Source organism: Miscanthus floridulus, chromosome 8 (assembly GCF_019320115.1).
Source record: "Miscanthus floridulus cultivar M001 chromosome 8, ASM1932011v1, whole genome shotgun sequence".
Lineage (NCBI taxonomy): Eukaryota > Viridiplantae > Streptophyta > Magnoliopsida > Poales > Poaceae > Miscanthus > Miscanthus floridulus.
Window position 1 is genome coordinate 51,327,296 of NC_089587.1, and position 60,948 is coordinate 51,388,243.

The window sequence follows — 60,948 nt, forward strand, 5'->3', positions numbered from 1 at the left end:
TCATACAGCACGTCAGTGATGCAGAGGGAGACCTTCCCCTTCCGCGTCCCGCCGGCGCCGGAGCCCAGCACGACGGCGAAGCACCCGGAGACCGTCCCATGGATGACATGATATGTCTAGCTTGTTGATTCCAATGAGATTAGGATAGAAGGTGTAGAGACCCTCGGTTAGCTAGACAATCTAAGCCACAAAGAACATTTTACAGAATAAGAAAATGCATAATGTTTAAGTTGTAATTTTTTTTCATGATACTTTCAAGGATTAATGCACTATTCAAATATACACACTAGCTTGGAGGGGGCGCGATAATCATGAACAATTGAGTTGAACTTTCAGATATCACCCTTGCATAAATGATCGTTATCCTGTAGCAACGCATGAACATAGATTACCATGTTGATTTCCATAATCCTTACAGAATAAGAAAATGCATAATGTTGATTACAAGTCGCCGTCGCCGGCGTCGGGCCCGCCTTGCCGACCCAGATGTGCACGGCGGTGTGCGCCATCCGCTCCAGCGAGCCCATGCTGCTCGTGCTTGACCTGAGGTCGGTGCAGTACTTCTCGCCCAGGAACAACTCCGCGCCCTCACTAGTAGAGAAATTGGTTGTAGTCCTGGTTGGGAACTGACTTTAGTCCCAGTTTCCCAACCGGGACTACGAATCCAGGACTAAAGGTCTTGGCCTTTAGTCTCGGGTCACATAACCGGGACTAAAGGTCAATCCTCAGGAGAAAAATAAATGAAATTATAGGGAGACCTCTCTTGCGATGTGTGAGATTCGAACCCATGACCTCTTTCCTCACGCATAAACTCCTTACCAATCCAGCTATACACCACATGTGACAAGGTCCTGGACACTCTCCTTTTGAATTGACATGTGGAGTACCTTTAGTCCCGGGTGGAAGACCTTTAATCTGGGTTGGTGACACCAACCGGGACTAAAAGGTCACCCTTTAGTCCTGGTTGATATTACCAGCCGGGACTAAAGAAAAGGACCTTTAGTCCAGGTTGGTAACACCAACCGGGACTAAAGGTCGACCTTTAGTCCGGATTGGTAACACCAACCAGGACTAAAGGTGACCTGCTATGAAAGCGTGTCAGGACAGGAGCCTTTAGTCCCTGTTGGTAGCTCCAACTGAAACTAATTCTTCCTTTACTCCCGGACGCAAAAAATACCAAGACTAAAGCCCAAAATCGAAGCGGATGAAAGGTCATTTCTCTACTAGTGCCTTACGTACTTGCTGCCAGCAGTTTCGTCAAAATGAAGCCAAAGGTGGTCAATTAGCTCACATGTTGTACACGGCGGAGTATGTATGTATGTATATATGTATACACACACACACACACACCTGGTTGTATACGGTGCTCAGGTTCTTGTTAACAAGTTTCTTGTATTTTTCATCCTTTGGGCCCTTGAAAGGGATGGGCTCTGCATCCTGGTCATTGAGGTAGTCTAGGTCGATCAGCGCATCGAGGTTCGCCGGGTTCCAGTTGGCGTCGTACAGCGGGTTGCTGGCCGTGGAGCCCTCGCTGAAGAGAGGCGGCACCACCATGCTGGCGGGGGCATCCCAGTTCCAGAACAGCAGCGCGAAGGTATCATCGCCGATGAGCTACCTGAAAGCATCTAGGCCCCTAGTTGGGTTTCGGTGATTAATGACAATACAAGATTACTATGACTAACGTGTGTTTTGCAGAGGCAATTAAGTTAGGTCATGGTAATGGAGATCAATTGGGCAATCAAGGTGATCATGCCCCTACGATGGAAATCGTTTCGGTTTTCAAAGGATGGACGACAAGGTTAAGGATGACTAGTTCTAAGTGTCGATTGGAGTTGGAGAGACACTTAGAGTAGTTTAGGACTTTATTTTTCCTTTGGCCGTACTATTAAGGGGGGTATGGATGGGTAGCTTGACCTAGATGAGTCTAGTGAGTTAGGTGTGGTGCACACTTGTCCCAACTAGCACTAGGTAGCTCCACAATAGCCCTATGATCCTATGGAGCAAACATCATTCACATATGATCGAGAGTTAGAAGTGAATGGAGGGTCAAATGCTGACCGGACGCTGGCTCCGGTCGGACTGGACGCTGGCTGTAGGGTCCGGTCAGTTCATTTGATCAAGGTGATTGCGTTTGGTGTGACCGAACGCTGAGTGGTCGAGTGACTGGACACTGAGGACCAACGTCCGGTCGACTCCAATAAGGTTTTAGAAGAGAAAATCTACGACCGGACGCGTCCGGTCAGTACTGACCGGACCCTGGGGGTTCAGCGTCTGGTCGAGTACAGTAAGGTTCTAGTGAGGGTTTAATACGATCGGACGCATCTAGTCAGTGGTGATCGTACCCTGCCAGCATCCGATCAACACTTAAACACTGGTGTGCGGGTTGAACTGACCGGAGCATCCGGTCAACATGACCAGAGCGTCCGATCACCCCATAGAGGCACATAGCAGTTCGTTTTTCAGGCTTCCTTATAAATAGAAGCTCTACTCATGTGTGGAGTCACTTTTGCTCATTCCAACAGCTAAGAAACACGTTTCTAAGTGCCAAGAAGAGCAAGGTCCTAGTGAGATGATTGAGATTTGAGAATCCAAGAGAGTAGCCTCATTAGTGAATCAAGAGTAGCAAAGTGTGCATCCACTGTTCTCATTAGGCTTCGCATGGTCAAGTGAGAGTTCGTGCTTGTTACTCTTGGTGATCACCATCACCTAGATGGCTTAGTGGTGATTGGGAGCTTGGTGATCACCAGGCAGAGCTTTTGGGTGACCCAACTCGAGTTGTGAGCGGTTGTGGGTGATTCACCGCGATGGGGTGTCGAAGAATCAACCTGTAGAGAGCACTTGATCCTTGCGCGGATCAAGAGGGAGCTACACCCTTGCACGGGTACTCCAACGAGGACTAGTGGGGAGTGGCGACTCTCCGATACCTCGGCAAAACATCACCGCATTCCTCTCTCTCTCTCTCTCTCTCTCTATTTACTTTGAGCATTTACTTTGAGTATTTACTTTGAGCAATTCAATACTTGTTGTTACATTCATAGAATTGCCATGCTAGAGTAAGTTTGGAACATAGGTTGCAAGTCCTTTGTGCATTAGATTAATAGAAACACTTTTCTAGGCATAAGGGGTTAATTGGGCTAACCGTTGGCTTTAATTATTGCAAGAAAATTTAGAATTAGCCTAATTCACCCCCTCTTGGGCATCTTGATCCTTTCACTGCCCGAGGGCGCGCTCGTAGAAGTAGATGTACATGCGGTGCCACGGCATGAAGATCCATGAGAAGTGCACATCGAACGTCGGGTCATCCTTCGCCGCCGCCGCCGAGCGGGACGACGAACGGTGGTAGCTGTAGTAGCTATCGCAGTAGGCCTGGTGGATGGCCGCCTGTGCCGCGAAGCTCAGTGGGTTCGACTCCGGCAGCGCCTTCATCTTCTTGACGGCCTCCTCGTACTTCTCCTAGTATTCCTGGCTCAGGAGATGCACCGACTACCGGACGCGCGTCACCTTTACCTCTGGCGTGAAGTCCACCACAGGGGCCGTCGCCGACACCAGAGGGCACGGCAACACCCCTTCCATGTCCGTGCACCGGACGGTGTTCTCGTTCACCTTGTCGGCCCTGGTGCACTCGGCATCCGTGAGGCCCGGGTACCAGGCGAGCCTGGCGATGACACCGGACAGGCCGTTGAGCATCACGTCATGCCGGGGTAGCCAGAGGAGGCCATCAATGTCGCCCCGGCCGCCGCCGCCGCCGGTGGCCTTGCACGACATCGTGTGGCATCGAAACCTGGTGGCGACGGTCTTCTTCTTGGATGGGCATGCAGAGGGCGCTGAGACGAGGGTGCTGGAGGTGGCGTAGGCGCTCGCCATGGAGCTGTTCATGTCTACGCGAGACTACGAGATAGCAGTGGTATGGATTTGGATGTTGCCACACACATCCATCCATGCCCAAGGCTAGTATATATAGTGCAAGTCACTATCGGAGACGGCTTCTTTGCCGAGTGTCCTAGACTTTGTCGAGTGCTTTTTATCGGCCGCTCGGTAAAGAGGCTATTTGTCGAGTGCCAGAGAGAAAGCACTCGGCAAACAACTGGCACTCGGCAAATAGGTAGTTTGCCGAGTGCCGAGCACTCGGTAAACAATAACACTCGGCAAAGACCAGGTTTGCCGAGTGTCGGGCACTCGGTAAACCAGAACACTCAGCAAAGGGCCGCCACCATTAACGGCTGGCAGCCGCCGTTAACCCTTTGCAGAGTGTCTTCTCCTAACACTTGGCAAAGCGTTGATTTACCGAGTGTCATTTTTTGACACTCGGCAAACCATTTTTTCTCACTTTTGACCTCCAAACTTTTTCTACAGTCCTCATACAATACCTAGTACTCCATGTTCCAATGTGGCATATTTCTCGGACTTTTTCTATATTTCTTTAATTTATTTAATTTAATTGAATTTTCTTGAATAATTCAAATTATAACCGCTAGTTATTCGAATAATGAAAAAAAATGAATGGAAAAATGATATTCATGTTATTTAGTATAATGTGAGGCCGTATCCAGGAACAGACCACCAATTTCAAACATCTTATTCACGAAACATGACCACAAACTTGCGGTCAAGATGTTTTTAAATTCTATAAAAAGCAAACGAAGACCGAAAATCTTGAAACTTGTCGAGATGTCATGATATCATATGTAGAGGCCGCAAGTTTGTGGTCACGTTTCGTGAACAAGATGTTCAAAATTGGTGGTTTGTTCCTGGATACGGCCTCACTTTATACTAAATAACATGAATATCATTTTTTCATTATTCGAATGACTAGCAGTTATAATTTGAATTATCTAAGAAAATTCAATTAAATGAAATAAATTAAAGAAATATAGAAAAAGTTTGAGAAATGTGCCACATTGGAATATGGAGTACCAGGTATTGTATGAGGACTGCATAAAAAGTTTGGAAGTCAAAAGTGAAAAAAATATGGTTTGCCGAGTGTCAAAAAATGACACTCGGTGAAGGGAAAATTTTTATAAAAAAACCCTTTGCCGAGTGCCAGTTCGGGTGGCACTCGGCAAAGAATTTAAAAAAAATAAAAAATAAATACTTTGACGAGTGCCAGATCGGGGGCACTCGGCAAAGGGGGGATTTAACCCCGCCGGCCCACACACACCGCACACACGCACACAGGCACGCGCGAGCCTGCGCCGCCCATGCCAGCGCCGCCGGAGGAGGAGGAGAAAGAGAGGAGGAGGAGGAGAGGAGGAGAGGAGGAAGAAGGAGGAAGGAGGAAGAAGGAGGAGGAGGAGGGGGCGCCCCAGCCATTGTTGCCACGTCCTCACCGCTTCCCCAGCCATCGCCTTGACCATCGGTGCCCTAGCCCCTTCACCACTGCTGCCCTACGACGCCCACTAGGTATGCCCTACCATCGTCGTCGTTGTAGTATTACTAGTAGTTGCGGTAGTAGTAGTAGTGGTAGAGTAGCAGTGGTGGTAGTCGTAGGAGTCATAGTAGTGGTTGTGACATTGTTATATATACATGGTTGGACATAATCTTGTGCATGTCAACCATCATGTCGTTCATATATATGTGCATGTTGGCCATCATGCCATTGGTTTTCTTGCAGGTTTTGGAAACCTCATCGTGCAGGGGAGGTGCTGCCAAAATTTTGTATTGACAATTTTATGTTTCTTTTTTGCAGAGAATAGCCCGTTGGAGCAGAGCCGGAGTACCTCGGTGACCCCGATTGCCTTCCTCGCCGCTGTGGGTCTGCCTGCACCGTGTCACCTCACCACTGCACCGACCCACCATGGCCCCACTTGCCTGACTCCATCACCACCCTAGGTATAACCCTCTTTCTGTATCAAGGTCGTAGATCACGTAACCCAGTTAGGCGTCTCTCGTTCGAAAGAGATACGGTTGGAAATATGTAAATATTTCCATATCTAAAACTGTATCTGTTTCGAATTGTCCACGTTTTTTGGATAGCCCGTGGATGCGTAGGTGGGGTTAGTTTCCATGGTCTACTCCGATCCGAGACAGAGTTTTGGCATCATCTCCCTGTTGTTCTCTGGATACACACTCTCCCTAGTAGGACGTGTATTTGGAGAACAGCAGAGATGTGCTACCGAAATTCTATCTCGGATAGGAGTAGATCAAGGAAACTAACCTCATCTACGAATCTGTGGGTGGGATTAGGACCTATCCTTACCTATTGGATAGTAGGAACGTCATGTAGATGCAATTGATGTTTATATTACTCACTGCTCTATATGTTAGAGGATGGAGGACCGTGAGTGGATGTACACGGGCCACACAAGTCAGGGTCAGGTCACCAATGAATGGATCGACAAGACCAATGCTTTCTTGGAACGGGAATTTGGTGTGGCTGCTAAAGGAGCGAGTAAAATTTGTTGTCCCTGCAGCAAATATGCAAACAGGAAAAGACAAATGAAGAAGGTCATGGGGGAACATCTTTGGAAGAATGGATTTACGGCAGACTATACCTGGTGGGTCTACCATGGTGAAGCCGATCGTATGAGAGAGGAGGTGGTGAGACCACATGTCGATGATTATGATGCTGATGTCGGGGTACCAGACATGTTAAATGACTATCATGAGGCATAGTTCGTTGAAGGACGTACGGAGGAGGAGCCAGAGGCAACCATAAAGGCGTTCTATGACATGTTTGCTGCGGCATAGAAACCCCTTCACGGCCAGACAAAGGTTTCTCAACTGGATGACATTGGATGCATAATGGCGTTAAAGTCCCAGTATAGCCTGAGTCGAGATGCCTTCGATGGTATGTTGATAGTTATTGGCAGCCTGTTTCTGGAGGGTCACCTTCTGCCAAAGAGCATGCACGAGTCACAGAAACTCCTTCGTGCACTTAAGATGTTGTATGAGCAGATACATGCTTGCTTGAAGGGGTGCGTCCTATTTAGGAAAGAATACGTGAAAGCAAAGTACTGTCCAAAGTGTAAATCCTCTAGGTTCCTGGAGGTAGATTCTGGTGATGGCCAGAAGAGGTAGCTTGACATTCCCGTGACAATCCTACAGCACCTTCTATTCATACCGAGGATCAAATAACTATACATGACCGAGGAATCCGTGAAACAGATGACATGGCACAAAAATGACAAACGATACAATCCTGATAGGATGGTACATGCATCTGATGGTGAAGCATGGACCCACTTTGATGGCATTCATCATGAGAAAGCTAAAGAGGCTTGTAATGTACATGTTGCGCTGGCAACAGATGGGTTCAATCCTTATGGAATGATGGCTGCCCCATACACATGTTGGACCATGTTCGTTATCCCCCTCAATCTCCCCCCCCCCCCCCCCGTCATATGCTTTCAACGACAGAATGTATTTTTGTCGTTGATAATTCCTGGACACCCAAGGAATAATATGGGTGTGTTCATGGAGCCTATGATTAATGAATTGGTCCATGCTTGGGAGGAAGGGGTATGGACATACGACCGAGCTACAAAGAAAAACTTCAAAATGCATGTTTGGTACCACTACTCCCTGCATGACTTCATGGCGTATGGGATATTATGCGCCTGATGTGTTCACGGGAAGTTCCCATGCCTAGTATGCAAGGAAGGTCTGAGGTTCATTTGGTTGCAGAAGGGTGGCAAGTATTCATCATTCGACAAACATCGGCAATTCCTCCCTCTTGACCATGCATTTAGACAAGACATCAAGAACTTTATGAAAGGTGTCGTAGTGACAAACCCTGCACCACCGATAATGACTGGTGTCGTGGTTCATGAACAGATAGATGGTCTCGTGGTCAATCTAGAAGGTGGTTTTGTGGGATATGGTGAGCAACATATGTGGACTCATAAGTCAGGCTTGACTCAACTCCCCTATTTTGATGATCTTCTCCTTCCACACAACATTGATGTAATGCACACTGAAAAGAATGTCACCAAGGCACTTTGGGCAACAATCATGGACATTCTTGACAAGTCAAAGGACAATGTTAAGGCTAGAGTGGATCTGGCAATGTTACGCGATAGACCAAATCAACATATGAAGCCTCCTAGTCACGGCAAGACATGGAGAAGACCTAAGGCCGATTTTGTCTTGAGCAAGCCCCAAAGGAGAGAAGTACTAGAATGGATCCAGATGTTAATGTTCCCTGATGGGTATGTAGCTAATTTGAGGAGGGCAGTGAACTTATCTACTATGCGAGTCTTAAGGATGAAGAGTCATGACTACCACATATGGATTGAGCGGCTTCTTCCGGCGATGGTTTGAGGCTATGTCCCTGAGCATGCCTGGCTAGTGCTGGCAGAGTTGAGCTATTTCTTTTGCCAGCTTTGTGCTAAGGAGTTATCTCGGACCGTGATTGCTAACTTGGAAAGAATGGCACCTATGTTGCTCTATAAGTTGGAGAAGATCTTTCCACCTGGTTTCTTCAATCCTATGCAGCATTTAATTTTGCACCTCCTGTATGAGGCATGAATGGGGGGCGTGCAGGGCCATTGGTGCTATCCAATCGAGAGATATCTAAAGGTTCTTTGAAAGAAATGTAGAAATAAATACAAAATCAAGGCTTCCATTACAGAGGCATACATTCTGGAGGAGGTGGTGAACTTCACAAAAACATACTATGGTGACAACCTCTCTAGCGGGCATAATCCACCCCCTCATTACAATGCTAGCGAAAATGAATTGAACCTCGGCCTTTTTTGAGGGCAACTCATAAGCGTAGGTGCATCGACCCCCAAGACCTTGAATCATGAAGAGTGGCGCCATATCATGCTATACGTGTTGACCAACCTTGACGAAGTGGCGCCGTACATGCAGTAGGTTCTCAATGAACTTGTTAAATACGTCATCACTATTCTGCATCCAACCCCCTTGTTTCTCGTTGGTACAGGGAATTTCTTCATGAATTCTAGCGTCAATCAAGGGATCCTACCCCGCAGCAGCTAGATACCCTTCTTAGACAGGGTGTGGGAAATGGAATGCCCGATTTCATTTCTAGGTTCAAACGGAAGGTACCATCCAATTTAGCTCGTACTTAGTTTGACATTCCAAGTTACTCGTACGTGCGAATAATATAATGATGTATCTTGCTTGAGCTTGTAGGGCTAGATGGATGCGTCTATGCATGCCAAGTTGAGACAGGTTGCCGATGGCTTTGCCTATAGGGTCAGGTCATTTTCCGGTTATGACGTGAATGGATATCGCTTTCACACAACAAGCTACAAGCAGAGTTGGCCCACTCGAAGAACCACAAGTTCTAGAGTTTTTATGTCTGGCATTGATGAGGTCGAGTATTATGGAAGAATTGAAGAAATATATGAACTCAAGTTTCATGGTTCCAAACCTTTTAATCCCGTCATATTGAAATGCCATTGGTTTGATCCTGAAGTAACGAGACGGACATATTCTAATCTTGGGCTAGTCGAAAATCGACAGGATTCTGTCTTACCAGGAGACGATGTCTATATTGTGGCCCAACAGGCCACGCAAGTTTATTATCTCCCATATGCGTGTCAAACCAAAAGGCATCTTAAGGGTTGGGATATTGTGCATAGGGTATCGCCACACGGTAAAGTGCCTGTCCCAAACGATGAAGATTACAACTTAGACCCAAACACATATGACGGAGAGTTCTTTCAAGAAGAGGGACTAGAAGGGAGGTTTGAGATAGACGTAACTGGAGTGATCAGAATGGAAGTAGACAATAAAATAGTTATTGAAGAGGACGCTGGAGATGAGGTGCAAAATGTGAAGGACTTACAAATGCTTGAGCGATTACATTTAGACAATGACAATGGCAACATTGCTCATTCGGATAGTATTGATTATTTCGACATGATTGATAGTGATGATGAGACTAATGATCTAGCTAATCCTAATCATGAAGATTATTTCTAATGCATGTAATAATATGTTATTTTGTAATTATGTTTTGTTTATTTTGTATTGCTTTCTAAGTACTTCTTGTTTATCTGTGCTTATTGGTTTACTCTTTTTAATTGCAGGTGATTGAACAAAGATGGTGGGCAGTGGGATGAGGAAGCTAGCGTCCTTGTACGGAAGGACAACAACCATTGCACCGGGGGAGAGTAGGAGGAGGAGCAGCCGCAGGAGGAAGCCGTCGCCTACCGCCCCGTGGAGTGAGGAAGAGGATGAGGAGTAGGTGCCCCAGGAGGATGCCGAGGAGGTGTAGGAGGACGCATAAGAGGAGGTGCAGGAGGACACGCAGGAGGAGGCACAGGATGACGCGTAGGAGGATGACGATACAGCAGGGGGTTTCGCTTCCTCTAGTTCGTCGAGCGTCTACTTGTGAGGTCCCGAAAGCCTCCCTCAGCGACCGATACCTCATGAGAGATGTCCACTGATTTGACCCAAGGGGAAAAAGTAAGTAACTTTAGATGTTATCACTACTTTATATGATATGTTGAAAATCAAAATAGAAACTAATATTTTTTCTTAATCACTTGGGCAGGAATAGGACGATTGTGGCGAGTGGAGGTGCTCACACACGCCAAGTCAATGGCATCCATGGTCTTCTGTGCAAGGAGCACTTCCCTGGCCTGGTTGAGTATGCCGGAGTGACAGGGCCAGCCTACTCGTTTGACCACTACGCCGACGCCCCCGACGCTGTAGATCGGGACCGTAGGGTATTCAATAACAAGGCGGAGCGGGTGAAGCAAGAGCTATGGGTAAGTCTTCCTCGCACTACATTGCTCAATACATCGCATTCATTGGACATTCTTGAAATAATGAATGGATACATCATGTTTGTATGCAGGATTTCTTTAGATGCCAGGACGGACATGAGGCCAGGGCAGATGCGGTGGCTACCAAATGCTGCAAAAAAATTGGTCGTGGACATGCATTACGAGGCACACATCCAGGCTATTGTAACTTACCATGGGACCGTCCTTGGAACGAAGGTCACCAAAAGGGACACAAGAACCATGACACTGACCTAGGACCAGTACCTGTAGGTAAATACAGAACATTAATACTGATTCCTTTTGAGATTAAGTAGGCTTAATTTCATCTTCTGATATGTCATGTACTTGATGGCCTATAGATGATTCCTTATTGGTGCGTCGCGCATCCCCAGTGCTGGGTATAGATGGCGGACAAGTGGTGCTCAAGCGAGTGGGAGGAGATGCACAACTTGTGCTGGGAGCGGCGTTTGATGATGCCATGTGTGGCACACCATCAAGGCAGCTGCAGCCTCAGTAGATACATAGAAACATGGGTACGCGAATTCATTTATTTATTCTAACGCTCAATTCTGCATAATTTCTAATCATCTTGCTGTTTTTCTCGCAGTCAGCATCACATGGTGGCCAGCCTTGCTCCACCTTCAAGGCATTTGCTATGGCCCATAAGGGCAAGGCGACGTCCGACTACACCCTGGAGGATGGGCCCGAGGCGTACAACAATGCGATCATCCACAACTGCCGCAGTGAGTACACATCGAAGGCAAGGGAGGTCCATGGGCTAGAGTATGATCCGAGCATTGAGGACCTTAATGGAGAAGTCGTCATGAGGGTGAGAGGAGGCAAGAAGCATGGGCGATACTAGATTGGCGACGGCGCAATCGACTCGGCCGCTACTCCTAGTCACTCCCAGATTCGAGCAAGAAGCACGAGCCCGGCCATACGACATCGGTAGGACACTTCACACCACCGGGCAGAGGATGGCAAACATTCTTTAGTACATGCAAAGTCTTGGTGCCGCTATGGGTGTAGTTCCACCACCTTCGCTATATGCTCCACCTACACCTCCACATCCTCACTGTTCTACTCCTATAAGTATAAATGTTTTAGTTTGTATGTTCATGCTTACGGTCAAACCTAGTGGACTATGAAAGTTTTATTCATGTATGGTATATATTTATCTTGTCTCACACATGCAATCTCTTCTCCTTTGTGCAGAATCAATCGGAGGCATCGAACGATCCTCATGCTTCAGCGAATCCTTCACCAAATCAGTCTCATTGGCCATCTTGGTGATGATACTTGTGGTTGTTAATGATACTTCTATTTGCAATTGTGGTTGTAGATGATGGAGCACTTGGATTACTTGTGAACTTATTTGTGATATATTGTGAGACATGTGATGTTTGTGATATATATGTGATGTTTGTGATATATATGTGGTGTTGGTGATATATATGTGTTGTTGATGATATATATGTGATGTTGGTGATGTTTGTTATATATATCTTCTGTTTGTTTGGATGGGATGTAAAAAACAAATAAAAAAGGTTGTTTTTAGTCACTTTGCCGAGTGCAATGGCCATGACACTCGGCAAAGTCACTACCTAGGAACATGCTTTGCCGAGTGCAAAGGCCATTGCACTCGGCAAATATCATAGATTTGCCGAGTGCCATAGGCAAGGCACTCGGCAAAGGTCGCCTGTTTGTCGAGTGTCTTGCTGGTGGCACTCGGCACAGTGGCCACCTTTGCCGAGTGTCTGAGTCAACGGCGCTCGGCAAAGCGGCGACCTTTGCCGAGTGCTTGACCTTGACAATCGGCAAAGCTGCCATCACGTTGACGCTCGCTGTCACGGTGACGCTCGCCGTCACGGTGACTTTTCTTTGCCGAGTGTCAGATTAGCACTCGGCAAAGGCTTTGCCGAGTGCCCGATAAAGTGCACTCGGCAAAGAGGTCTTTGTCAATAAACTATTTACCGAGCACCCTTTGCCAAGTGTATATCACCCTTTACCGAGTGCCTGAGGCACTTGGCAAAGAAGCTGAATCCAGTAGTGAGTGTGGACTACGTGGGCATGCATACCCCTGCATCTCCACCATCTCGGTTCTTTACACTGGTTATCTAGCAATTTGCATATGCGGGTGCAAACCTAATGATGTCATGGATTGATATAGATACGCACAAAATCATGCTTCACAAGCCAAACTAGTTGTGTGGATGCATTACATCCTCACCCACATATTACCCACTGGTAAAAGGTAAAACGCATAGTATGTCCATGGTGAATGTTATGAAAAAACCCTGTTGGGTCTCCTCTCCTGCAAGCATATCCTCCAAGGTTCAGTGTAACAAAGTTTAGTTCTTGACAACCCCTTGGGCTAAATGGGTCATAGTAGCTTGGAAAATTGACCTAACAAGATTTTGAGACCAGTTGAGGCTCTCTTCTATGTACAATCTATTTTGTGCTCTTACAACATCTCTAGCAGCCCTCAAATCAGGGTCCCTGCTTTTGTCTGAGGGCTCCCCTACTTTTGATGGCCCTAATTTTTTACATATGCACATCAGTAGAAGCCTTCAAATCCATTCCAATAGACACTGACATTTAGGACCCAATCGCCATTACTTGTTCTTCTACTTTCATGTTCTTCCCTTTGCTCTTATCGACTGAGCTAGACATGGACCAGGAGGAGGACGAGGATTCATTGAGGGAAGCTCGGGCGGGAGTTGTCCCGCAATGAGGACGAGGATCCATATCGAGGGTAGCTTGGACGGGAGTTGTCTCGCGATAGAGGATAGCCCGATGTCCCTGCGCCGAGAAGGACGAGGATGAGTCCAGCTCATAAGGGCCCGAACAGGGGAGGAGGATGAGGATTCGCCATGCTTTGTCGGGGAAGGGGAGTGTAGCCCAAATGGTGAAGAGGAGGTCATGGATCCACATCGCGGAGGGGATATAGGAGGCTGCCGGACAGAGAACTCGCGTCGGTGAGCTGTGCAGAGCAGAGCTGCGACCCAACTATAGTAGAGGGAGGGGATGGCGGTGAGGGGCTTGATCCGTGGGGAAAGAAGTCAAAGGCTATGCAAATCGACTGCGGAGGAGGCGGGGGAGGTCTGTTGGGGCGTCTTTGGGGGTGGAGAAGGGCGGCGCCAAACTTGGAGATGGACGAACAACAGCAGCGGCGCGCGGCATAGTTCAGGCACCGGAACGGAGAAAAAGTGCACACGTGGGGTGGAAACATGTCAACTACCACATGGGGGCCGGGGGAGATGCCCATAGGAATGAGGGTTGTGGAGGCAGATTTGAGGGCCTGCTCATTTTGAGGACTCAAATAGGAGCCCTGTTGGACATGTGTTTTTAACATGAACCCTTAAACTTTAGTCTAGGAGCATGTTTGATGGTCCTGCTGGAGTTGCTCTTAGCCATCAAATAGACCTTACGAAAGATAACTATTTTTGTGTCATATTTCTAATAATTTATTAATATACATAGAACATAGAACACAAGACACATATATATTCGACATCCAGATTAATGTAAGATACTGAGCGGCGCATAGGGTGTGTGAATATGATCAATCTTGCCATCAAAACATATACAAATTAACATGCGCCTAACGAGTGGCAATATAGTTGAGGGTTGAAAATTTTGCCATGAGTCCAGATCTCCACGCACCTCCATGCATCAAGCTAGCTAGAGCCCCTTTGTAAGCTAATATTTACATTATTTTTCTCTCACAACAAAAACAGCTTCAGCCGACTTATCAGTCGGCTTTAATATCAGCTGAACAGACATCGTAAGCAGCAGTAGCAGCAGGGGGTTGTACTTGTACGTGTGCGGCCAATCAGTACCCATCAACGTTGTGAATGCATGTGGATACTGCTTCCATTACTCCCTTCGAAAGAGGTTTGTTGCGGTGCAGAGGTACCAGCTAATAACTACTCCTACGTGCTTGACGTTGAGGTGGACGATCGATTGACGATATATATATATTTGGCATGAGAAAGCGCCAACCTTTTCTTTCAAAAAAGAAAAAAGAAAAAGAAAAGAAAGCACCATTCTCAGGAGTGTATCAGAAATTAAATGTCGTCGGTGCAGAGGCATTAGACAGCAGCTGGAGTTAGAGGAAGACAATGTGCGTAACAACCCTGCAGTGCATTCGGGAAAACAGGAGTCGGTACAGTGTCGTGTGCAGATAGTAATGGGTTGTTTGGAAACAGGAGTCGGTAAAGTTGCGACGGCGCCACAAGTATGGTGGAGAAAATCATCACCACAACCTATACCCGAACAGTGGATTTGTGTTTGTTGGACTATGTGCCACATATGTGGTAGAAAATTTAATTATATAATTTAATTCATTATAAATATAATATAATCAAAATGCATTGCATACTTGTTCGGCATACATGTTGTCACTTGGAGAAGCCTTCTTTGGCAGGGCTTGGACTTCTCCAAAAACGGAGAAGCCAGGAAAAAACTATGTTTTGGTAGTTTTGACTCTAGCCCTAAAACGGCTTTGGCTTCATTATTTTTGGCTTAAAAGTCTTTCTATTGTGTACTTGCTTGGTATAGGGCTTTTAAATAAGTAGGTGAAGAACCCCCTACAAAAGCCCTTCCAAAGAGAGCCTTTAATTTTTTTTAAAAAAAATATTGATAGTGGTAGAAGAAGCATAATATAGCTGCACTTTATGGTTATTTATTTGTTTATTTTATCACTTCTTTTATATTTTATGTGCCTGAATTTTAAGATGATTTCAGACGACACTCTTGTACCACCCATTAGTATAAAGTAAATTGTTATTTTATGATTTATTATTTGTCTCTGTGTCATAACATATTAAATTTTTATCCTTGTCTTTCTATAGAAATAATTCTAAATTGTTAACTGTTTTTGTGCTAACACAAATCAGATTTTGTTGGATTTATGATTTTGTCTAGCGGTTTTTTATTCTTGGTACCAAAAATTAAAGATTGCGCATACATAAATTGCAATAAACCAAATCTATAAGAGAACGAGCGCGTAGCTCAGTGGCTAGCTTCTCCGGTGTGAGAGCTGCCCGCCAGAGTTCGATCCCTGGGATCGCAACTCTGGTGTCTCACCGGGGTATGTCCCCTGATAAATTTCGTTGCCTCCGCATGGTGCCACAATAGGATCGTGACGTGCTCGTCGCCTACGGAATCGGTGGATTTCGGTGATCTCGATAAGGATGCGACCTTCTAGTTCTGAATATAGTTGTAGGTTTGTTTGTACACGGGTGGTGTGAGTAGCGTGCGTGTGTGTTGAGTGGGCGTGCGTGTGTATGAACAGATGCTACAGCTGTAACCAGAGGAGAGGCAACCAAAAAAAACCAAATCTGTAATTTTAGTATAAACTATATGCAATAACTGCTGCCTGAAAGTAAACTAAAATTCAGACACCTGAATTTTAGCCGGTCCCTTATTTTATAATAGCATATGTTGGTAATTTAGATGTTGAGGTGTATTTAGTTTATTTGGCATTGGGGTAATTTGGATAGAAATATAAGGAGGTAGTTACTTTAGAATTATCTATCATAATAGCAGAGGTGGTAGTTTAGAGCATCTCTAAGAGTATCTAATATTTTCCTCCTAAAACATGAAGTTTTACAACTCCAAACAAAATATTAGGAGGAATAAAGAATGCTATCTCTGAGGATTTCTAATAAATAACTTCCAGAAAAATGAAATTTTGGTCCCACAAGATTTTTTTTTCGGCATTTTTTTTCACGCGACATCTCTGGTCCGTCGCCGGCAGCGATCTTGTCGACTTCGGTCAGGTCGCCGTCTGCTTCCTCCATGGGCAGCCCTGGTCCGTTAGCTTCGGCACCGCCTGCTTCTGCTGTTTGCCATTGGGAGCTGAGAGAAGAAGACAGGCATGTTGGATGACTTGAGGTTGCCGTGCGGCGGCCGGTGGAAGTACGGCAGCGACTTGCGCTGCTACGCCATGCCCTGCGCTATCCAGAGCCGCGCCAGCCACGGCAGCGGCGTCCTCTCCTCGCCTCTGTTTCGTGCGCACGCACGCATCCGGACGACTGGAAGGAGGCCGCGGCCGGGAAACAAGTCGCGGGAGTCTCAGGCAAAGGAGGAAGATGAGCGCCACGGAAGTGCGCGGATCTTTACGCGCTTTGGGTGAAAGATTGGAAGACGGGATTAGGAGTTTATGGAGATGAGTTTTTTTTTCAATTTTTCTAAAAATCTTATATTGAGAATCTTTATTAGAAACTCTTGGCATGCTCTTAGATCCGAATTTAAGGGGTATTTGGATTACCTTTATAGTGGCAAAGATGTGTAATTTAAATTCAGATTAGGGGATTGTATCTTATTTTTAATAATGGCTCCGATGGATAATTTACAAGCAAAAGCAGATCCACCTCATGGACATTCGTCTTGTTTGTTTGGTTTATAAGCCGTATTTTTTTAGTCAACGAACAGTATTTTTTTCTCACAATAAATCAGCCAATAGTACTTTCAGCCATAACTTATCAGCCAAGCGAACAGGGCAATTACCTTCGACTAGCTCCAAGCCACCTGGAACCACAGGCAATGGGCCACACGGCACTGGCGGAGGGCAGCAAAACATCTTGAAGGGCAAGCACATCGATACACTACGTAAGCAGTTTTAAATTAAAGGTTATCTCATGTCGTGCCATATTGAATTTTTGATAAACATGGAGGAGAGAGAGGGAGATAAGAGAAAGAGACTGTTCTTTCGTGAATCAACCACCTCATAATATAAAATCTAGGACTATGAGACGACATATACACCATTACACAAGTAATTGTTGGCGTGCAACTCATAAACATTCATTTATTTTATGCACAAATTTAAGACCCTAGAATTACTCTAAAAGATAATACCAATACATAAATTGTACATGTTGTTTGTTAAGCCGTCTCATATAATTACGTGGCACGGCATGGAACCATTTATGAGACAATACCAATATGCTTGCCCTAAGGGTGCGGATGCCACAAGGTATATGGATTTACATATGATGATCCACCAGTCTAATAATTGGATTTTTTTTTTAGAGAATCTATTTATCTATCTGTCGATGTTTCACCACCGATAGCCTGCCACGGGGGTACCCGGGGCAGTATGTTCGGGCTTCGGCGTATGCCGAACTCGATGGTTTACGCAAGAGACAGCCGATTTATCCTGGTTCAGGCCCTCGATCGTAGATCGAGTAATAACCTTACATCCAGTCGGCCTTAGCCTTTGCGTTGGATTGATTGTCAAGTGTCTTGTTGTACAATTGTCGTTCTCTCAGGAGCCCTGCCCTCCTTTATATAGTCAGGAGGCTAGAGTCCTAGTTGGTTTACAATGAGATTTCCTAATAGGATTACCTAATAGTTCTACTACTACGATTATATGGGAAGAATCCTAGTTGGACTAGATCTTCTTTCTCCCTTGCAGGGTATCCTGTGGGTCCCGCATCGACAAGCCCCCGAGCACTTCATGGTTGAGCTCTGAAAATCTCGCTCTGCTCCTTCTAGTCTTGTTGAGTAGGAACAAAATGTCATCCGAGTGTTTTCTGGAGTGAAACCTTGTAGCGCTTCTTGGGATCTTTGGGTGGTGAGTGCTTTTTGAAGAAAAAGTGCATCCATCTGGTTGTAGCCCCCGAGCCTCTTGCTATTTGGAACAAGGAGCTGGAGGATCTTGTCTTGAAGTTGCTCTGATTGTTCATTGAAATTTTATCAAAAAGAACTCGAACATGGCTTGTTCCGGGTTTTTTTTGTCGTAATGTCTTGAAGTGGTCTACGTTGAGGAAGCCTATTGGTGACGTGCGCTTTTTCGAAGAAAAAGGGCACTCACTGAGTGTAGCCCCCGAGCCTCTTGCTATTTGGAACAAAAAGTTGGAGGGTCTTGATCCTTTATGTTGTTTGAAAATTTGTGTTCTGAAGTAGTCCCCAAGACTTGGATTATGTCATCATCCGAGTAGTTTTGCGGTAAGCAGCCTCTGAGCTTATGTCAAAAAATTGCACCCACTGAGTGTAGCCCTCGAGCCTCTTGCTTTTGTTTGCAAAAGTTGGAGGGTCTCCTGTGGCCCCGTGCTTTCTCCGAGTTCTTCTCTTTAGAAAAGAAGTCGGATGAAGAGTCTTGATGTGTCGTCGTTGTAGTCTTGAGTTTCTTGTATTCTTGGTCCTTTGTCTTTGGTTCCGAGCCTCCGGGAGTAGTTGAAAATGAAGGTCGAGCTCCCTAGCTCAGTGTTGTTAAAGCTATGATGCTGGCCGAGCCCCCGAGCGTATATCCGTGTTGTTTTGTTCAGGAAGAACTCGGATGCGTGGTTTTGGCGTATTCTTTGATAGTCTTGCTGTTGTCAGATGTAGTTGTATGGTGGTGGTTGAGTGTAAATGCCTTTTGTTCACGGGTTGTACTGTGCTGGTATATTCTTCCGAATATGCCCGTCTTCGAGTACTACTTCCTCTCGCCTGAGTCGTCCATTATTGTGTCCTGTCTTTTTACTGTGTCCTTTGTTAGGCCTATTTTGTTGGTACTCCTAGTCCATGTGCGCTGATCCTTTGGTCTATAAATACTGTCCCTGAGTGCTTGTTTTCATTCATTGAATATTCTGTTGAAACCTTGGTGGTCATGAACATGGTAGTTTGTGAAGTAGAGCAGCCCCCGGGCATGTTTTGTAGTTTCTGTGTGTCTTGTCGTAGCTGGAGGAAGTCTTGTGATAGGGATTAGAGGTAGGCTGATCCCGCGACAGCATTGTGCCAGGATGTACGTGGTGGTAGTTGGAGGAAGTCTTGTGATGTGGGCTTCGTTCCTTCATCCGGCAGTTCTGGGTTGATCCTCGTCGCCTGTCTTGAGACTGTCCGGTGCAGATCAACACCATATCCAGCATCACATCGGTCTTGGGTAGGCAGATGCCTGCCGGCCTTCTATGCTCCATGTTGCCCTGCCGTGCTGTCGATTTCCACCTTGGATGCACTGCGTCCGTCCTTTAAAGAAAACAGTGTAACTGATGGCGGTTTGTCCTTCCGAGTAGCAATTTAGGACACGTAGTCGTTCCAGAGCCTAGTCGTGTCCATGTTCCTCTTTGCTACTTTGCTTTTCGTGGTGCTGAGTTCGTTGGGTCTTGTAAGATTTGTAATCTTCTATTTTTGAAGTCGCTTGTAATGTAACGAATCTTATCTTCTGAGTTGTCTTTGACTTTTCTGTTGTGATCCCTGTCGTTCATTAGACTATCAAGTTCTTTCTTACATAACCGGGTTCTTTTGTTCCTCGTGAGGTAGCCCTTTCTTTCTTCTTTCTTTCTTCTTGGTTTGACGGGTTGTTCTTGTATCAATCTGATAATCCTGCCGTGGCGTTGGACGGATAAGTCTGAAATCTATCCGTTGGTTTTTACCGTTGTGAGGATTCGTGCCCTCCGTCGTTTTAGCTGCGTCGGTAAATGGACCGTTGCGTTCCCACACTGTGCTTTAACGGGCCTTGTGGGCCGTTTGTATCACTAAGAAATCTATTTAAAGACCTTTTATCTTCTTTTCCCTTGTCGCCCAGCTCTTGCCTTTAAACCCTAGTTCTCAGAAATCCGCCGCCGTCATTGTCGCCATCACCCGAGCACCATCATTCTAGCTTCATCTTCCTTAGCGCCTTTTTTGCTTCCGCCAGTTCATGGGAAAGAAGAAAACCGCAAGCAAGTCTCAGGCGACCTTCGTGGACGAGGAGTCATCCCTGTCTTTGATTGAAAACCAGGAGTTCGTGGCCATGAGGGCAGCTCAGAAGGTTTGGTCGGCTCCAACAACAAGCGAAGACCAGCTGCGCGAGCTCGTTAGTGATGGCTTGATCCAAAGCAAAGTCATCGCTGAATGGAGAGTTCCGGGCGAGCATCGGGTTCCGGCTCTGGGTCCTGGTGAGATTATCCTTTTTGTTTCCTTTGTCCGCGCTAGACTTTGTCTTCCTGCTTCCGCCTTCCTTCATCAGTTTCTTGGTTATTTCGGGGTTAGTCTGAACCATCTAACCCCCAATGCCGTTCTCCATCTTTCTATTTTTGTTCACCTTTGTGAAGCCTTCCTTGGGATCCCTCCTTCTCTATCTCTTTTTCGCTTTTTCTTTCGTTTGAAACCTCAACCCCACCGTGAAGAAACCAGTGCCCTCGGCGGTTGCGGGACTCAGTTTCGCCAGGGTCTCAAAATTAAGTTTTTGATTATGACCTGGTTGATTCTGTCAAAGATTGGCGTGCCGAGTGGTTTTACGCTGCCAATTTGATCCCTTCTCTTGTTGTTCACTCCGGATCCGGTCCTGTGGTGAATGACCGATGGGACAAGAAGCTTGAGTCACCTGCTGAGATTCAAGCGATCCAGCCACTCCTTGATAGGATTAGCATGCTGAAACAGCAGGGATTGACCGGCTTTGGTATTGTTTCAAGCTTTCTTCGTCGCCGGGTTCAGCCCTTGAAAGAGCGGGAACATCTCGGCTTTGAGTATTCTGGGGCCGAGGATCCTTCACGCATGGTCCCAGCTCTTGAGCTGACTGGTGAGGAGGTACTCGAGCGCCTCCAGAAGATGCTGAAAGGAGTGAGCATCATTCCTCCTGCCGTCTCTGAGTTCTCGGCCATCAACCCGCCCCTAGCTGTGAGTTGTCTATCTTTTTTATTTGAGTTCTTTATGTACTCTTGCTGCATCCGTTCTTGCTTAGCTTTTCCTTGTCTCGGTGTTTTATCTTTTTTCGCAGGAGCTTGGGCGGAATTTTGTCGATCCGATCCCCCTTGATGTTCTCCCTGCCGTGGCGGAGACTGGGGATCGTCTAGCTGGTACTTCTACAATTAGTAAGTCTCAAACCTTTACAGCCCTTCCTAGGGTTTCTTTCAGATTTGTTGATGTATATGAAGAGTATGTTCCTCGTCTAGTCCCTCGCGGTCCTCGCAGTGTCCCGAAGAGGGGGCGAATGGACGGGTCTTCATCTGGGTTGCCTGTCTCCAAGAAGCCTCGCAAACCAAGTACTCCCTCAGGTACTCCAGTTGTTGCTAGCATGCTCTTAGGTGAGCACATTTAATACTCTTTGTTCTTTTATTTTCATGTTTCTCTCTTGAACCGAGTACTTTTCATCTCCTTTTCAGCAGGTGCTCTGGTTTCGTTGGCTGAGGAAGAAGAGGATGATGAAGTCCCCCTCATCATGCGGCGGTGAGTTATTTTTCATATTCTTGTTGCATTGAATTTCTCCTCTTTGTTTTGAATTTTAGTCTTGGACTTTTTGAAGTAATCGGAGGTCGGGTGTGAGTTCTTCCGAGGCTCCCGTGCCGACTTCTTCTGAAGCTTCGGTGTCGAGTTCTTTGGTTGCCTCTGTCCCGAGCTGTACCGCTCCTCCGGTGCGGAGTTCTTCTACGGCTCCAGCCCCAGCTTCTTCTACGGCTCCAGCCCCGGCTTCTTCCACGGCTCCAGCCTCGGCTTCTTCCGTGGCTTCGTTGTCTGCTGTCCCGCTCCCATCGCCGGGTGGCGGGGACGTCTTCGCCGTCGTGGTTCCCCGTGCGAGGCCTTCTCTTGGCTTCGCGAAGAAAAAAGTAGTTGGGTGAGTAGATTCTAGCTTTATGTTTTTGGCTTTTATCTTCCTTCTTCTGGTTCTTATTGGTGCTTCCTTTTATCACTTTTCAGTGTTTCGTCTTCTCTAATTTCTTCATCGACTTCTTCTCTACCTCCCGCCGTGCCAACGAGTTCTGAGCCTCGAGACTCACAACATTGTGTTGATGAAGTCGCCGCGGGGGCTTCAGAGCTACCTGGCGGAGTTGCGGACTTGGTCGCTCCGGAGGTAACTGTGGCCGTCACGCCGGGTTCTTCTGAGGGTTTGGCTCTGGCTTCCCTGGAGGTTGCTTTGGTCGTTCCTCCTTCACCCCAGCCGGCCTCTCCTTCCCCTTCTCTTGTCTCCGGCGGCCCCTCCTTTTCCGGTGACGTGGTGCAACAGTTCGATGCCACTCATCGGTTATCGGAGCTGACCGCAGCCTGGGGGAGCTTGTCGACCCTCGCGACTTCTTTTGGTGAAAAGCTCCAGGTAGGTTTTACTGCCGCTCCTCTTTTGCATGCTTGTTTTTTCTTCTATCCTTACGCTTTGTTTCTCTTTGCTTCTTTTTGCTCAGTCTTTTTCTCGTGATCATTCTGGCTTCTTTTTCTCATCTGAAAATGAGAGGAAGTTGTCTTCAAAGGTGGACGCTCTGAAAGCCGATCTTGACCTCCTCCGGGCTGAGCTGGAGACGGAGCGTCAAATGCACCAAAAGGAGGAGAAAGCCCTTCGCGCCCGGGTAGTGGAGACGGAGAAACAGAGAGATGCTGCGGTGGAGTCTGCGAAGAATGAATGCAAAGGTGCTGCGGGTTCTGCCTGTTTCTTCTTATATTTTGACTTCTTTTTTCGCTGACTTGTTCTTGGGTGTTCTGTCTAGCTCTCCGAGTTGAGAAGCAGAAGCTCTCGGAGAGTATTGATGAAATGAGGGCCCTTGTCCGCTCTAGTCATAATAGAGCTGAGGAGGTAATTACTCATGCTGAGGAAGAACTCGCCCTTGCTAGGCTGATTAGGCATAGAGCTGACAGAGATCTTGTGCAGGCCCAAAAAACTATTGAAGGCTTGTCCGGGAAGCTGGCGATGGCTACTGAGAATTGGAATGCTTTGTGGAAATCTTTTCATTCAGTAGCCGATGTCCTCCGGACTCCAGCGGATGACGGGCAATCTTGGGCGCAGTTCATTCCCCGGATTTCGACTCGTTTCCAAGAGTTCACGAAGAGGTGTGCCCAAGTATGTACCAAGAATGTGCTGGCCCAGGTCCGGGTCCTTGCTCCAGAGGCGCCTCTCTCCAAGATAGCAGAAGAAGCTGAAAGCCAAGAATATCTTGACGCCGTTGAAAGGATGGAGCCTAAGGTTGAAGATCTAGCCAGTAGGGTTGTAGATAGTCTAAATATTAATATTTCCCTTTCTGATGACAACGCCTGACTCGATTGAGCATCCTCTTGTAATATTACACTCCTTTTTAAATGAAGATTCTTTATTTTTGTCGATGTATTCTTTGCCTGGGTGCGGTTGAAGTTACTTGACTTGCTGAGTACCTTGTCTTGTTCCCGTCTCTGCTCCGTAAAACAACTCTGTGCGTTATTCTAACGAGGCCCCTCGATTTGTCGAGTACTTTTCTTTTCTTCCTCCTTTGTGATCCGTCAAGTGCTTTGTCCGTGCTATGACTTGTTAGATGTAGATCTTCGCGTTAACAACCTTTCGCCTTCGCTATGTAAAACGACTTGGTATAGAATGTTGCCTCAACAAACTTCGGCATCCGAGTGCTTTCCTGAGTGGCGCTTGTGCTTTTCTGAGGAAAAAGTATTCCTATCTGGATGTAGCCCCCGAGCCTCTTGCTTTTCGGAACGAAGTGCTGGAGGGTCTTTTGAAGTTAAAATTTCGGTCGACTCAGCCAATTTGCTTTTTGTTAGCTTTTAGCTACCCTCATCGGCGAGTTCAAGCGTTTTTTCAGCTATTTTGCTCTTGGCCGGGATGCTCAGGCATGTTTTCAGCCATTTTGCTTTTTTGTTTCGGGTGTTAGCTTTTAGCTACCCTCATCGGCGAGCTCAAGCGTTTTTTCAGCTATTTTGCTCTCGACCGGAATGCTCAGGCATGTTTTCAGCCATTTTGCTTTTTGTTTCGGGTGTTAGCTTTTAGCTACCCTCATCGGTGGGCTCAAGCGTCTTTTCAGCTATTTTGCTCTCGGCCAGAATGCTCAGGCATGTTTTCAGCCATTTTGCTTTTTGTTTTGTGAAAACAACTCGTTGGAAGTCATGACAAGACATGCTGTGGATGAATATCATCTTTATTGATCATGAGTATAAACTAATACATATGTTGTTGAAGAGTATTGTCTTTCGTTGATTATGAACGTAGGTCCCTTGTGGCTTACATATCTGTTTTTTCTTGAGTTGTTTTTACGCGTAGAATCTTCTTAGCTGGCTGATGTGCCATGTATTGCTGACTTCTTTTCCATCTTCGGTTATTAACTTGTATGTGCCTGGTCCGGTGACTTTTGTGACAATGAACGGGCCTTCCCATGGACTGAGTAGCTTATGTCGTCCATCAGTCTTTTGTATCCTTCTTAGCACTAAGTCTCCAACTTGTAGTGATCGAGGTTGGGTACCCTTATTGTAGTGCCGTCTTAAACCTTGTAGGTATCTGGCTGATTGGAGGGTATCGTTTATTCTGACTTCTTCTGAGCTGTCGAGTTCTAATCTTCTTGTGTGTTCTGCTTCTCCTTCATCATATTGTTCTATTTTTGGGGATGTCCAGATCAAGTCGGCGGGTAGTACGGCCTCTGACCCGTGAACTAGGAAGAAGGGTGAGTGGCCTGTTGCTCTGCTTATTTGAGTTCATAGCCCCCATACTACTTTCGGTAATTCTTCAATCCATTTGGACCCATAGTCCACTAGTTCTTCGTATAACCTTGGTTTTAATCCGGCTAGTATGAGTCCATTAGCCCTTTCTACTTGTCCGTTGGCTTCTGGATGTGCAACAGACGCATAGTCTATACTAAAACCACAGTCTTGTGCCCAGCTCTTGAATTCTGTAGCTGTGAAGGTGGAGCCTAGATCTGTGATGATTCGATTGGGCATGCCAAAGCGGTGCATAATGTCTTGGATGAACTCGACTGCTTTGGTTGCGCTGTATTTCGCGAGTGGTTTGTATTCAATCCACTTGGTGAACTTGTCGATTGCTACAAAGATGTACTCAAAACCGCCTTTTGCTTTTTTCAGGGGTCCTACTTGATCTAGCCCCCAGCAGGAAAAAGGCCAAGCGGGTGGGATGCAGATAAGATTGTGAGCTGGTACATGGGCTTGTCTTGCAAACATTTGGCAACCTTTGCATTTTCTGACAAGCTCTTCTGCGTCTTTCAAAGCGGTTGGCCAGTAGAATCCGGTGCGAAATGCTTTGCCAACCAGTGTCCTTGAAGCGGCATGATTTCCACAGCAACCTGAGTGTATTTCGTCTAGGATCTCTTTACCTTCTTCAAATGAGACACATTTTAGGAGTACTCCTGATGATGCTGCTCTTCTGTAAAGTTTATCTCCTACTAGAACGTAGTTTTTGCTTCTGCGAACAACTTGGGTGGCTTCTGCCTTATCTGCTGGTAATTTGTTTTCTTTGATATAGTCGATGAAAACTTGGGTCCATGAAGTGTTGATTATCAAGATCTGAACGCCTTTAGCCTGAATTTCATGTGTTGTTTCACCGGGTTGTTTGATAGAGGGAACTGATAGCTCTTCTATGAATACGCCGGGTGGAACCTTTGCTCTGTCTGATCCGAGCTTGGCAAGGACATCTGCTGCAATGTTGGAATCGCGTAGGACGTGTAAAATTTCTAATCCTTGGAAGTGTTTTTCAAGTTTCCGTATTTCAGCACAATAAGCACCCATGTTTTCTTTGGTGCAGTCCCAATCTTTGTTGACTTGGTTGATGACCACTGCTGAATCGCCGTATACGAGTAATCTTTTTATTCCGAGGGTAATCGTGACTCGTAGCCCGTGGATGAGGGCTTCATATTCTGCTTCGTTATTTGTAGCTTGCCATAATATCTGAAGGACGTACTTGAGTTGTTTTCCTTCTGGAGAAATGAGGAGAACGCCTGCGCCGGCCCCACCTAGTTTGAGTGATCCGTCAGAGTACATCTTCCAGTGGTCGAGGATTGTATCTGATAAGGGCTGTTGAATCTCTATCCATTCGACCACGAAATCGGCGAGGGCTTGAGATTTGATTGCTTTCCGTGGGGTGAAATTGATGTCAAGAGCTCCAATTTCAACTGCCCATTTGGATATGCGCCCTGTGGCGTCTTTATTGTGTAGGATGTCTCCGAGTGGAAAATCTGTCACTACGATAATCTTGTGGCTTTCGAAATAGTGGTGAAGCTTCCGTGAGGTAATGAGTAGAGCGTAGAGTAGTTTTTGTACATGCGGGTACCGGATTTTGGATTCTGACAGTACTTCGCTGATGTAGTATACTGGACGTTGCACTTTATACACGCGCCCTTGTTCTTCTCTTTCTATGACTATTGCTGTGCTAATTACGATAGGAGTTGCCGCGATATATAGCATCATATCTTCATCTTTCTTTGGAGGTGTCAGGATAGGTGATGAAGTGAGGTATTCTTTAAGTTTTTTGAAAGCTTCGTCGGCCTCTATTGTCCACTCGAACTTGTCTGCTTTCTTTAGTAGTTTAAAGAAAGGTAACCCTTTTTCGCCGAGTCTTGATATGAAATGGTTGAGGGCCGCCATACATCCTGTTAGTTTCTGCACATCTTTGACACTTCTAGGTGGGCCCATTTCTGTTATAGCTCGAATTTGCTTGGTGCTGGCTTCGATCCCGCGCTGACTGACCAAAAATCCGAGTAGTTGTCCTGAGGGAACTCCAAATACACATTTATTTGGGTTCAATTTCCATCTCCATTTCTTCAAGTTTTCGAAGGTTTGCTTTAAATCTTCAATTAGAGTGTCTGGGTTCTTTGTTTTCACCACCACATCGTCCATGTATGCCTCCACATTTTCACCGATTTGATTCCCAAGGCAAGTCTGGATAGCTCTTTGGTACGTGGCGCCAGCGTTCTTTAGTCCAAACGACATGGTCTTGTAGCAGTAGGCACCAAACGGGGTGATGAAAGATGTCTTGCTCTGGTCTTCTTCTTTTAGTGCGATCTGGTGATATCCTAAATAGCAATCGAGAAAAGATAATAACGCAGATCCTGCTGTCGAGTCAACTATCTGGTCAATGCGTGGTAGCCCGAACGGATCTTTTGGGCAATGTTTGTTGAGATCTGTGTAATCGACGCACATACGCCACTCGTCCGTGTTTTTCTTCTGTACAAGGACCGGGTTTGCTAGCCAATCTGGATGTAGGATCTCCTTGATGAATCCGGCTGCCATTAGTTTTGTTATTTCCTTTTTAATTGTTGCCTTCTTATCGGGTGAGAATCGTCGTAGCCGTTGTTTTACAGGTTTGGAGCTTTTGTTAACATCAATTCTAAGCTCAGCCAACTCCCTTGGGACTCCTGGCATGTCGGCTAGCTTCCAAGCGAAGATATCTTTGTTGTCCCGAAGAAAGTTGGTGAGCGCGAGTTCCTATTTTGCTGAGAGGTGAGCACTGATAGTTGCTGTCTTGGAGGTATCGCATGTGCCTAAGTCGATTTGCTTGACGTCGGCTTCTTTTGGTGGTGCAATGATGCTGGGTTTTTTAGCCGGTATTTCTAATTCTTCTTGGCTTGTTTCTGCAGCGATTGCGGTGATTTCTTTTCTTCCATTGTCGGCTTGCGCTTTAGCTACAATCTGGATCGCCTGAACGTCGCAGTCAAAAGCGCACTTTAAATTGCTTCGAAGGGAAAGGATACCGTTGGGTCCTGGCATCTTAAGTAGTAAGTACGGGTAATGTGGTATTGCTATGAATTTGGACAGTGCTGGACGTCCGAGGATTGCATGATATGATGAATCGAAGTCGGCGACTTCAAATTTGATAAACTCTGTTCGGTAGTTTCAAGGAGTTCCAAAGGTAACAGGTAAAGTAATTTGTCCGAGTGGCATGGCTGCTTTGCCGGGTACTATTCCATAAAAAGGTGTGCTTGTTGGCGTAATCATCCCGGCGAGTTGTAGTCCCATTTTCCTTAGAGTTTCTGAAAAGATGATGTTAAGCCCAGCTCCTCCATCGATTAGTACTTTGGTGACGGTCATACCAGCAATAGTCGGATCCAGAACCAATGGATAATGGCCTGCGTTTCCCACGCTAGTCCATTGGTCTTCTCTAGTAAATTGGATAGGATACTGTGACCAATTGAGGTATCTTGGTGTAGCCGGTTCTGCTGTCATAATGGTCCGCAGTGCTAGTTTTTCTTGATGTTTGCTTCTGCAATCCGGAGCCCCTGAGAAAATCACTGCTACCATTCCCCTAGGTTTTTGGAATCCTTTGTCCTCATGGTTGTCTTCTTCTCTCTTCTGATTGTCCTCTTTAGTGTTTTCCTTACTATCTTTTCTTGTGTATCGATCATTAAAAGTGTAGCAATTTCTGATAGTGTGCCTCCCACTAGGGTGCAATGGGCAACGTATGTTTTCAATGTCATCATATCTTCTTGGTTTGGGAAACTTCTTTGATTTGTCGGACATTGCCACAGTATTGTCTAGTCTACGTTTTCTTTCTTGATGTCTGCTATTTCGTTGACTTTGCTTGTCCGGGTTGTCTTGGTTGCTTCTGTCCGGGAACCTCTCTCATGTTTTTTCTTCTGCAGTAATCATCTTTTCTACTGTACGTCTGAATTCTTCATTGTTTCTCGGATTTTCTTTGCAGAAGTCTTGAAATTGCCATCTAGCCATGATTCCGTGAGAAAAAGCTTCAATTACTTCTCGTTCGGTTATGTCATGCACTTGAGCTCGTAGTTCGCCGAATCGTCGATAATAGTTTCTGAGACTTTCACCTCCCTTTTGCTTGAGTCCTTTTAGTTCTGCATGAGTGATTGGGTGTGTAATGATTCCTGCGAAATTCTCACAAAAAGCTCTCTGCAAATCCTCCCAATTTCTGATAGATTCTGGATTTAGTTTATCGAACCATTAGAGGGGCATGGCCTCCAGTGCCATGGGGAAGAAAAGGGCTTTGATATCGTTGTCTCCTCCGGCTAGTTCAATCGATTGTGAATATATTCTGAGCCATTGCTTTGGTTCGGTTTTGCCATCATACTTGGAGTGATTAGATGGTTTGAATTTATGAGGTAATCGCACCAATGCGAGCCTATTCGCGAAGCAGGGGAACCTGTCGTGTGCCTTGGTTTCTTTGAATTCAGATTCGGCGCCTTCCTCTGGCCAACTGTCGTTCTGATGGGAACAATTTTGCGAGGTTGTCTGGGTAGGAACCCTGCTCCTAGTCTTCCTTAGTTGTTCAAATCGGTGGCCTTGATTATGTTCCTTCCTACTTCCTCCGTCATGGCTTCCACCCGGCCCAAGTCTTTCGAAGGCGGATTTCCTTTGATTTTGATCTTCTTGCCGGTGGGTTGTTGATCTGGCGGGTAGTCTTGATCGAGCTTTCTCTTCATGCGTTCTCGGGATTGTCGATCGGAGCAAGTCCTGGAGCTGTTCATACTTCTCACCAGGATGCGAAGTTGCTCCGAGTTCTTCTAATGCTTCTCGAATCTTATCGTAAGGCGTATTCGTCGTGCGTCTCCCTTCGACTTCTCGTTGTGATTTTCTTTTGTCGTACTCAGCCAATTCTGACTCGTATCTGGTCCAAGCTTCCCTGCGCTGCCTAGCACGGTGTTGGCGCCCTTGCTTCAACTTGTTTTTTCTTTCTCTAGCTTGTTTCTGACTATCTGTTTCTCCATCGTAGCCCTGGGCAAAGGGTGATATATTGGATTCTGATTCATCTGATGATCTGACATCGGGTGCTTCCGGGGGATTTAATGGTGACCGCGGTCGTCGAACCATGAACACTTCTCGCGCATGAGTCGTTCTGTTATTGGCGTTAGTTTTCATACTGTCGGAGTCACTGATAACTTTAGTGGATGCCTCGGTGTCGTAGATCGAGTCTCCTTCTTGGTAAGGTAAAATAGCTGTTGTTGTCGTGCTGACTAGTTGGGTTCCGCTACCTTCAGGAACGGAATCCGGCCAGTGGATGATACAGTCCTGCGATGTTATCGTTAGCACGAGGCCCTCCTGAGCTCCTGTCAGTGGTATCCCGAATCTTGGATTGAAAAAACTTTCGACCTATCCTTGATAGGATTTTGCCATGTTGTCGAGCCCAAATGGAGAAGAACTCGACTTCTTGAGAGAATTCTGGGGGTAACCCGAGTTGTTTTGGGTTGTGCTCCGGAATCTTGCCAAAAAAGAACTCGGTTTCTTGAAAGCACTCGGATAAAACTTCGCCTTGGAGCTTGAATTCGAATCAGATACGAGTGGTCGTGAAATCCAATTTGACTCGGATACTATGAGCTGCGCGAATCTTCTGGTGAGCTGATCCGTTGTAGTTGTTGGAATAGGAACTTCTTTTAGATGATCTAGATCTTCGAGGAGATGGCTTTGAAGCTTGCCGTTGTTGTCTGCCTCGCAGATCCATGAGCCGAAGATGAAAGTTGATCCCGTCGGGAAAATCATGTTGTCGAGGTCCATCGAGCTCTCGGAAGCAAAGTCGCCGAAAGCCCCTACCTGGCGCGCCAGCTGTCGATGTTTCACCACCGATAGCCTGCCACGGGGGTACCCGGGGCAGTATGTTCGGGCTTCGGCGTATGCCGAACTCGATGGTTTACGCAAGAGACAGCCGATTTATCCTGGTTCAGGCCCTCGATCGTAGATCGAGTAATAACTTTACGTCCAGTCAGCCTTAGCCTTTGCGTTGGATTGATTGTCAAGTGTCTTGTTGTACAATTGTCGTTCTCTCAGGAGCCCTGCCCTCCTTTATATAGTCAGGAGGCCAGAGTCCTAGTTGGTTTACAATGAGATTTCCTAATAGGATTACCTAATAGTTCTACTACTACGATTATATGGGAAGAATCCTAGTTGGACTAGATCTTCTTTCTCCCTTACGGGGTATCCTGTGGGTCCCGCATCGACACTATCTTTCTAGAACATTTCGTGATAACTAGTATGAGCCTTAAGAAAAAAGGCCCTCAATTAGTAACGGTATAAGATATTAAGAATTTGTTCTTTTTCTATTTCGTTCGGATGCTAGATTGTTGTAAAGGGTGTGTTTAAATACACATATCTAGTTTCTAGTTGAGGCTAAATATTAGTCCAAATTAACTATGGTTGGTTAGCTAGTTGTCTAACCACTATTTGAAGTGGCTAACAAATTAGTCCATCTATTAGCTCTCATATTTTGATGTACTAGAGCTAGTTTTTTTAACTAGCTAACAATTAGCACATGTATCAAATTGAAGGTTTTTTCACGTATTTTTGCTATACGGAAAAATATACCAGTGAGTTGTTACATTTTCATTTGGACTGAAATTTCAACGATAAGTAAGTGATGAAAAAAACATAGAAAACGCGAATCCCCTCCTCTCTGTAAACTTTGATCTCGGGCCTGAACTGATACGTGCCGTTGTTCGCTTGTTGGTAACCCGCGTTCTCCAGTTGGGCCGGCAGCCCGCGGCCAGCTCAGGCCCTCGGCCCAGCCACACACTGCTCCTCCTCTTTCCCCCATCTCTCTCCGCTAGGAAAGAGCCTGCTGCTCCGTCTGATCCCTCCTTCCACAAGAAAGACAAACCCTAGTCCCTAGCTCGCGGCTCGCCGGCTCAGCAACCGGAACCCGTCAGCTACCTGTGCGGACGTGATCCCTCGCTCTCCCTCCTTACCTCCCTCTCGATCTCTATTTGTCGCCGCGGTTCCCGACCGGGACGCCTAGCCACGACTGTTTTTTTTAATATTATTTTAGGGGGCTTTCTCTGAGATTACATGTAGATGTTGTACAAGAGGACTGAAAGTGGTCCTGGAATTTGAACCCGTAGTGTATGAGCAGCTTCTTGAACAAAGGGGTTTTCAGTCCGGGAAATTAGAAAAGCTTTGATTGCTGAAATACGGGTCAATATTACAAGTTTTAGCGACTTCCTGACTTGTGGATATGTTTGGTTTCATCTCCAGTAGTTTCCTCGCAGTCCCGCGAATAATCAAGTACTCCATTCCTCGTCCATATTCTGACGGGAACGAAAAACTGCTTTTCTTTCAGATTGTGGAGCTGAGAACACGCTGAAGCCGGGAGATGTGATCCAGTGTCGGGAGTGCGGCCACCGCATCCTCTACAAGAAGCGGACTCGCCGAAGTATGGCCACCTTTACCCCTTCTCTCTTCAATTCCTATGTGACTTGTCTCAAGTGATTGCTTGTGTTTTACCTGTGACTGGTTAGATTCTTTTGGTGTATGTATATAATGGGATACATCCTATACAGCTTCTGATAACTGGCTTGTGCTGTTGTTACGTTTTCCTTGGTATAGTTTGAACTTGTACCATGTGCTTTTGGAAATAGTATAAAGCCGTGTAAAATCTCTTAGCCTGTTATAAGAAGGTGTGGGTGTTAAGTTATTGCTTCCTTTGATCACAAATATAAGGCCATCTAGTTTTTTCCTCAGTGAAACTTTTTTAACTTTTGGCTAGCAATATCTGTATTATCTTAAATTACAAGAATTATACTATATTATAATGTACTTTCCATAATGAATATATTGACATCAATCTACCTTCAATCTATCTGAAATTTTAGACATTGTGATAGTCAAAGTTAAAAAAAATGATTTAGGACAAACCTAGATGGACTTATATTTGTAATTGGAGGAAGTATACCTTTACAGACCACTCTCAAGTAGCTCAAGCACAGTGTCATTGAGTTGTCCTGTGGTTACCTATCCTAACTGAGGCCAGAATTCTTCCCCCTGTGTATCTCTATGTGCTGTACAAAGTAGATATTGCCTATTGAACTTGGAATGGATTATTTTAAAAAAAAATACTTTTATGGTTACAGAATGCCTGTTTGTTTAATTCATTGTTGGTTTTTAACCAAGACCCAGTTTGTTAGTCCACCATTAGGTGACTATTTCTTAGCTAGCTTTGCTGAAATTCTGTGTGTACAAAAGAACTGATTCATGTGGCCTTTTTTATACTACTGTTGAGAATATCACTGTACTGTATTTGTTGACTGAACTAAAACCTGACCATGGAAACCCTTAACATGTTGCACTTCATTAAATTCTCAGGGGAAACATGTTGCCACAAGTAAAACTAGCTTTCACATCCCAATTTCTTTAATTATTTAATCTTGAAGTAGATCCATTCCTATGGTTGTGCTGTTTAGAGCTCTATGTTGCTTAATGACTAGGGTCTTGTCCTCCTAGATAAAAGTTACACTCCTTACATAGTTGTATTTTGACAAGTGGTGGAAGCAGTCTCTACTCACTACTCTCATGATGTTGTTACACTTATTGAATTTTGCTACCTGGTAGTTAGTTATTGTACCCTTTCTAAATATATGGTTATGTTTTTTGTTCATTAGCTGTCAATCATAGTGCTCCGACATCTAAGAATGTAGTCTTCTGTAAAACAGTTTGGTTCTAGAATATTCATGAATCATAATTCACTTTAATGATTCATGTTTGACTGGCAGTCAGTCTCGACTGGTTTATACGCTCTTACATATCTACTGTATTTTTGGTAGTTAGATGATCACGATACGTATGCTTCCTTCCTAGAAGCTGGTTAACACTCCCAGAACGGGATTTTAGGCATTGGTCCATTGATGCTGATGCAAAAGAGCTTTCTTTTTTTGGTTTGCTCGGAGAAATTCCTTAAATATGCTTCTGTACATATGTTTAATTGCATTGTTGTTGCTCCAGTTCCACCTTCATATATGTGTTGGATGTGTTTTTTTAATCTTTTCTCTCTTGAAGTTATTATTATATACAAGATTGAGAATATATAATATGTTTAGGGTGAATATCCATGCCTCCGAACAACCTTAACGACCATGGTAATCTATGAAAATTTTTGGAGGCTTTTACCTGTGTGCCATTATAAAAGTTGGTAATTACCCATAAGCCATTAAAAAAGTTGAGTTCTCACAGGTGCCACTGCTCTAAACTCTTTTGCCCTCTGCGTCACTTTCGTCAGATTTAGCTCTAACGGTGTCAAACTGCGGGTGTGAAAAGTCAAAAATACCCTCAGGTCTAAATATGCAATTAATTTTTTTTGAGCATCTTAACCATCTCAAATTAAAAAACTCAAAACTAGAAAGTTGTAGATCTCGTCGAGATCTACAATATTTATATAAAAATTATCTTCAATTGATTTCGTACAAAAAAAAAAGATTTTTCTAAGATATATTAATCATATCTTTTTTGTACGGAATTAAATGAAGATAATTTTTATACAAAAATTGTAGATATTGTTGAGGTCTACAACTTTCTAGTTTTGAGTTTTTTCATTTGAGCTCATTAAGATGCTCAAAAAAATTAATTGCATATTCAGACCTGGGAGTATTTTTTGACTTTTCACACCCATGGTTTGACACCGTTAGAGCCAAATCTGACGGAAGTGGCATGACGGGCAAAAGAGTTCATAGCAGTGGCACCTGTGAGAACTCAATTTTTTAATAGCTTGTGTGTAATTACCAACTTTTATAATGGCACACAGTTAAAAGTCTCAAATTTTTGGACATTTATGACTGAGCTGTCCAGTGACACTTGCTTCCACCCGTTGCTTCTCTGGAAATGGTCATAATCTGGAAAACTTGTTTCCACAATAAAAGTTTGCCCACTGGACATTGTGTTGAAGAGGATTATGATGTGATGTAAGGGATCGTGCTATCTTTAAAAGACAAAGGGATGGGGCAGGTAGAGGGTATGCAAGTTGTTTTTTTAGTTGAGAGATGAGGCTAAGGCATCACAGGGGGGCCTTGAAGTTGACAAGAAAGTGTGATTGAGGACCAGAAAGTTTAGGGTTGCTACCACAGGACTTCGGGTGAGGCGTAGTAGTTTTTCTAGATGGCGTTTGATTTGCAAAAGTAGCTTGATACTTTGTGTTCTGTTACAGAAGTGTATTGTTTGTTGTGAGCTTACTACATTTTAGCCTATGGTGTTATTATTGGCTTCCTTCGTGCATGTCATTGACTCATTGTTACTGTGATTATGAAAAGGCAACAATCAGATGGTTTATAAGGCATATACATGTCTGTTGAAAGAATGAAGGCATATTTTTCCTTCGTAACACTGAAACCATTTCACACTGAAAATGGTAGCTAAACCAGTTTGATAGTAAGCTCTCACTATGTACTCTAATCAACAAAACATTTATGCATGGTCCATTGTGCTACTAGATACTGTTTTTTTTTTCCAGTTCCTGTTTAAACTGAACAAACCACCCTTTTCTTTAGATCGTTGTAGTCACTTTCCAGTTCCCACTGAAAATGGTGGGTAGCCCAAGTAGAGAATAAGCTCTATTAGTTGCTCTAACTTACAAAGCGTGATTGTTCCATGATACTAGTGGATGCTAGATTTTGCATCGTGGCAGTTTAAAGTGATTTTTTTTTCTGATCCATTGTACTTGTCCTGATCAATAGCGCTCTTCTTTTCTTCTGTGTTGGCAGTTGTTCAGTATGAGGCACGCTGAAGACAAGGGAACAACATTCTAATATCCTATGGTGTTGGTTGTGCATCTAGCAGTGTAACAAGTCTCCTGTCCTGGGAGAATGACTCCTGGGAATCACAATTACAATGTGTGTAACCGTGAACTGAACTTGGTCTGGAAGTGTTGAAACGTTGGAACTGTTGGTGGATTTCAGGGACTTGTGTTCAAGTTGCATGACTGATCCGTCTTGACCTTTGGGATCTAAGGCAGGTCTGAATTTTCTGCGCTTGCGCTGTTAATCAGATGGCTTTGCCATACAGCAGTTACGGCACCTGTGTGGTGTTTTGCCATGTGTCGCGTGTATCACTGTTTACTGATAGATAATAACTTGGAATATGCTTGGATACCCACCATGGCACGAACCGTATCAGCATGGCAAGTCTGTGCCATCCACGATCGTCTTCAAAATCCTCGAGTGGTATTGTGATGTCCAACAAAACAGTGTGGGCCTTTTTTGTGCTCCATGGATGTGATTGTTGCAAGGATTTGTCGAAATAACTCGAAATATTTATCTTACCCCTAATCTATAAATATGTAACATACGGGGATTATACGCTATGAAAAATAGAGAATGTGTTGGAAATCTTGCTCAGACTTGCCCGGTTAGTTTTTAGGCCTACTAGGAAACTACCCTACCCAAGCCCATAGTTAAAGCGGGTCTGCTTTTACCAGCCCAGCTGCGTCATGTGAACCCTAGTTCCTAGCCCGATACGCTCATATCTAATATCCCCTCCTAGATTATAAGTTATTTTACCTTTCTTACCTGTTCAAAGCATCTCAAGTTTGACTAAATTTATATAATAAATTAATAATATTTATAATATTAAATAAGTATAATTGAATTATTTATTAATTGTATTTTTATAGTATACTATGTAATGTTATAAGTCTTTGTAATTCTTTCTATAATTTTAGTTAAAGTTGTGATGCTTTGACTCTCTAAGAAAATTGAAACAATTTATTATAATTTAGGAAGGAGGGAGTACATGTGATATTAATAATAAGCATTTCTACATACTAATCTTATTTTTTTTGAAACATACTAATCTCAAATTTGTGTCACATGGAGTAGTACTCTATGGAACTTCGATGAAGGTCCTAGCTTTGACAGTGGAATCCAATGCAATGCAAGCACCCAACCGATAAACGTCGGGGACACGGAAGACGACGGTTTATTTAACCTTTTTGTTTAAAAAATATAAAAAAAATTGAATAAAAAAAACGTAAGCTTGGTTTATTTGCTTGGTGGGACACGCAAAGCCAAGCGCCAAGTGGCGGACTTATCCAGTCCAATCCAACGCAAGTCTCCTCCTCCCACGTCTCTCTCCCCGTGGGAAGGGGGCAAAAGCGACGTACGTTAGCGCTTGCGTGCGCGTAGCATTTAACCAAGCAACTCCCCAATCCCCACTCCGCCGGCAATCCCACACATCCAATCAGCCGCCGCTCCAGCCTTCCATCCATCAATCCATCCGGTGAGCGCCCGCCGCCCTCAATCGATTCGATTGGGTTGGATTCCCCCCCACTTTCCCCGCGCCTCCTCGTCTCCCTGACCCGGCCCGATTTTTTCTGTTTCATCAGGTCTCTGCTCTCTGTTCCGCGTGCGCGTGCGATCGAGGCGACGAAGAGCAGGAGGAGGAGCGATGGCGAGGAGCTCGTTCAAGCTGGAGCACCCCCTCGGTTCGTTCCTCCGGTCCCCGATCCCCTCCTCATCCGGGGGAGGTTCACCAGTTGTTGTTACTCGTGCTAGGGTCTCGGTTGTTTGGCTGGTACTGGTAGACGCTGCCGCGTGCGGACCCATCCGTCAATCGATTCGTTGAGTTGCGTAGGTTTAATCGAAACTTTGTAGGGGTGTTCGTCTGTGCTACCGTGTCACGGTTTCGCGATCCTGTGGTGGTTAGATTAGACAGATGTGTTTTTTTTTGGTTTTGTGGTCCTACGGATAGGTAGGTCTGCAGCTTTGCCCTGTAGGCTGGACTGTTGGAACTTGATGATGGTTGCAGTTTGCGGTGTTGACTCGGATCAAATCTCTGCTTGTAGCAGCCTAACATGATCCGGCAGAGTTCATACCAACCCCAGCAACTAGTAAATTCCAACATCTGCATTTGCTTCTCTTAATTGCTATTTTCTCTGAAGTCTGAACCCGTCCTCAAGTTGTAACTCCCCAGGTTCCATCTACCTGTAATTTGATAAGGTTTAGGTTGTACCTACATCCACGGAATGGTTGGTCTGTTCCTTGTGCATGTCTTTTACCATTGTCTGGTTCTTATTCACCGTCTGCTGGTCTCATGTAGATTTTTCAGTTTTCCTTTTATATACATCTGTATCCTTTCGTCTTAGAATGACTGAATTCTCATTAGGCATGTTTTTTATGTCGCAGAAAGGAGGCAAGCTGAGGCTAACCGCATCAGGGAGAAGTACCCTGATAGAATCCCTGTAAGCCTTAAGTAATTTTTTTCCCATGTCCTCTGATTATTTCCATGATAGCTTTTGTTCTCATTCAAATTGGCTTTCTTGTAATGTAGGTCATTGTTGAGAAGGCCGAGAGGAGTGACATCCCAGACATTGACAAGAAAAAGTCAGTTCTTAACCATTTCAAGATTATTTTCATTGCATTTCCCTTCTCTTTTTTTTTTAATAGCTGTCCTGACATTACTTTTTTTTTTTGTATTGTACTTCTGAAAGTAGTCTTAGCAATTGTTGTCATTGATTTTGTCAAACACTTGATAATGCAAAACTGTTGGCTGTGGGCATTATCCTTGTGCCAATCATGCCTTTAAAGTATTTTTATGTCTTGTGTAGTAAGTCCCAGACACTTAACAGCGTCCCAGTCAAGAGTCTGTTTCTTCTACAAGTTGCCATCTACAAATTGATTGCTGACTCCATTAGCATATTCTTTGCTTGTATCATCTTCCTGCATTAATTAATTCAGAATAAAGTCTTGTTTATCCGTACAAGCCAACTACCAGCTACTCCAATTTTTATGCTATTGCTTGCAGGTACCTTGTTCCTGCCGACCTCACAGTTGGACAGTTTGTGTATGTGGTACGGAAGCGCATCAAGCTCAGCGCTGAGAAGGCTATCTTCATCTTCGTGAAGAACACCCTCCCACCAACAGGTACCCAAGAGTGTTTCCTCTGTTGCCATACCACTGGGGGGAAAATAAAACAAAACCTACCACGGTGCCCACGCTAACATTGTTGCTGTCACTTTTGGACCCTGCAGCTGCTCTGATGTCCGCCATCTACGAGGAGAACAAGGACGAGGACGGCTTCCTCTACATGACCTACAGCGGCGAGAACACCTTCGGGCTGCTCTGAGTGGCAGCGCCACGATGGATCGACATTGGAAAATGCCTCCTGTAAATATAGGCATCTCAAGAACCTGTGTACATAAATCTCAAGAATCTGTGCATCAAGCAACTCTTGTCTGTCGAAAACATTGAAGCATACTACAATGCTAAACACATTTTAAGTAATACTCAGCTCTGGGTTGCTTCAGAAATTCTGCTAAAAACCTGCTGTGTCCTCTCCTCCGTGAGCTTATCGATGTGACAGAGTAACATGAGCGTGCCAGCGGTGGTTCCACCCATGTGGGTAAATGTTGCTGTTACGTTTCGTTCATTAACTGCCCCCCGTGCCGGTGGCACCTACTGGGTGACGGTGGTTTAATCCACCGGCATGCCGGCTGCACTGACCTACCGATGGCGGCGAAGGGCACCGGCATGCATGCAGCCGGTGGCGGTGGAACCGCACCGCACCGCAGGCCGGAGAACCTGGACTCTGGCAGGAAGGATGGATGAAACCCGTGTGCAGCAGCAGGCGAGGTGGTGCAGGATGCAGGAAGACCAGCTTGTGTTTGGGCACTGTATCTTATCATTGTAGTAGATATAAAGCTAGAACTTGGAAGTCATGCAGTGCTGTTAGGTGCCGGACGAGCGAATCTTGGTTCTGCAACAGTGCACACGGTGTGAGTTGGCGAGGGTGAATCGATGCACCTAAACTTGTGCATAAGACTGTCTCCAACGACACAACCTAAACGTAAAATAGGTCGTTCACAGTGTTTTGGGTATCAAAAACATACTCTAACAGATGACTCAAACACGGAACGCATTTTGCGTTCAAACCGCAACGAAACGCAAATAAGCGTCTCCACTGAGAGACGACGCAAATCTCCGAAGGTGCCGCTCGCGGTGGGGACGGAGCCGGCTCGCGCGGCACCCCCTCCCGGCAGCAGCAGCAGCCGGCGCAGCACCACCGGCGGCCCCTCCCCTTTCTCCTGTCTCCGCTCCTCCCTCGCATCTCTCTCCCTCTCTCTGCCTTCCCTCCATTTCTCTCCCTTCCCTCCCGAAGCGGCGACGCGGCGGTGCCTGTGCCTGCTACGGCCGGCCCCCGGCGGCCCCCCCTCCCTTCCTCTCACCCCCCGCGCCTGCTTTGCTTTGCGTCTGGATTGGCCTGCCCCTGCTAGATTCAGGTACCTGCTGAAGCTCCGGTTGTTGACGCATTTACTTCGGTTTGCCTGAGGTCCTTGTCTTATCCTTCTTTCCGCATTTGAGCTCGATTCGATTGATGCTTCCTCGGTTGGTTTCTTGAGTGCAGCGATTCAGGAAAAAGCTCTTCTTTTTCACAGTATACTGGATTGGTTTTGGGCTCTGTATGCAGACGAGCTATTCGCGCGAAGGGGCTGCACGCCTCGCCGGATCTCGCGCCGGAGCTCGCAGCTCGGTGGCCGGCCGCGGGGAAGACGAAGACGGAGGAAACTAGGAGTCTTTTTTGGGTTCGTTGTTGGAGATGGAAGATTTGGGGTGCGTGACTCTTTCTCTGTACATGACTCAAATCTTGAAATAGGTCTTGTGTTTGCGTTCTCATGGTTGGAGATAGTCTAAGGCAGCATTATTTTTGGTTTGAGGAATTTCCTTGCTATAATAGATGATAGGAGTACGATGCATCATCTATCATCATACATTCATCTCGCCTGAACATCAGTTTGATATGATAAGATGACTCCGTCCCTAGTACTTAGACTAATTACGTGTCTTCGTCATCAAATCAAATCAAATAAAAAAGGAGGCGTTACTTCGGCCTTGTTTAGTTGACAAATTTTTTTTAGAAAACAGTACTGTAGTACTTTCGTTGTTATTTGGTAATTAGTGTCCAATCATAGTCTAATTAGACTTAAAAGATTCGTCTCGTGAATTTCGTCTAAACTGTGTAATTAGTTTTATTTTTATTTATATCGAATGCTTCATGCATACGTCCAAAGATTCGATGTGACGGAAAATCTTGAAAAATTTTACAAAATTTTGGGAACGGCACTCCATCTGTCGAAAGTCGAAACAAACAAAAGTACTGTATCAGGGTAGATGTCTAGATGACAGATCACCACCATCTGTCGAAAGTCGAAACAAACAAAAGTACTGTATCAGGGTAGATGTCTAGATGACAGATCACCTCATTCCTCATACATCTACTGTCTGAGAGTGTACTCCTGGTGGACACTGTCTAGAGCGAGCGACTCGTCCGTGGTTTTTCGCAGCAGGTACGGTGGCCAGGATCTGAGAAAGCAGAGGAGCCACCCGCACAGGCACAGAGAAGGTAGCGGCAAACATCCGCCGTGCTGTGCGCCTGCGCCTGCGCCTGCACCCTGCAGGCTGCCTGAGACGAGCACTGCTCTACTAGCTCTGCCGCCCTCCAGATTCGCGCGCTGCGCTGCCCTCCGACTCCGACCCTCCCTGCCTGGACATGCATGCATCTCACTCTCACCACTCTCTCTATCCTCCTTCAATAAATAAATCCATAAATAAATACCCCAACCTCCCCGTCGCCAACGCCAACTCGCTGCCTCGTCCATTAATGCCCTCATCGCCGTCGCCGGCAGGCACTGCATTTCCCGGCTGCTGGCCTGCTTCTTCTTCTTCTTCTTCTTCTTCATGCTTCGCCATCGTGCTGCGAAGGAGGAGCCGCCGCTCCATCCATCATCCATGCATGTCCATGGAGCTTCCTGCCCGCCTCTACCCTCTAGTACATATGCGATCGATCCAGCAGGTGGCCAGGTGGGTAGCTAAGCTAATATATCGATCCTCGTGCATGCGGTGCAATGCAATGGCCGCGACGGGGTATTGGCGCGGTTCAATTCGAGAGCTCGAGCCCTAGATCGAGGCCAGCGGGGGGGCTCTGCCCTCTGATTGAGCCGTGCCAATATCACGTCCCGCTCGCCTCACCGCTTCTGTTAGTTTCGGTGGGTGTTTGATCCAGGGATTAAAGTTAAGTAGATGTCACATCGGGTATTTAGATACTAATTAGAAAGACTAAACATGAGTCTAATTAGACTTAATAGATTCGTCTCGTAAATTAGTCTCAATCTATACAATTAGTTTTGTAATTAGTCTACGTTTAATACTCAAAATTAGTGTCAAACATCCGATGTGACAAGGACTAAATTTTAGGAGGGGAACCAACATCAGTGAAGATGTCGGGCCACAGTGATGAGCTAATCAATTTTTTTTATCAAAAGTGAGCTAATTAATTTGCTTCATTCCAACGCATTTTTGCTCCTGCATATATAGAATGCATGTACCAGATTATATACTCTTTTATTTCATCGCAGTATAAACTATACTCCTTGTTCTATACTATATTCTCACCTAGTTTCCTCTTTTTATGATGAGTTGTTACAGTCAATATGAATGAATGCATGCATGGAATGAGAATGAATGTGTTTACTGATGATGATCTGCCCATGATTGAATCTGCTACACTACACGATATAGCTTCACACACCTGCGCCTCCACAGCTCACCAGTTAATTTGGGTTACCACTTTGGTTTGTCCCTGTTTTCCATCCTCTACAATAGTGCAGAATAACTAGCTAGGAGTGCTGCATTCATTACTACACTAGAATAAATTAACCTCAAGATATGCTATTCACGATGATAAATGTCATCAGTAGCGATTGTTTATTTACTAGTAGCAACTATTAATTAAAAAAACTAAAGTCTACTCGGCCACTTTTCTAAGTGATTCCTGTACGTACAAATGTAGGACCATTAAATTTAAAATTGCAATGGAGTCCTTGTTCAGGTAAAGCAGGGAGAAGAGAGAGAGAGAGAAGGCCGAAAGGAATCCAAGTCAAGATCTGTGAAGCTTTTTTGCTCGGTACAGAAAATAGCCCGTGATGTGCCACGCTATGCCCGTGTCGAGGTCAATTCAGGGAACCTTTTCGAAGAAACAAATGAATGGTCACGATGCCATGTCTGAAAACCAGCAAAGAAAAGCTGATCATAAAACGTTCGTGCGGGGGCAACTGATGGACATTGCAAAGCTTTGTGTGTTTGTGCAATTGGAGTTATCACAGAGAGAGCATCCAAAAAGGACAGTTTTGATAAGCTCGATCTCACGCATGTCCCTCCTTTTCCATGACCTCCCATTTCAATCTCATCCTAATAATGATCAATGGAAAGTCCTTATACATGGTGATGGACATGTTTGGGTCACCTGGACGTTGTAGTCCAACTAAAGTGTAGACGACTAAAATGTAGTCCTGTATGTACTGTTTGGATACATGGACTACCGAAAGGGACCAACAACTAGTTAGACTACACTAAAAATATTAATCCACCCGTTCCTATGGTCTAAGGCTAAACGTTACCTGAAAATTGTTGTTGCTATTTGTATGCTTTCTTTCTCTACCTCGATAATTGCAATGAAATATATATTTCCCCCTAACCCAGTAACCCTGACTCCCTGATTTTGAAATATAACAGCACTATGGGGCGCCAGTTAACGATCTTTTTTGCAATGCCGGCCAATGAAATCCTTGGGCCATGATATATTTTATATCACTGGTAAGTCTCGGTAAAAGTTTCACTGCACAATTTGCGTAAAAAAAAAAAAGCTTCACTACACCATGTGTGAATATTTCCTTTTGGGTCAAGACTAGTATCTGTCAGAAAGTACAGGCACATTGGCCCTTGGCGACCATGGAATGATGCAGAATCTTGCAGGAAAACTGGAGCCAAACAAAAGCAACAACAGCTTAACAGTTAATGCTACGTTCGTTTGGCTTATAAGTCGTATTTTCAACAAACAAACAGTATTTTTCTCTCACAACAAATCAACGAACAGGGCAAACAACATGACCAAAAGGCGCTTGTACAACAGCAACACCTCTCTTGCTCCCATTCCTTCTCCAGGCTTTCAGTGGTCACTCACCTGGGACTGGGAGGGTATAGCATAACTTGGGATGAAAATGGTACGGATATTTTCCGACCGTATTCGAAACCGAATCCGTTTAGAGGGGTTGAGATCTGTCCGTATCCGAGTCCGGATATCCAACATCCGATACCGTATCCGTATCCGAATACTCAAATCGCATATTTATGATGTCGATATCCAATCGTATCATATCCGACATAGTTAACACTATCCGTATTCGAATCTAAATCCGGACAGAAATATAAAAACAAATGTAATATCTGTGATATCCGCCCGTATCCGATTCGTTTTCGTCCCTAAGCATAACCGACAATAGCGATCGCGCTGCTGGTTCCTGTTGCTTTTGAAGCGCTCACAGTGGCATCCATCAGAGGTCATGTGCAAAGCCCCCTGCAATTCTTCGCCAGCTGCAGCAGCAGCAGCCAGCATGTAGTACATACGAGAACCCACGTAGGTCTTGTTTAGTTCCAAAAAGTTTTCTAAAAAAATGCTCTAGTAAAATTTTATAATATGTGTATAGAGCATTAAATATAGACGAAAAAAAATTAATTGTACAGTTTGATCAGAAATCGTAAAACGAACGTTTTGAGCCTAATTAGTCCATGATTGAATACTAATTGTCAAATAAAAACGAAAGTGCTACAGTAGCCAAATTCTCAAATTTCGCCCAACTAAACAAGGCCATAGCCTGAAGCGAGAATCTACTGCTTGGTTGCGGATGAAATTCTTTTTTTTCTCGAACACGCAAAAGATCTACGTATTATTGTATTAAGAAGAAGAGTTTAAATAAAATATACAACGCGCTTCTATCAAGCGCCGAAGGAGGTCGACCTAACACAGCCAAAGCTGGACCATCCTAGCGAAAGACATCATGTTTCGATATTACACAAAAGGAAACAACCAATATCGACGCAGCTTTGTGGCTTAGGTGGCCTTGCGTCTTCACGGCTGCCTGGACGGTGCCTTTCCAACGGCCGGGAAGAGCTTGTCCAGCGCCTCGGCTTCGGACGCAGTCAGATTGCAGTCGAATAGCCTATGAAAGGCCTCCAACTCCGAAGCGGATGGTGCAGATGAATCCCTGGTGTAGCCCATATGCTGCATGATCAGCACCTTACCTCGCTTGGAAGCTGGCACTCAGGAGAGGCTCTGAGCCGCCAACCGCCTGCTCCCGCCACGGCAGTACCGGCTTAGCAAGAGGTTGTTTGGGAGGCTCGCGAATCAGCGGAGAGTCCCTCTAACGCATGACATTGTTGATGAAGCTGTCGAGGCATCGTTTGGCGGAGTCGTCGTTGTCCACAGCCTGGTGGGTAACCCCAGGTGGTGAACTGGAAGGGCCATCCACCGTGAGGTTGACCGCGCGTGTTTTTGGTGAGTCCACTGCCCACTGAATGGAGCGTGGGGGTGGTGTCCAAGCACACAGGAGGCTGCCGCATCCTCCAGCTAGGGGGCCGCCACCGTCGGTGCCTCATCCGGAAGCTGTAGGGTCGCCGAAGTTGACGGGAGGTGCTCAAGGGAAGGCCACGTGACGATCTGACTGTCGACGAGCGAGGCTGCGAACTCCTCAACCATCGGGTCCTCCGAGATGTCACGATCCTGCGTGGCGCCCGAGTACAACGTGAGCGTCAACGGGTCGGGTTCAACCATGCCCGTCGCGTTGGTCAGCCCACCGTGCCTTGCCTCAGTTCCAGCAGCGACCGAGGTAAAGTCCGATGCCGTTTGGGTGGCCCTTGTTGACCGCTCGTGACTGTCGGTGGCGACACTCATTGTCGCAGCGGTGTCATCCCCCTTCAGTCGGCGCCGATGCCTCCGCCGTCTGTGCCCACTGCTGTCGCTGCTGCACCCGGCACAGCCCTAGCCGCGCTCGACGTGTCACCCTGAGTACGCGGCCGGTTGCCCAAGATACGCTTCCGGATAGGGCGTCGTTGCCAGCCTTCTGGGGCACCAACTGTGCCGAAGCCAGAACGAGGCACCTTCTGCCGCTGCTTACAGTCCCGCGCGAAAGTGTTGGAACCCCTTGCATTAGAGGCAGCGTGGAGGCAGCCTGCAGGTTGCCACCCTGTGCGCGGTGGAGAGACAGTTGAAGCACTTCCTGCGTAGATCCGCCGGATAGCGGGTAGGGGGCCGCTGGTTCGCCGATGCAGTGCGGGCGAGGCGTGCCCCTCTGACACCGCTTAACGACCCCGGCGACAAGACCTCACGCCAGCCATTGGCGTCTGGAGCGAAGATGCGCTGGCGGGCGGAGCCCCCTCCGCGACGTCCGAGGCGTTGTCGGGCGGGGTCACGGCCATCCACAGGCCGAGCAAGCAGGTTGTGCACCAACTGGGGGCGAGGCCGTGGCCGGCGAGTCCTGCAGTTGCGCCGTCCATGCACAACACCAGCAGCAGCATTGTTGTGCGCACCTCCTGCGATGTTGGCTGGTCGAGCCCTCTCAGCCAGGGGCGCTTGCCCCGCTCAGCAGCAGCGTTGCCGCGAGTGAGGCACGGCTTGGCACGCTCCAGCAAAGGCAACGTCCGGAGTTGCGACCCTTGGCTGACTACGTCGAGGTAGGAGGTTGGGGAGGTGACCGGTGACCTCTCTGCATCAGAGTCGTCAAGGTCCTCATCCGCCCAACGACGAGCCTTGGAATGCCCCATCGATCCGTCCCTAGGGTGAAAGGGGAGGCGAGGGGGGACAGAGAGGATGACGGGCTGGGCGTGGAGGGGTGCACAAGGAAGATGTCGAGACCCGATGCCGGATCAGTCCGCTGTGGCAAATAGGGCGCCGAGGCGTCCTCGTCATCTGAGACGTCCTCGACGAGAACCAGCGACTCATCCTCCACCAACCGCGATTCAGGCTCGGCGGCGGTGGGGGCCATGCCAGAGATGGCTCCCCCGTAGGGCTATGGGGAGCTCGTGTCGACGGTGACCGTCCCCAGCGGCGGAGGGGGCATGGGTGGCGCCGTCAACTCTATAGAGGAAGGAGCGGGCTCCACAGGCGATGTTGGCAGCGACGTGGCCTCCCTGCGAACGGCCGAGGTGCCCGCACCCGGCCTAGCGGCCTCAACGTGTTTGCCGGTCGCGGCGGTGATGGCCACGGCAGCGACAGCCTCCAGCGGCGTCGAAAGGGGCGGAATGGGTGAGGTGACGCCGGATTGGGGCCCCTGGCGAGGCTGCGTGGAGCCTGTGGGCTCGACACCGGCGGGGGAACCCGTTTGGGCCGGCACGGCATCCGGTGCAGGTGGCGGATCCTCCGCGCACTGCCTTAGGGAGGCCGCGGCTGGCTCCAACGGTGGATGGGGCAGTGGGGCATCGGTGGATGAAGTTCCCGCGGTGGCGGCGACCGCCCCATGTGGCCATGAGACGCCTGTCGGGGACCTAATACCGAGGTACCTAATGAGGTGGAACTAATGACCATCGAACGTTGACACTTTCGTTCAAACGAGAACGCTACTGCGTTTCTTGTCCGAACGACGGAAGACTGGCTCCGCCTTGCCCGACCCCCGTGGGCTGGCTCCGCCTCACCCGACCCCCGAGGGCTAGGCTCCACCTCGCCCGACGTCTGGGGGCTGGCTCCGCCTCGTCCAACGTCTGAGGGCTGGCTCCACCTTGCCCGATGGCCGAGGACAGGCTTCGCCTCGCCCGACGAGTACACCCTGCGCCTTCATAATGATGAGCACAGGGTACGACATGACATTCAAGTCAAACACAGCACCAAGGACCATGCCCTGCACCGCGGCAGGGAAGTACCGCTAGGGTACGACGAGATGTGCGATTTAGACCATTTCGGGCATGGCAGAGTCTGAATAGTGTTGTAGGCGCCGCCTTCAGCCCTCGGATACGGAACCTGACATAGACATACGACAACCACTATGGTCCAAGAAGAGACGCGCGCCCTCTACAGTGACGACCGTACAGTCACCGCGCCGTCTGCTCCCCACAGGGCTACAGGTCAACACCCTTGTCCGACACGCCGCCCGGAGGGGCGGGACGGGACGTGACCACTTGCTGATCCGGTAAGGGCATGGCGTCGTCAGCACACAGGCATCCGGCGAACGTGCCAATCCCTGACACCGTCTGGCCGTGTCAGCGAGGCTGGCTCAGCGGAAAAGGAGGACCCAACACCTTCAGAGGGGCTTCTTGGCCTCTGGTTTTTCTCTTTTCTCCCATCTGTAACCCCTGCTCCCCCTTTAGTCTATAAAAGGGAGGGTAGCCCCCCCCCCCACTAAGGGGATCGACTCTCGACGGACAAGCTCATAGAGAGATCAAAGAACACACATCACCCACAGCTGAGCAGCGACCAAGCTCTCGGCGACCTTTCGACCAATCCATCAGAGACTTGGGACTCGTCCCTCTCTCGACCATTTGTACCCCCTACTACGAACCATTTTCGGTACTAATAACACGAGTAGCAGCAGATTGAACGTAGGGACGTTCAGCCCAAACCAGTATAAACCTCGTGTCCTTTAGTGCATCATCTGGGCCTAACGCGTATCAATTATAAATTTATTAGCCGATGTTTGTTCGAAACATCGACAACGCCGGTGGAGCAGCCCGACACGGATGGCGGCCGCCGCCGCCCGGTGCACTCGAGCGCACCTACGCATGGGCGAGGAGAGGATGGTGGCGCAGCCGTGGAGGCAAGCTCCGGCTCAGCCGACGTCGAGGAGGGGGCGGCCGTCATGGTCGGCGCCTGCCCGAGCGGCGAGGGCGCGGCTGGCCCGCCATGGCCGGCTGCCGCGCGCGGAGGGTGAAGGACTGGTGTGGACAAAGGTAGGGGGCTGGTGGGGGAGGGGGAGGGGGCCGCCGGCGGTGACAGCGACACCAGGGTGAAACCCTAACGGGCCGCTAGGCCCATCCAACAGGTGCTCCGGATGAAATTCCTTTGTATCATCGGTTCAATCATGCCTGAATGATAAGACTTGCGGTGGTCGTCAGGCATCTGAACGCGTGTTTAGTTGGGTGAATTTGGGAATTTGGGCTACTGTAGCACTTTCGTTTTTATTTGGCAATTAATGTTCAATCGTAATTTCCAACCAAACTGTGCAATTAGTTGTTTTTTTCGTATACATTTAATGCTCCATGTACGTATCGCAAAATTCGATGCGATGGATACTGTAGTACTTTTTGGGACTTTGGGGTTGTAACTAAACACGCTCTCCCAGGCGTTGGTTCCGACGACGAACAGCAACGCGCCAACTGGGACGGCGGCAGCATCCAACTTTGTGCATGAACGGGGACAAGCTGCCAGATATTGGGTGGGGCGATAGGTCAGTTGGTGTGTCTGCTCGTGGTAGTGCCCACCGGCCGCGGTTCGAACCCCGGCCTCGCACTGGGAACGAGCGAATCGCTCTCCCAGCGTATTTCCGTTCAAATGAATGGGAATGGGGATCTCCCCGGTTATTAAAAAAAAAAAAAGCTAGGGATGCCGAGGCGTTGTCGTCAGCCGTCACCTCGGGCGGGCTAGGCAGGCTTGCCAGGGAATCTACGTGATCCAACAGAACCTGCGATGTGAAAGACAAGTGTGAGCTGAGCGCGCGTTTAGGGCGTGTTTGCTCACCTGTCTCTGCCCGGCATGGCCGGCTGGCCTGGTCGTGGCCAGCCTAGGCCCGGCTGACATGGTGCAAGCACTCTTGTTTGCTCCATTGAATCAAATGAGCCAGGCCAAACAGGGATTGTGTTTGTTTCCCTGTACCACGTGTTATGCTCACCTTGCATCCAAGAAGTGGTAGCATTACCACACAGTCCTTCCCTTCTCTATCCTTGTAGTCATTTCATCGAACACACTGCGGGTCTGCTTGGACGAGGCAGAGCGGCGGCCACGAGCTCCGACACCCAGGTCCTCCTTGCCGGCCGCGCGCTCAGGTCCTCCTTACCGGCCTCGCGGTTGAGGACGACGAGCAGCACCGCGTCGTGGAGCCGCTCGAATTGGTTCGTGTCCTTGGCCCCATCGCATGGCATTGGCATCCCACCACCTCCTCCAGCTGCTGCTGCTGCCGCGGCGCCGCCGAGGAGTCCGCGTCGAGGTACTCCGGGGAGGCCGTGAGGACGGCGGCACAGAAGAGGAGGTGTGTGGTGGGGCGGTGGGCACGTCACCGGCAGGCGAAAGGAGGAAGCCACGCGACGGTGAAGGAGAAGCGAACGGAGAAGAGAGGAGGTGAGGCCGGGAGGTGACGAGCTCGCGCACCGTGTGCTCCGTCTCGCTCCGCCGAGCCGGGCCGCCAAGAAACGAACCCCCTGGTCGTTTCCTGGGAGCCAGGCTGCAGGCTGCTTTGAGCAGCGTGCGAGCCAGGCCAGGGAGCGGGCCACGGACGGCAAACACGGGCCGCTGCAGCTGGGGAGCGCGAGCCACCGTCCGGGCCAAGGTCGCAAACGCGCCCTTAGTTTCTGGAAGTTGGAATTTGAGGCTACTATAGCACTTTCGTTTTTATTTGACAATTAGTGTTCAAACATAGACTAATTAGGCTCAAAACGTTCGTCTCGCAATTTCCCACCAAACTGTGCAATTAGTTTTTTTTCCGTCTATATTTAATGCTCCATGCACGGGCCGCAAAAATTCGATGTGATGGCTACTGTAGCACTTTTTTAGGATTTTGGGTTGAAACTAAACAAGGGCTGAGCTGCACGGCCAGCACCCACTTCAAAAGTGTGCAGTGTGTGTTTTTTTGTGGCTCCTATCTTGTGTAATGTAAGCCAAGGATCACAGAAAATGCTCTCCAGTCTCCATAAAGAGGTAAATTTTCTTTCACCAGTTATGCCTTCAAACTCAGTGTTAAAATTAACATGATTATTACTTAAACTAAATCGCATTTTTCGAATGAAAATTTCCAGTGAAGAAGCTACTGAACCTTGTGCTATTGCCATACTAATCTGTTTCTTCTGTTCCATTAACCACCAGTGGTAACTGTTTGTAAACGGTAATTCTCATAAAATGCTCAGTTGATACCTTGTAACATGTTTAATGTTTTTAACTGTATGTTACACCACAAAAGGTTGCAGTCCTCATATGTAGAGAAGGGTCTAAGTGTCACTTATGTCAGCAGTCAGCTGTTGTGAAACCATGAAAGCTCTTCACTACGCAACTCAGATCCAACCGATAAGCCAAGGAATGCATTTCTAGTACTGACTTTCAGGGGCATACCGTTTTTTTTAATCTAGATTTGTAGCTATTATTAATCAAGCATAACATATCAAGGGGAGATTTATCATCAGGTAATTTAGCGATAATCCAGGAACAGTTACGGCGGCAAATGGAGGAGAATGGACTTGTGATCCACCATTAAAATCACAGAAAGGATACTTCATCCATAGCCCTCTGTGGGTTTTCATTTTTCACAGGAGCTTACTTTTCTTACTCCTGGTGGACTTCTGGAAACAGAGAACTGTTGCTGTTGGTCCAGTATCAATGAACCTTAAACTGGCTAGTGTTTTCCGAAACAACACCCTACCCCCATGTCCACTGTAGCCTGGGTATAACAAACTCATGAACTGACCCATCAATTTGATTTTTTTTTCCAGCACCGTCCACGAATCATAGAGAATTGGTTGGGTTTCATCATTCAGTTCAGATGGTACACGTGCTGCGATGTGAAAAATGTTGCAGACTGTGCTGTTCAAAAGTTACTCCAGTTTTTCAACAGCAGAACATACAACATGCATTAGTAAGAACTAGAAAGCATATGCACAAGTATATAGATAGAAGTTAAATGTGTTCAAACAAGGATTGCGCGTTCATGATCATCAGACAAACGCATAAACAATAAATTTTCTCAATGCATCGAGACTACAATTCTGTATGCAAGTGTGAATGTGTGGCACAACAGAAAAGAGACTTTCTACTATCATCATGAAGCCTAGATTTATTTCAATAACCATTTGGAAAACCATAGCTACAAAATTGCAGTATTGAGCCTGCTCAAGATAGATAGTTACAGAACTGGCAAACTCACAGCGATCTGCCAATTATAGTCCCATGGACCGTGGTGCCCAAACCCAATCAATGAAAATTGATGGTTTGACAATTCAGTTCAGCTAGCAGTAGGGATGCAACCAGATGGACAGATATTATCAATACAAAGATGGATAGTCTCTTTTTTCTTTTCTCGAATTCAGTCGGACACAATAGTGTTCGATGTGTCGGTTATATCTATATATGTATCCGATATCTGACCGCGTATTCAGATTCGGATACGGATATTCAAGTGTCCAGATACAGATTATCCACTTAGTATCTGAATCCCTTCGGTCAGATGATCAGAAAATAATAGTATCATTTCCACTCCTAACTGGCGGAAAAATGGGTGCAAGAAACACCCTACCTTCCAATAAGGAGAGCATCCAAATTGTGTTTCTTGATATCTGAACTGGCACTCAGAACTTTGGAATCACCTTGTTCAATACCAATAAGCTGGTGATGGATAGGGCTGTCACCTCCAATAAAATTGGGATGCAACAGATAACATAAAAAAATAATCAAAAAACACAATTCCACCATGTTGATCAGATGGCTCGAGCATAGTTGTATGAATTGCCTTCTAAGAGTCAGTTAGGACCTATGAATAACCACAAGATCAGAAATGCATGCTAGAAAATGCACAACAGAAGGAAATAAAAAATGGACCAGGGAGAACCAACACCATTCAACCACTAAATGACTAAACCACACCATCTGATCCACCGAAATAGATATGTTGCTACAGGTAGCAATTGCATAGTAGTAGCAGGCACAACCACATAGCAAATACCAAACCTCACTAGCAGAAACACAACCTCTAGCAACATTTATTTTTGGTTCATGCAACATGGCAGAAACAAACAACCTACCTTTTATTTATTACATCACAGACGAGCAGGGACAGCACCTGGGTGTCCCGGTTTTCAGTGGAGTTCCTTGAGGAAGTCAGCGTGGTCAACCAGAACCTACAATGTGAACGATGAAAGGTCACGTTTCCGGGGCAACTACATTCTTTCGGAAGAAGGGAAAATTGGGCAGAGGGTGCAATAACAATATAAATATAGGATTATAGGTATAGCAAACTAGTTCTAAATATTAGTGACAAACTAGCTACCATTTCTGTTTTGTTTTGTTTTTTAAATCAGGTTTTTCTATATTTGAGGGGCTAAATTAAGTCACACAGGTATATCCGATAGTTAATAGTTGACATGATGATGGAGATACAAATGTTGGCTATAGCTTTCCAGTAATAAGTCCTGTTTATAATGGCTTGGCTTCACAGGTGCATCCAGTTTAAGCTTTGTAACTATGGGTAGTGCAAAACTTTATTTAAAACATTAATCATTTCATTATCATTAGCTCTAGATTTGAAGAAAGCAGTAGTTAATTTACCAGCTAACGGTACAAAAAGATGGAAGACATACCACTTTCCAGCCATCTGGATCAACAAAAGAGGCGATCTTAGTGTTGATCCCAGGTAGCGGCCCTGGCTGCCGCAAAATCTTGCCACCTAGTTCTTTGGTTGCCAGATCAACCGCCTCGGCACTCTTGTACACATCGTTGGTGCCAATGGCAACCTGCACTTACATAAGCCAAACAATTAAAAACGCCAAAATATTAATAGGAAAATGCTGCTGATAAAAGATTGCAAAGACCTGAGCATATGCATTTCCCTTGCTATATTCTGTGACTCCATAGTTGTATATCAACTCCAGAACAGTTGCCTTGTCCTCTTCAGCACAGCCCAATTTGGCAATGGTATGCTGTATAATTCCGAAAATATTCAGTCTACTAAGATGAAAGAACACTACATCTAAAAAATTGCTTGGAACAACAGGTACCTTATAATCAGGTACGTCCTTCTTCATTAGTAGCTTCATCCCAAGGGCCTGCATGGAAACAAACAATACATCGTCATGTATGAGAATGAGACTGCTCCCCTAGAGATACAAAGAATTATTTAGCATCTCCAACTTTTGTAATAGCCCAGCCTTACAAAAGGAAAAAAAATACCTTCTCATAGAACTTGATAGAACGCTCAAGATCACCAACACGAAGCATGACTTGGCAAAGAGGGTCATGTATCTCAGCCCTCTGGATAAGGGCAAACCTGTAGCCATCAGGGTCCTGTGCAAAGGCAATAACAGTGGATCCTCCCTTGACAAGACCAGGTTCACGAGTGATATTGCCACCCTTGGATTTAATATGCTCGGCCAACTTGTACACCTGCATTTGCATCCATGATGTCAATAAAAAAAATTGCATCTATCATATCATATGAACATAATTTCGCAGCATCGACATAGGCTATTGCAAATTGATGATACTTGCATCCTCATTAGCGATTCCAAAATGCCCAAAGCCCTCTCCAATGTCATACTTGACAACACCATAGTCTGTTGAACAAGGGTGAACTTTTTAGCACAGTAGAAGCAGTTACACAAAATTGAAATGCTTTACCAGGAAAAGAATTGGTCAGTTCATATGAAGAGATAAATATATCTTTCTTATCGGGTTGATACATATGTACAACTGCAAACATATGTGGCATATTGGAGAAACTGTGCCACAAAACTTTTGGCAGCTCAGTGAACATATTGTATGTCAATTCAAGTGCGAAGTTGGTGTCCTCTGGTCCAAAGCCAAGGAAGGCGTTGGTGTACTTCTCATCAGGAACATCTCTTTTCCTCAGCAGTTTCATCCCAAAGCATTCTGTGTAGTACCTACCACAATGACAAAGATCACATCAGAACCATGATCTAACTTGCAGATATTGCAAATGTCACTTAGAATATAGCAGCATACTTGATCGTGCGGTCCAGATCCCCGACACGGTAAACCGCATGGAGCATCCTCTTGCTGTCCTGTTTATGCCACTCAAGCACAGCCTCAGCTGGCTTCACGGCTTCACTACCAGTTGCCATCCCTGATGCAAGAGTTGTACATTTAATAAAAAAGGGAGGGGGTGTAATCTTGATCAAAACGTTGAGGTGTCCAGATTCCAGATTATGACCATTGTGTCATGTGTGCACAATTCTGGCAGAAAATCATATTGCTTGAAGACCTTTTATCAGTACATGGAAGTGGAACATCCAATTAGTCAATGTTTTTCTCTTCTCTGAGAATTAGAAATACCACTCTCTCCTACATCTCTTATCATACAAATGGATCAGTGCTCACCTGACAGAACTCAAGGTGAATACATCTCTCTCTCTCTCTCCACTTTCCCCATTTCACTCCCAATCCCAAAGTACATCTATATTGGAAAGACAGCAGCAAAAGTCGCAGCTCAACCAAATCAACATGCAAGGATCCCCATTGGAGAACTTTGGTGATGCATTAGCCATCCATTTGATGGACACACATAACCGGAAAAAAGAAGAAGACGAAGATGGGTGGGCCTCCCTGCTCTTACAAAGATCCTCTTGATGTCTGGCAATCTAAAATTAGACTCTTGAGGACGAAGGCACAAGGTGGCCTTTAAAGGTAAACTCTGAAATTAGAGAGGATAAGCATCTGTTTGAAAATTTGCATCTTTCAGATGTGGAAGCTGATAGAATTAAACATGTGCTGCTGCTGTTTTGTGGAGCGTCTGGAAACTGAGGAACTCACTCTGTTTTCAGGGAGCAATCTGGACGGACGTGAAGGTAATTATGTACTGTGTTGAATACACTTGCGCTTACACGCTCTGAACTCTGATTGTGACACTTCAATAATGCTCGTGAGATAATAAAGCGGGGGAGCAAGAGATTTGCCGAATTATTTTAGAAGAACTAAAGAAAAAGGGGAACATTTTCCCTAAATTAAAAATGAAGATGGAAGCCCTAGCAAGATAGGTCCTGTAAACATAGATTATCTTTACAGGGCATCGAAGTGCAAACCCTCCCGTTCTCTTTCCCATTTCAGCATTTGGGGAAAAGGGAACACAAAGGCCAAATCAATAGAACAGTGACGAAAAAGAAAAGTAATCTTTAGGTAAACGGAGATGTTCCTTCTTCAAAAGAAATGTAACAGAAAATCTGCAGGGTGGCCTCATCCGGCCAAGAGCCCAAGAACCGCGGAATCAGGAGAGCATGCTGATGGGTAGGGCAGAGATGATGGGTTTGGAGGTAGACGCTCACCTTGGGTTGGACTCCGACGGGCGACGGCTCTGCACAGCAGTGTCCACTCCCCTGTTGCTTTGGCTTCCTCGTCCTTGCAATAATAATCGGGAGACAAAGACGCCCAATATACAGCCATACAGGCTACCGACCGCTACAGTGTACTGTGTACACTCTACGGTCCACACAGGCGACGAGAGGAGAGGAGAGCCCAACGTGCCACACGCGAGAACATAGCCTAAATACGTGCTAGTTAGTCATTTCTTCATGTGTTTTTAGATACCAAAAAAAAAAAAATCTCGCCTCTGCATTCACGCATGAATGATATATAATATAGCCTAAATACTTCATGTTTTATACGTACTAGCAAATATGTTTGTGCGTTGCAACGAAAAATATAACTTATTATGTATCGTCATCTTGATGACTTTTGTCATGCTTGATGTACGATGCACTAACTCGAATGAGTCCGAGAGGCTTGGAGTTTATGTGTTGTAATTCGTTTGGAGATCGTACTTCCCACATAGGCGAACACTCTATTGTAACTCGTATGGACCTAGGATATACGATAGAATGGTGGACTTGGAAAACACTATATATATATATATATATATATATATATATATATATATATATATATATATATATATATATATATATATATATATATATATATATATATATATATATATATATATATATTAATCTAACTCGTAATGCATAAGAGAGATTGAAAGATTGGAGCTAACCGAACAACTATGAGCTATTTTGGACTATGAAACCTTTCTCCATTACAAATAAATATTATATTAGATATAATAAATAGTCTGTGGATGTCAGATTGTACGATTCTATATGTATATTTTTGTGTCAGTTTTTTATAACAATTAAAAGTGTTATAGGTTCTTTTTCGGATGAACAATATTGTGCTATGACGAATCTTATAATAACCACTACTATTTATTAAATGGAGTTAATTTAAACTTGTCTCACGGCAGCAGTTATTATAGAAGAACATTTATTTTAGCCATTATAATCTTTTTACAGCTTGATTAAATACAACTTAACTTTTCTTCAGGTTAGTTTGGATCCGTATTGACCGGCCATGCATGGGATCTCCAATCGAACGGCAACCCAGATGGGCAGATGGCTCCCTTAGGAAGCGCCCGGCCAGTGATAGCATCATTCCGCTCTTCAATCCAGCAGCGCTCAGTTCCATTATCTCAGTCTCTCACGCTCTCTCTCTCTCTCATCTCTCTGCCGCGAGCTCTCTAACTTCTGGGCTGAGCTCTCTTATGGCATACCTTGAATTCTCAGCGATTATCTTCCTTGAATCACTCTATACCATGAACAGATTAAGGAGCATCAAGTCTGGGTTGCCGGCCAGAGAGAGAGGAGAAAGCAGCGAATCATCCCTTTTGGCTTGCCACCCACGTGACCACGTCCAGTCGTCCACGCAACGCAACGCAGCAAGGACAGTAGGAGACACGAACCATTAGTGTTTTGAACTTTTCGCAGTTCGTATTCCTGCAGGCCGCACTGCCGTAGCACGATATCGCATAGGCACAATTGAAGTGTATTGTCAGTTTGTCACTTGGTTTGTCTAATAACAACTTTATTACTTATATGTTTCTATTTATCCTAAATGTTTTTACATACATATTAGATGTCAATAATACCATTTTATACGTGTATAAACCATCTTAACAAGAAATTTTTGTTATCACCTCGCCGTACCTTAAATTTTTTGCGTCCTTCGCCACTGTTCGACGTGCAGCCCGTGATTCAATTGCTAAGCGTGTAGGGCAGCAGCCAGCAGGGCATTAGTTCACTGGTTGGTTTCTAGGCTGATAAGTCTGGTTAGTGCTGATTTGTTGTGAGAGAAAAACATGGCTAACTGATAAGTCATGACTGAAACCAAACAAGCGAACAGGCCCACTCGTACCGTGGTGCTGCTGGTCTGCAGAGAGGATGCATGTTTGCATGCTTACTTCAGTCTTCCATTCACAAGGAACCGGACAAGGTGTGAAGACTAGCTACCACGTGGTGCTAGAGTACTCCAAATTGATCGTCGGTTTGCATGGTTTATGGCCGGACTAATAACTTGTAAGCTAAGTTAGGGCCTGTTTGGGACTACTCTGCTCCACTTTTTTCAGCTCCGCTCCACCAACTCCACCACAGAGCAGCTCCACTGTGGAGTTTCTGGAGCAAGTAGACCTGTTTGGCATGCAGTTTAACTCCAGCTCTGGAAACATGAGGTTTTTATAGGAAAGGTCTACTATGCCCCTGATCGATGTTTGGTGTATGTTCTGTTGTATGCAGACCATGTGTAATTGAATATTTTTTTACCAATTCAAATATGGTGTACATATTATAATCTCGGATACAAATAATTGTCCATATTTCGGATACAAATAATTGTCCATACATGACTACTGATAAATAAGATAACAAAGTCCATCATTATAATAGAAATAGTTGTCCATAGATAACTAGAGAATAGTGACTAATACATAATTCTAGTTCCAAGCTAGAGAAAGAGCGGTGGCCAAGTCATCACGGAATTTGTCCATAGTAGGAGCATTCGGTGCATCAGTAGAGCCATTTAATCTAGCCACATATTTGAAGTACCTTTCCGGAATCTCTGGAACATAATTTGGATCACGGTCGCACCGAGCGAAGTCCAAGTCTTCACCGCCATGCTCACGAATGAAGTTGTGAAGGACCATAGTAGCCACAACAATCATTTTTTGCTTGAACATTGCGTAGGACGCCATTTTATATAGAATCTGCCATTTCATTTTTAGCACTCCAAATGATCGCTCAATAACATTGCGGATGGATGAATGAACACGATTGAACCTTTCTTTAGGAGTCTTTGGTTCCATTCCTCTATGCCACTCCGGCATATGATACCTCTCACCTTTATAAGGACAAAGGTATCCCGGACGATTAGGATATCCCGCATCGACAACATAATATTTGCCTATAATTATTAGAAACAAAATATCATATCACATTTTTAAGCATTTGATCAAACAATGAAGTGCATGGTCATATTTTTAATACCTTTTGGAGGGTGTGGAAAAAAGCTCTCGTCCACTCTAATTGCATTGTACAGGACACTAGTATCATGCATAGAGCCCGGCTGTCCCGTCGACACATAAGTGAACCTCATATCAAAGTCACAACTTGCTAGAACGTTTTGAGTAGGTATACCAGACTTTCCAATATATCTTACTTGATCGTCAGGTGGCAACGAAACTCGGATATGAGTACCATCTAGGGCACCAATGCAATCTTTGAAATGTGGATATGCTCTACGGTCATCTCTTATCCTCCTGTGAATAGTTCGGAAGTTGGGGTCCTTTGGTCTAATAAAATCTCTAGACATATCCATGAAAGCATTCAGTACCTCATCAAATTTCCTATGAATAGTTTCACCCGAGTGCTTGAACCGGTTTTGTGCTTTTCTATTAGATTCATTTCCAGATAACACAAATAAGAACACTGCCAACATCTCCTGAGTGTTTATATGTAGGGATGGTTTAAGACCATACCTTCCAACCAATAAATCATGAAGGTCGTAGAACATCTGTGTGCTCATCCGAAGCTGCGAATGACATTCTCCCGGTGCGTTAAGCGTCTCTAGCAACCAGCCCATACCACTAAGGAGTGATGTCCTAGGTGGATTTTTGTCACAATATAATTCAACATAAGCTACAGCAAGTTTAGCACCAGCTAATACAAGATTCCAAAATGCCATGCTCTCATTGTCAGAGGTATCAGATTCATCGTCAGTTTCATCATCACTCTGCATAGAGGTAAAAAAAGGCCATGCAAGATGACAATTAGAGACAAAATAGTAGCATACAGGTAAAAAAACAGGTGCACCAGAAAACAGTTGCACCAGAAGTTGAAAAAATAGTAATACAAAAGTTTCATCATCACTCTGCATAGAGGTAAAAAAAACAGCAACACAGAGAAAAAATAGTAGCATATAGTAGCATACAGGTGCGCCAGAAGTTGAAAAAATAGTAACACAGAAGTCAAAATAGTAGCATATAGGTGCATACAGGTGCACCAGATGAGCATACATGTACATGAACTAGAAGTGAAAATAGAGACCTGTTCAAGCACTACATGGTTCTAGGTTCCAGGTTCCAGTTTCCAGGTTCAAATAGAGAAAAAATAGCAATACATGGTTCCAGGTTCAAATAGAGAAAAAATAGCAATACATGGTTCCAGGTTCAAATAGAGAAAAAATCTCATTGTGGCATACAGGTTGCCAGAAGTAAAAAAAAACTAACTTCCATATTTGTCATTGTGCCTCTTCCTAAGCCAATTGAGCCTAATTTCTCTAGTAGGCAAGGTCATAAACATTTCTCTGTGTTCCTTCTTCACAAACAGCTGGGTGGCAATGTCATGCTCATCTAAACCATATGCCACACCACAGTCCTTCACATGCTCCATTATTTCTCTGATGGTGATCCCTTCTTGCTTCTTTGCTGTAAATGAACTTGAACAGTCAGATATCTTCGAAATTGCTTCAACCATTAGAAGAGTTGTGCTTGACTTTGCCTTTTTTGTATAAACCATGACATTTCTACATTTGTTAGCAGTTACATTTGGAAGTCAGAAATGCATTGCAACACATCAAAAATAAATGCTACTTCACAGATTGGTAGTTTGGTAGTGTAGATATAGCTGAGGTTTATCAAAGCACCATGATATAATAACTACAGAACTATGCACCAGGACCTGACGCTGATGCACATTCATTTTCAAACCACAAGAGCATGTTAATTTCTGGTCAAATGGGTCGTTTGAAATAAGCCTAAATCATCCCTCATGTAGTCTGGCAACTTAATTCTTCAAGATAAAAGTAACAGCACATCAACTAC

General features: G+C 45.8%; 3 protein-coding genes, 1 long non-coding RNA gene and 1 pseudogene across 4 annotated transcripts; 2 read left to right on the forward strand and 3 right to left on the reverse strand.

The window, feature by feature from the left end:
* LOC136469051 (polyphenol oxidase II, chloroplastic-like) overlaps positions 1 to 3,876 on the reverse strand; it is a 3,979-nt pseudogene extending 103 nt beyond the window's left edge.
* Positions 3,877 to 31,815: 27,939 nt separating this feature from the next.
* Positions 31,816 to 35,958, forward strand: LOC136471994 (uncharacterized). The gene is made up of 3 exons (XR_010762191.1): positions 31,816 to 31,954; positions 32,359 to 32,451; positions 35,765 to 35,958. It is a non-coding gene; the product is annotated as an uncharacterized lncRNA (long non-coding RNA).
* Positions 35,959 to 37,122: 1,164 nt separating this feature from the next.
* LOC136471995 (autophagy-related protein 8C) lies at positions 37,123 to 39,318 on the forward strand. The gene is made up of 6 exons (XM_066469737.1): positions 37,123 to 37,277; positions 37,384 to 37,482; positions 38,183 to 38,238; positions 38,328 to 38,380; positions 38,802 to 38,920; positions 39,028 to 39,318. The coding sequence occupies exons 2-6, from the start codon at positions 37,446 to 37,448 to the stop codon at positions 39,120 to 39,122; spliced, it is 360 nt and encodes a 119-aa protein (XP_066325834.1). The 5' UTR covers positions 37,123 to 37,277; positions 37,384 to 37,445; the 3' UTR covers positions 39,123 to 39,318.
* Positions 39,319 to 52,054: 12,736 nt separating this feature from the next.
* Positions 52,055 to 56,222, reverse strand: LOC136476367 (lactoylglutathione lyase-like). Its single transcript, XM_066474183.1, has 10 exons — positions 56,066 to 56,222; positions 54,750 to 54,870; positions 54,541 to 54,667; positions 54,276 to 54,338; positions 53,958 to 54,170; positions 53,786 to 53,833; positions 53,600 to 53,707; positions 53,369 to 53,521; positions 52,814 to 52,909; positions 52,055 to 52,542 (listed from the first exon to the last, which is right to left on the reverse strand). The coding sequence occupies exons 1-9, from the start codon at positions 56,181 to 56,183 to the stop codon at positions 52,868 to 52,870; spliced, it is 993 nt and encodes a 330-aa protein (XP_066330280.1). The 5' UTR covers positions 56,184 to 56,222; the 3' UTR covers positions 52,055 to 52,542; positions 52,814 to 52,867.
* A 2,341-nt stretch (positions 56,223 to 58,563) lies between these two features.
* On the reverse strand, positions 58,564 to 59,864 carry LOC136469052 (uncharacterized). Its single transcript, XM_066467391.1, has 2 exons — positions 59,114 to 59,864; positions 58,564 to 59,030 (listed from the first exon to the last, which is right to left on the reverse strand). The coding sequence occupies exons 1-2, from the start codon at positions 59,862 to 59,864 to the stop codon at positions 58,564 to 58,566; spliced, it is 1,218 nt and encodes a 405-aa protein (XP_066323488.1).
* Positions 59,865 to 60,948: the final 1,084 nt, after the last annotated feature.

What these genes read in the sequence shown, in the direction of transcription:
- LOC136471995 (XM_066469737.1), top strand. Translation starts at nt 37,446, where the DNA reads ATGGCGAGGAGCTCGTTCAAGCTGGAGCACCCCCTCG. An exon ending in CAAGCTGGAGCACCCCCTCG is followed by an intron (nt 37,483 to 38,182) that starts GTTCGTTCCTCC and finishes TTTATGTCGCAG; the next exon opens with AAAGGAGGCAAGCTGAGGCT. An exon ending in GAACACCCTCCCACCAACAG is followed by an intron (nt 38,921 to 39,027) that starts GTACCCAAGAGT and finishes TGGACCCTGCAG; the next exon opens with CTGCTCTGATGTCCGCCATC.
- LOC136476367 (XM_066474183.1), bottom strand. Translation starts at nt 56,183, where the DNA reads ATGGCTGTATATTGGGCGTCTTTGTCTCCCGATTATTATTGCAAGGAC. An exon ending in CACTTGAATTGACATACAAT is followed by an intron (nt 54,339 to 54,540) that starts ATGTTCACTGAG and finishes TGTTCAACAGAC; the next exon opens with TATGGTGTTGTCAAGTATGA. An exon ending in AGGGAAATGCATATGCTCAG is followed by an intron (nt 53,522 to 53,599) that starts GTCTTTGCAATC and finishes ATGTAAGTGCAG; the next exon opens with GTTGCCATTGGCACCAACGA.
- LOC136469052 (XM_066467391.1), bottom strand. Translation starts at nt 59,864, where the DNA reads ATGCAGAGTGATGATGAAACTGACGATGAATCTGATACCTCTGACAAT. An exon ending in TTTTCCACACCCTCCAAAAG is followed by an intron (nt 59,031 to 59,113) that starts GTATTAAAAATA and finishes TAATAATTATAG; the next exon opens with GCAAATATTATGTTGTCGAT.